Below are 69,860 nucleotides of genomic sequence, written 5' to 3' on the forward strand. Positions count from 1 at the left end.
AATATCCATCAGGATAATCCAATGTTGGTTTTGCTCATTGCATTAAAAAAAAGGATAATCAGCCTCACTCTCAAAGGTTGGTTTAATTCTGAAGGGGAATGTGTAGATTTCAAAGCAGTCTCCTCCTAAATGGCAAAAACAAGTGTGTGTGTGTGTGTGACAGTGGGGGGATGCAGGAGGGAGTGAGGCGAAATGGTCACATGCGTAGCAGACTGTCAAGGAATAACTCGCCCCCTGCCTCTCTCTCTTTTCTCTCATCCTCTTGACTCCTTCCATCCTCCTCCTCTGCCTCCTCCAGCATGCCGCTCTCCTCTCTCCCCTCAGCTCCTCATTTTCATCTTAATCTGCGCTCGCTCCGTCCCTGCTCTCCCTCTCTCTCTCCAGCTCTGTCCCTACTCTCTGCTCCCTGCTCCGCCACCTGTTAGTCTCCTTCTCCTCTTCACACCAGAATCCCCTCTTCTTCCTCTTTTTCTTTTATGAGGAGTTTCACACTTACGCTATCACTGAGGTAAGACACCGTATTTATTCTTTTATTCTGAAATGCAGATAGTTTGATTCTAAAACCAAGGCTGGAAATGTTAATTTTTCCTCTTAAATTGCACCTGCACTTCTTCTCAGATGTTTGGTTTTAGGTTTTGTTGGCCACCTTCCACTGCCGTCATTGCATGCTCACTTTGTCTGTAAGGTTCATGTGCATGTCTGCTTCTTTTTAAGGTAAAAAACTAATGCATCACAAACCAGGCAGATCATTCTGCATACAGCAGTGAGGTGCAACATGTGGCATGTGTCTGCTCTTTCACTTTTCTTTCACACCTTCCTGTCACACTCTCACTCAAGTTTTCCCGTTCCTGGCTGCCTGAAAATAACTTGGCTCTTAATTTATAAGTGCCGACTGTCACGATGGTTAGCTGTAGATGATGCTGAGTACCAAGCTCTAATGAGCAGCTACACTCTGAAAGCACAGTACTATACCATCTGCCTGTCAGCCAGCAGCTTGTTATTTAAAGGTGAATGGAGCCTGCCGCAGGGGCCCCATTGTATGTAGGACACGGGGGAAAGTAGACGAAAACCAGCCGGGAGACAGAGAAATCCTCACGCACCTACAGGTGGAATAAAGGTGTCTGTGAAAGACTAATGGAGAGATAATGAGAGATAAAGAGTGCAGGAGAAGAAAGGGGAGGTGAGAAGACAGAGGTTGAAGAAGAGAGCTCCCATGCCTGTGATATGACTCTAATTTAAAGTGAAGGAGCTAAAAGGGGAGGAGGGGAGATTGCATGTTGCGCAAAAATATTTCTGACCGCCAGACTGTGGCAGCGTCGCTCCCCCCCCCCTTTTGAAGCTGGAAACCTATGTAACCTCATGAACATAAGTACAAGGGGGCCGTGCATAAAATACTCTACTGTATATGGTTGCATAACTAATAGATGTAGGGATAGTGTGTGTAGCTGCAGGGAACCAGTGGCACATTATCCTGCAGCATATAGGAATTATGCAAAGTAGTGCTTCAGCACATAAAAACCTGTAAAGTGTAACGCTGAAATCGGCATCTTATTATCTTGCGCGCGTGCAGCCAGACTTCTCAGCAACAAGATGACAAGGAAACGAGAAGATGAGAGAGATTCCAGCTGGCAGCGTGAGAGCGATCAGTCCTGAGCTCCCTGAGAGCTCCTGCTTCCCAGAGAGCTGCGAGCCACCGGGCCTCTAGGGTGTACGTGTGCTGCTGTTGATGCCTGTGGTGCTGGTAGTGCTCAGGCTGCTCCAGCTTACAGCCACATCTGCCAAAAACAGGGGGTGGGGGGGACTGACTGCACACATTATATCAGCCAATACCCTCCAACAAGCTGCTGGGTGTGTGTGTGTTTGTGTGTAATTTTAGGGGAATTAATAACTCATAGAACTATATTTACATGTGTGATTGCAGATGTGCATGCTGATATGGCACAGTGTGTGTGTGTGTGTGTGTGTGTGTGTGTGTGTGTGTGTGTGTGTGTGTGTGTGTGTGTGTGTGTGTGTGTGTGTGTGTGCTTTCCTGGCTTATTTTTTCTTATAAGAACTTCTGAATTAATCCATCAATAAATTTTAGTCAATCAACATCTCAGAGCTCACTGACTCGTTTTCACCTTCCTCTTAATATCAAGCAATCCACCTCTTAAGTTCATTTTCACCCGTGGGCGGCTTCTGTTTTGTTTATTTTATTGTCGGGCAGAAGTGATTTATTGCTTTGTTTTCTCTCTAAATGATTTACCTCTGACTCTGCGTGCAACAAGTCTAGGATATCTCTGCTCTGCTTAATTGAACAGTAAAACAGAGCGGCGGCGCTTTTCCGTGTTTTTCAGGATTTCTGATGTCATTAAATGTGCTCTTGTGGCACCAAAAACATGACAGCTGCTGGTTTATAAAAGGCAAGATGTCCATCATTTCCCATCCCAGAGCCAGAAGTCTGTCAAAGTCCTTTCAGTCAAATGAGTCAGGGAAGTTTGCAGCATGGCACACTGCGGCGTGCTTCAACAGTTTGTTTCAACGCCGGCCAAGAAAGAGCTGGATTATCTGTGGTGTATATTACCCGCTGTTGCGCTCACAGCGGTGAGACCAGATTGTGTATGACGAGTGACCCTCGGTGCCCGCAATTCTACTCAAGGTCAACGGTCAGAGGCAACAAATTTAGAGCCACTGACAGCCAGGGGAGTTGTTGGTCATAATGATGGAGTCCTGATGAGAGAAGTCTCGGAAATGGATCTGTTTACTAGTTTGACCCCCAAAACAGCCTGCAGCCATTAACCTAGAATAAAGAGTGGTAGCTGGAAAACAACTAGTCTGATTCTGTTCAAGTGTAAAGCAGGGTGTGGTTTTACCGGAAGGGTACAAAAATGTTCTGACTTTGTGGGGTTTTGGTGGCTACTTTCACACTGATTTCGACCTTTGGTTATAGTCGGCTAGCCTTTTACTACAGTTCAAGTGTAACCGCCTGCTTGCTGTAGCTACATTTTTGCTCACCCGTGAGTGTCCTTTTCAAAATCTTGTCAACAATAAATACATGGTTAGTGACTCCGGTAATATGGACACAACAGGCTCGTCTAAAATTCAACATCCCCACTTCTCCGCCATGTTTGTTGGTGGCATGTGATGTGACCCAGTGGAGCGTTTCTGTCACCGCCGTCTTGGTGATTTAGAACCAGATGTCACAAGCGAGAAGCAGATCTGGCTGTGAACCCACATACTCATCGGCTAACTACTTATCAAAAACACGTTTCAATGAGTACACTGTAGGTCAACTGTATTATCGGGGCTATCCGGTTGTTCAGTGATGACGCGACGAATCCTACTTCCGGGTCTAAAGTAGTCTGCGTTTAATATGGCTTTTGTGTTGTTAACATGTTTAATGTTATGTATTTTCTTCTATTTGATCTCAAAAAGCTCCTAAAACAGTCAGTGATCCCTGTTGACCTCCCTCTGCTTTTATTACCACTAATCATTTATTTAAACTCAGTTTTTAAAACCTTAGGATGTAACTACAGCCCAGCCCATGCAGCAGTATATGACTGACTAACCTCGTATTGTGGATGGATTATCTCAGTTGTTCTCCTGGCTGAAGTTTGGTCCTTTTACAGCATCCTGCCATGCGATTACATTTGTTCCTGACCACCGAGAACACTCACAGTAACTTTTATCGAGTGGAAAAAAAGTTAGCTTGTTTATATTATGCTAACATAGCTGTGTCGCTAGCGGTCACGTAGCACATCATTATATACCAGCTAGCCCAACTTCAGTAACCCTACAAACGTCACTGCTGTTTAGTTTTCTGTCTTCATTTATGCTGGAAGTGATAGCAGAGCTGTACGTTTTAATTTGTTTCCAAAACCCCGCAGTCAGGACGTGCTATATTGTATTTAGATAGAAGCTAGCGAGCTAACTTCCTGCTAACTTCTAACTCCGTTAAATGTCATAAATTCCGTTTTCATGGATGCCTGGATGTTAAACTCAATTGTTACACCTGGTAGAGCAGAACGCTGATCATTTTATTAAAGATGAAAGACTTTAGATAGTTTTTCAACTCTCAGTAATGCCATAGTGATCGTTTGATATATGGACCTGCAGCGGAGTTTAGGCCCAGACACGGCTAGTGACGTCAGACTGAACAATCGGATTGTGAGCTGCAGCTGGAGCCCCCTGGTGGGCTGTGGAGGCACTGCAGGTACATGTTTGAAGTAGGTAGGTATATAAATGTATTTATCCATCCATTCGCTTATCCTTTTTCAGGGGAGAACATGCAAACTCCACACAGAAAGACCCTGGACTGATGGTGGAATTGAACTCAAGACCTTCTTGCTGTGCGGAAACAGTGCTAACCACCGTGCCACCGTGCTGCCTTATGTATTTCTTTATATAAAATGTGAATTAAAACTGTTAGTAGGTGGTGGTCAGTTTGTGATATTACTCATTACACTGACCTAAATATACGAGACTGATTGAAGTTTGTCTCAGAGTGGCATGTGGGTCGTACACAGACCTTAACACTAAGGTAGCATTAGCAATTTATAACCAACTGCCTGTGCTGTCTATGTTTTTTGCATAAAATTTTCAATACAACACTTTCTTTTGCATTTTTTTAGTAAAAAAATATAAGATTGGGTGAGGCCCACGAGATTTTCACTAAAATGTACAAACTGACTTAATATTTCATTCGGAATAACCCCAAAATAATTAACTGAGCCCATAAACTTTTCAGCAAAGGGTTTACACAGGTGGACACGGCGTGAGGGCCATGTCCACAAAGATTTCTATACAACTAGATATCATTTTGCAACCACAGCTCCACTTTTCTGACCCAGAAGCTGCGTCCAATTTTTCATACTGTCTGCAGTTCGTGACATGTAATTTCAGACCCTTTTAATAGTTCTCTGGTGAAACCATTTGAAAGCAGTAAGCTTATTGAATATACTGACCTTATCCAAGTAGTTTTCTATGTTACATAACTAGTAATTTCACAGAGAAAGGAGGGCTTCGTGGCAATGTGTCTATATTCAGTCGAGTCCTTTGAATTTGATACAAAATCTGATGCAAGACCTTCACTAAAAATTTGTGTTATAGAAGACTGGCATCTGCTCTTTAGAAGGGATGAATGTAAAGAGGTGTACTGTCTGAATTAATAATTAAAATGCCTCTATTCTCATGTTTAACCTTAAAGAAACTCTGATGTTTTTATAGGCTATTAGAGGTAACCGGGAGAGATGAAGACAGTCTCGCTTTTTACTTTTCATCCAATAAGACGTTGAAAATGAGCTTAAAATAAGAATTTATTACATGAAAAATACTTAAACAGAACACCAAGCTTTCCCTGTCTGAATTCTCATTTTTATGTTTCTAAATCTCGCTGAACTCGGCGTGCACGGCAAACACGGAGTAAGTGCAAATATTAACTTCTCAGTTCCAATCGATTAATGCAGAGAAAGCAGCGATGGGAGTCCAGGGGGGGATTTTCAGTTCGCTGCAGAGGACAGAATGGCCCCTCAAGCCCTGCTGAGAAAACAAAAGCTATGAGATATTTGTCCACCCCCTCTTTTTTTTATTTTGGGAAAAGAGCAGACACATCAGCCTCGTGGTCAGCTCCACTCCTTGGAACCACAACACTATATAATCATCAGGAATCTTCTCTCCATCTCAGCCTGTAAAGATTTATGTAATTACCTTTGTGTCTGCAGAGCATTCTGAAAAGCTTTTTATAGATAAGATGCATGCTCAGACACTCTCACACACACTGCTGTTTCATTGAGGATGATTAGGATATGGAGGAGACCCCCGTTGTCCATTATCTTTTATCCTCTCTGATAGGGTTGGGTTTATTCAGATCTGCTTAATTGAAATGCAAATGTATGCACATCTTAAATGTAATGTCATCTTTTAAAACTGTTCCAGTTACACTAGAAAGATTTTCACCAGGAAAGCACTGTGAGGAAAAAACATCCTTAGATATGTTCTTGAAAATGAAAATCCTAGAGGAGCAGAGACTGTTTGTAATCAAACACCTCACTGAGCTCAGTGCTGAGGAAAAGAAAAGGCCCGTCTTCACTCTTTCTACACTGGTAAGCAATTCAAAATTGTGTGCATACACTAATGTGATATTCTCCTTTCCAGCCCTATGACTGTGCGAAAAGGAAAACGTTTGGGCATCACCATCCAGGAGCACATGGCCATCGATGTCTGCCCGGGCCCCATACGCCCCATTCGTCAAATCTCTGCCTACTTCCCTCGCCTCTCGCCCACTTCCTCCTTCTCCGAGCCACTCTCGCCCAATCAGGTGGCGGCGCCCACAACGCTCAGCCCTGGCAGCACAGGTCAAGCTGGAGGGCCCATGGGAGGAGGAGGGGGGAGCAGTGGCCTTTTGTCGCCACAGTTACCGGGAGCGGCGGGGGGAGGGGGCTCCCTGTCAGCCATGAGCAGCATGGACACCTCCATTGAGATCGACAGCTGTGACAGCGATGATAACAGTGAGTCACCTGGAAGTCTCATTGAAGCAACCTAATCTAAGAGCAAATAAAATTAAGTCAGCGCACATCTGGTTTACTGCGGATCATTTCACCGCTTGAAATATTGAAAGAACTTTGCACTGCAGCAAGTGCTCCATGCATAGTCTGCAAAAGGACTCCAACTTTATTGTAAGAAAAAAAAAGCAACTTTCCTTATCAGATTACCTCAGAATATATCAAAGTTTATTAATCTGGCTTTTTAAAGCTACAGTTCCCCGGTGAATTCAGTAGTTTGAGACCACAACATGACCAAAATTATGCTGGACATCTACAATGAACTTGCAATTTCATTGTCATGCAATCGCTCACAGTCAGTTGCCATCTTCAGGGCAACCTTTGTACATCAGGTTGGCTATAAAATAGCAATTTTGTTTGCAATTAACTGCAATAAATTGGCTAAATCGGTAGATTCACATAAACTACAAGCATTCAGAGTCCAGCCAGAACCTCAAAGATCTGAAATTCACAAATTCCTGCTTTAATATTGAGGTACAGTCTGCAGGGCAATGATTTAATTGCTGAACGACATAGGTGCTTGACAACCTTGTTTTTATATAAGAAAGTAACCAGAACACAGCTATTTGGCAGAGAGTCCCAAGGTTTTTAATCACCACGTTGCCTGGTGGAAGGCAGCCTTGCAGGCTGAGGGTGTTGCACAATAAACCTCTGACGAACCAGCTGGTCGCTGCAGCTACTTGTAGTGAGTCCATAAATATTAAAAAATTCAATTCTGTCACCAAGAAACCTCTCAGTTTTCTTAGTTGCAAGGAGGCTGTGGTCTTATTTTTACTAAAAGCACGCAGAGCGATGTGCTTTTTGTTCTCCATCTTCAGGACCATGTAGTTTTAGAGGAATATAAGCGTCTCATGTAAATGCAGTGGGATTCTCTGTGCAAGTCCCAATAAATTCCCCTTTACACCTTTCCTTGACCTATTGGGGTGGGAAGCAATTAAATACAAGGATAAAGGTTTAGAAAGCATCAAAAACAGGAACTAAAACAACACAAGAAAACCTTCAGAACAAAACAGAAAATACCAGAAACTACAAATACACAGAGTCATGAAAAGTAAGACTGTAAATCTAACAGGGACCTCGGAGACCACCAGAAGAAAAATACCACCAAGGATAAAAAAGGACAGATCGTTTAATAAACATGTACCAAGACTTGAGTATAAAGTTTTGTAGAAGTTTCCGGGTACTACATTAGAGGTCAACCTCTACACGGGAATAGCATTACAAAGGATGAATGAAAGACATGTCATTCAGTTTAAGAGTTGCTAGGAGATGGGTTTTTATGTGTTTTTGGGTAGAAGCAGTGTAGGTTGTTTCCATGCTTTATGCTGAGGTCAGCCACCCAGCTGCTGTCTGCAGTACATGCACTGCAGTTTCAATCTTTCTCTATCAACTCCCAACAAGAAGGGAAATATTTTATGTATTCCTTTCAAACAAAGAAAAGATGTTTTCATAAAAGTCTGAGCGAATTCAATTTCTCCTTCTCATCTGCTGTTTGTGTTTCTCCCTGCCATCATTCTCCATCTGTTTTGCAGATAATAAAGTCATCAGCTCAAAAGCAATTACCAAAGTAAATGGCGCAGATTTGTGTGTGTGTGTGTGTGTGTGACTTTTTATTAACTGCCTTCCAGCCTCTTTGGGGACGCTAGAGTTTGACCTACTGTACGAGAAAGCCACCAGCTCCCTGCACTGCACAGTCCTCAGAGCAAAGGTAAATCCCGAACTCGGAAAACTCCATTAGAGCCACTGCAGCTGAACCAAGATACAACTCAACAGCATGTGTTTTTTGTTCTACTGATTAAAAAAAGAAGAAGAAGAAAGAACCCTTCAAGTCTTAGTCTGTTAGTCGTTTTAAATGTTGAACATTTGTACTGCGATCTTCTTTTGTACATGGCTTGTATCTTTTCTGAAAAGGGTCTAAAGCCGATGGATTTCAATGGTCTGGCCGATCCCTACGTCAAGCTGCATCTGCTCCCAGGCGCCTGCAAGGTCTGATTTTCTTATCAGAACAGAGTTTTTGTCCCTAAATGAAAGATGCCTTCAGTATCGTGTCACAAGGACTCTGAAGTGCAGATTTAATTCATGTTGCATTTTTTAGCGTTATGCAATGAAAACTAAAGTGCAGACCAATAAATTGGCAATGAGGCAAAATGACCTTGTAGATTGTAGGAACTGAACTTGTTTTCCTCGCGGAGGTTGTTTTCCGTTTGTCTCTCCTCGACAAAGCCTGGCATTAAATTGATGTGTTCTTCTCTCTGCCCATCACTTACAGGCCAATAAACTGAAGACCAAGACTGTTCGCAACACGCTGAATCCCATGTGGAACGAGACGCTCACCTACTGTGGAATCACCGAGGAAGACATGTACCGCAAAACACTCCGGTAAATGTTTGCTCTAGGAAAGGCTATTTCTGTCCTCTTCATGCCCTGCCTTTCTGTTTATCATTTCCCATCGCAAAGCTGACCCGTGCTTTACAAAGGATTTTCTTATCATCGTCTCAATCACAGCTCCTGGTTTTATTTGCCTTTCTCCATTTTGCCATGTTGCTCCTCTCTGTTTCCATCTCCACTGAGATCCTCTTCACCTTTGTTCCTCCCCATCCTCACACTCTCCTGTCCACCAGGATCAGAAAAGATCTCCCCTCACTCGTTCTGAACCACTCCTTTCTCTTTGTCTCTCATTCAATCTGGCTCCTTGCTTTCTCTCTATCCAAGTTGCAGTGACAGATTGAGGTCAGACTGAGCTCCGCGGGGTGTTTTAATTTCATTGACCCCCCTCTAGAGGTGACGAAAGCTGCGAATTGTTTCTGCCTGTGACTAAAACTTTGCCGTGGCACACATGGGAGTGGGATTTAAATAGGATCGACGGATGATCTCTCCAGGGAAATTAGAGAATCTGGCAGTGTTAATTCAGCAGAGACATGTAAAGATCAGGAGATGGGAAGTTGAACTTAGGTAAACATGGAAACATGTCACCATCGATCTGTGAAATACAGTGTCTTTAAAATTGACAAACTTCTGAGAGCACGAGATTCAAAGGATTGTTTCAAGCAGTCACTGTGGACACGTTTGGTGTCAGCTCCTAAGAATTTAAGAGTTTCTGATTTTTCCAAAACAAGCTAATGCTACAGTCACACTGGGGAAAACAGTGTTTCAAGATGATGGCACAACCAAAATTGCTGTAAGTCTGTGCAATGAACCTCTGGTCTTGTTGGATTAGAAATATTTGAAGATAAAGACCAGGTCTGCAATCACTCGAACTCAGCTACCGTCTTTAGAGCAACTTTAGTGGAACAAGACGACAAAGAACTGGCAATGAGATGCCATTGGTTTGCAACTGAATGGGGTCAAGTTGGCAATTACATGCGATCTGTTTGTGTAACTATAGAAGGTAAATGGTATAAATCAGCAAAAAGCTGTTGCCTCTGATATTCAGGGTCAAGCCAAAACCTCATAGGTCTGAAAGAGAAATTCCTCCACAAACAGTGACAAAGTTATTGCGGGGCAGCAACTTTAGTCTAAAAGCTAAAAAAATTAAATACATTAAAATAAAAATTTAATGCAGTCACTGGGCAACCACCAGTTTTTCTCAGTTGCTAGGAAAACTTTTTTTAACTCTAGTGTGACTGACCCATAATGTGACAAATGAAAGCTTTTAAAAGGGACAATAAGAAAATGCAAAATCAACGTGCAGAAGAAGAAATCATCACTATTTTATAAATTACTTAGCTACATAAACAGGAAAAAAGTATCAATGTCATTACGGTAGTTACATGGATAGCTACCAGAGTTAGCGTGCTAAGTAGCTAGCGCCCATATCCTTTGTACCTGATGAGGTGATGGTCAGTGATCGCCCTCAAAGAAACAAACTGTGCTGCCCAGATCAATGTTTTCTCTTTTCTACAGTCTGGGGAAAAAATCATATATTTAGACCAACAATGAATTAAACAGTAAAATAATGATGGCTGACGCTCTTGGTGACTAACAGCTGTCGCCATGCTGGAGAGCAGGATAGATACAATAGGCGGCTGAGAAGGGTTTGTTTTTAGTATAATACATATCGCCCTCTTATTTGCCTCCACTTCCTCACACACCACTTACAATATTCTCTGTTATAGCCGCCAGCATCAGGTGACACTAAGCTTTGGAGGTGTTGCCCTGCAACAAGCTGAGACTGCACAGCTTATCCTGTTATGATGATTTGAAATTGATGTAGCTGCTGTGACGTCACCTGTTGCTTTGTTAAATCCTGTTTTTTTTGTTTGTTTTTTTAACTCTTTATTTTGTACTTTTTCCTTTGTATTACATACATTATTATTGTCTTGTCCGTTAAATCCTGTTTTTAAGCCACATGAGAATCTTGGTGTTTTGAAACTAGATTAGCCCAGCAAGGAGTTGATCTGACTGTGAAATCACACATCTCTCTGCACGATCTATCTTTCTGAAAGTTAGAGAAACAAAATTTACACCTTAGGCTTTTTTCCCACTCGAAATGAGCGACTGAGTCCATAACTCATCAGGAAAGTGTAAAAGGAAAAGTCAAGGGCCATTTACCACAGATTTCTGCATGATCGTAACGTCACCTTATAACAAAGTTGCCGGTCTTGTACCTCTCTTTTATAACTTGTGTTGCTGTCGCAGCCAGATTGAAAACATGTATTTAGGATCGTGTCAGTTTTTACTGCCATTTTAATGACATATCAGCAGGAAACTCAGATTCACAGATTACACAGAGCAGGATGCTGCAACAGTGTTAAAAAACTGACCACTTCTCCTGCTAACTAGTGCTGATGTGAAGGTATTGTCTGATTGGGGACACTGATCATTCAGGAGCATATTGTAGGGAGTACCAGCACCAAAACACTGAACTTGAAAGGATGTGACTATGATGACGTTACTAGCAGCACGCAAAGTGACCAACAGGGTGGGTTTATTGAGAGAATTATGCCTCAGCAGGAAATATCTAACTACGCAGAAATGGGAAACTCATTTTAACCCTACGCTGTAACCGTCCACATAACCTGATGTGATGTAACTACACATCCGGTCAACGCATACCACAACAACTTAAATGCCGTGGATGGTTGCGGTTACGGCATCCCGCAGAAGTCTAAATCAAGCTCAACTGTTTTTGTAACCACAGGTATCGCCTCCTTGTGGTCATTTCAAATGAATGCGCTATCACACTCCGTGTGTAGGACCACAGCCCAAAAGCCAATTAAGGTTTTTTTTTCTGAAGCTCAATTTGGTTTAAAAAAGAAGAAGAAAAGTATGTGGAACTAAAGAATAAACATTTTGCTATTTTATCTTATTATTTATCAATGTTTGACTCAAAAAGTCACAGGTTTTGATAACGTTTTCTACGTTTTTAGCCGGAAATAGACAGCAGGCAGTCACAATGAGACTTCATCTGTATATAAGGTGATGCTGGTATGTGTAGATCAGATTCACCCCCCGCTTGGGTTCACATTATGGATGATGGCTGATGCGTCAGTAATTACGAGCTGTCACAATGACACTTAAATGTTTTTATTACTTGATGTCCTGTAAGTGAAGCCTTACATCCAGCTGGTATTATAATGGCTCCATCTTTCTTCCCTCTTTGACCCATCATTTTCTCACTTACCACTTCACCCTCGAGCTGTTTTACACCATCTTTCTCCCCTTAGCGCCAGCTGCTGCTCTCATCTGCGCTCATCCCCCCCTCTCTTCATCATTAGTTTTGTCTTTTTGATACTCAATGTTTTAGATTGAGGAAACTTAAGTCACTAAACTAGATATTAACTCTCGGTATTTTAACAGATTATTGTCTTTTATTATCAGAAACTGAAGACAAACGTTACACCTGTGGTTATGAATTTAGTAAGAAGTCAAATGAAGCAGTAGATGGGGAGGCAGCATGTTTATATACCAATCTCTCCTGTGGCCGATCGCTTTCTTGATTTTCTTCCTCCCATTGTATGTCTTTCATTCATATTTACATAAATTAAAGAGAAAAGGTGCTGGGCTTCAGTTAGCTTGTAACATATCACTTCACATGTTCATTTAAATAGACTAGCCTGTTTTCATCACGTCACTCAAATCCTCACAGACACAGCATCCCTGCATCTCCTTCACTCCACTCTCCCCACCCGCCCACTAGTTTATTTCAGGCACTATTATGGCAGGTGTAAAAGTTTGCCAGGCCCATAAATATGGATTGACGTAACCTAGCATGATGCACTTTCACATTATATAAATTCCTGCTGGAGGAAAATGGTAATTACTTCTAGTCTGAACACACACACTCACACACAGGCCTGATTTACATGTAGCGTCGGTCACTTTCTGACTCTGTTACTTTATTCAGGTCGTGTTTATGTCAGTGATTTCCCTTCCCTAAAATGACTCATGATATTGTGTTTGACTACCACACTCCATCACACACAAAAAGCACTCTCCCTCTGATTACTTTACATTTTCTGTCATATCAGGGTCATTGTAGGTCTAAACAAATAAAAAGGGTGGTGGGGAGGCAGATGATGACTTAACAAAAAACTTTTATTTTTAGTAAAACTTTGAATTATCTCAGATATTATACAATACTATGCAAAACCCTTGACTCACCCCTCATTTCTTTATATTTTGCTCAGAAAATGAGAAATGGGTGCAGTGACTTGTTAAAACATGTGCAAGCATATGTAGAAATTCAATCTTGTAATAAATGCTGTCAGTCAGTATTTGGTGTGACCACCTTTAAGGACATTCAAAGCTCTTCTTTGGATGTTTCTGCCTTCTGTTATATTCTCTGTCACGATGACCCCACACTGCTTCAGTAAGGTTGAGGCCTGGGCTCTAGGGAGGCCAATCCATGATTGATAGTGCGCTACTGTGCGGTTTCCTATCCAGGTATGCTTTTACTGTGCTGCATTGTGTTTGGGAGCATTGTCATGCTGAAAAATGAAGCTGTTCATGCTTTTCAGATGGTTCTTTTCTGCATCCATCATTTTTGACAAGATGGCCAACACCACTGCCTGAAACGCAGTTTGAAATGCAGTCCAGCTTCCACATATTTTTTAAAGACGCCCTGACAGCATGTAGAGATATGCGAAGTTTTGGTCCAAGTGCTTTTTGGCAATCGGTACAAAGTTTTTTGTTGGTACAAAAATATTTTCTTATCTGTCAAACAGCGTTCTCTTTGTGTTTCATAGATTCGAATAAAGAAATGGGGACACATGATGCATTTGTGACAGGCTTTTAGTGTCAAAACCCCTGAAAGTATTTTGTTACTAGCTTCGCTAAGTTGTCTGTTATGTGTAGACACAACACTGTTAAGTGGCTTAGCAAAAAAATAAATCCTCTAAAAATGACCAGGTACAAAAAAAAATACACTGGCTGCTTTTTCACACATTTTCAATGTCCAAAGAAAACCTTTGATAGACCTTCAGAAAGCGTGGAGAACTATTCTCAAGACCACTTTAAGAATTTTCAAGACATCCCGTCTCCTTGGAAGCAAAGTCTTAAGAAATGTGGTGTGGCTAAAGAAATTTTCACAGTGCTGTTCAGACCTGTAAAGATGCCTTCCATGTTGGTCCAAACACTGCCTATTGAAACAAGACTCTCCAATAAAGAAATCCTTGTGATTTTAGCCATTATCATCCAGACTTTGCAGAAATGTTACTGTGAACTAATGCTCTTCAAAAGAAAACAATATACTCATTTATATGCTGAGCATCAGAAACAAAGAACAGCTGCAAAGGTATTATTTGCGCCAACATGTGGATGCGGCATTCCCTTTTTTCTTGTGCTTTCACCAGCGTCTGTGGTGCGGTGACATTGATCCACCTGCAGAGTGATGCGATGTGTTTTCTTAAGCCTTTCTTTTAAAATGTGTAAAATTTCAGAATTATAGTTTTTCCCCTCGTAAATAGATTGTTTCACCCAGCTCTGTAATTGAATTCCATACCTACAATGGCCCTATTATGCCACTGCAGTAACCAGCTACTCTTATTTTGATTCATGCTTCGTGCTCTGCCCATCGTTCTCTCCTCATTTCTCATTCTTTACCCCCCCCCCCCCCATCCCCTCCCTGTCTCTCACTCCCAGGGTGTCCGTGTGCGACGAAGACAAGCTGACACATAATGAGTTCATTGGGGAGTCTCGGGTGGCCCTGCGCCGTGTGAAGCCTGACCAGACCAAACACTTTAACATCTGTCTGGAGCATCCACCTCCTGTGAGAAGAACGGGGGGGAGAGGGGAAAAAAAGAAAGACAGAACCTATAAAACTAGGAAAAAGGAAAATCTAAGCGTATAAGGGAGATGAATGCTACAGTAGGGGGTACAGCAGTATTTATTGAGGCATCCTGTCTGACTCACAGCTGTGAGTAAAGATGGGGGGTGCACAGAGAAAGAAGGGGATGAGGTGATGACAGAGGGTAACACACACCGGTCAGCCACAACAATAAAACCATCTGTAATATTGTGTAGCAACCCTTCATGTGAGTCACAACGGCCTTGACCAGTTGGGTCTCGGACAGAGGACCTCTGGAGGCGTCCTGCGGTGTCTGCTACCGGCGGTGCATCCTGCGTGCTGCAGGATGTGACTCATGATTGTTCTGGCGCTGGATCAGATGGGAGTCTGTGGGTTGGGCTGTCACTTTGGGCATTTTATTGTGTTACCCCAACTCATTCTTGGGCAGATTTGCAAAGTGACAGGATGTCCTATTTGGGAGAGCAGCTGCCATCGGGGAGCGCCACTGTCAGGTGTGGATGGTGTGCAAGTTTCAAGTGAGTGATAGGTGTCAAAATAACTTCCATACGAATGCCAGGACCCAAAGTTTCCCAGCAGAAAACTGCACTGTACTGAGATAATAAACCGTATCAGTTCATCCGTCAGTGGTTTTAATGTTGTGCCTGATCGATGTATCATTTCACTTGGATGAATATCACACATCTAGGTCTCATCATATTTAAATTAAAAAAACAAGCAACATCTGTGCCATCTTTAGATTTATAAATCAATAACTGCATTTATAGAAATAAACTGTATTGCCAGTTTGTGAAAAATCCAATAACTTATTAAGCATTAATTCCATCCATTTTCTAAAAAGGCCCGTTAAGGGTTGCAGAGCAGCTGAAGCCTATCCCAGCTGCCAGCGCATGGTGTGAAATGACCGAGCGCTATAAGGTATTGATTAGGGAGAAAGAAAAGAAAGATGCGCTAATGATTTAGAAAAATGACCTCGAAGTTTTCAAATGTTAATACTGAATGCTGATGGCAAATCTGCACCCATGTTTTTCATGTTTATGAAAAAAAAGTTACATTTAAAAATGTAAGACCCTAAACTCTTTCCACCTAGTTTTAAATCTGAATGACTGGGTTGGATAAAGCGCGGCTCTCGGTGGCTGTTGAAATTCATCCAACAAGTGTGGGAGAAGGTGAAGGTCAGGGCTCGGTGCCAGCCAGGCAACGTATTCCACAACAAACTGGGCAGCCCATTTATTTTAGAGCTCACTTTGTGCATAGGAACACAGAAAAAAGGCCTCTCCCAAACAGTTCCTGCAAAGTAGATAACAACATCGTATTATTGCGCAGCATCATTCAGTATGATAGTATCGCCAGCCTGCATGTAACTAGTAAAAACTTCAGCTTTAAGATGTGCTGAAGGTTCACACGGTCAATGTCACCGTGTTTCCTTTGGCTTAGTTTAACAGTACAGTGACAATACTGATCCATACTGGCTGAAAATAAATCAATAAATCAGGTTGTGGCACAGCAGCTGCAAGTTCATCAATTATTTACATTTTCCGACTTGTCGTAATAATCTTATCTAGCAAACTTGAACGCTTTGTCCGCAAACAGAACGGCATTAATGAGCTGCTGTGCTCGGAAAAATCATTGGAAATAAAACCACTGCGCTCGGGATTCATCCAGGAGCATCAGAGCACTCGCTACATCGATCAGATAATTTTCTCAAAATATTTTTATGCTTCAATACATCAACCGTATTAGAGCAAATCTTCAGTTTTCCTGCTTAAATTGACAAATACTGCCCGACTGAACAGACATTAAAATTGTATCTTTTATTGTAATGAAATAAAAGACAGCAGCAGTGAGCATAATAATAACTACTTATCTACAGCTTACTGTATAACTTATATTTTACTTCAATAACAAAAGAGTTCTTTAAAAACTCTGCCACTTAAGCATTTCTTAATGTATGACTAAGTTGGCAAATTTATTATTATTGTTATCATTAGTAATTTGAATGTTACTTATTACCAAAACCTCTGGAAATTGATGATTTCGTTATGTGAAGTCTGAGATGATTTGTGCCTCCTTGGAATTACAAATACTTGATAAAGAAAGAAGTGGATTTGATTTCCACTCCCATGAGCCACAAATAGCTTTTCATGTAGGTTAAATGTCAACTGGGTCACATGTGGGGGGAAAAGAAAAAAAAGCTGCAAACACTGGGAGAATAAAAGGTGAGGAGAAAGAGCAGGAGAAGAGGGGGGGGCGGAGAATTGTCAATAGACAGCAAGAGCAAGCCAGAGAGATGAGAAACAAATGGATTAAAAAATAAAAGTGGGGGGTGGGGGTGTGCACAGGGGTCGGGGGCAGAGGTGTTAAAAGGGGTTGCGAGGGCGCTGGGTTTTGTTCTTTCTGAGCTGGGGAAGGCTGCTGGTATTGGACTGGTCCTCTGAGGCCGGTGCCCACTCTGCGATCAAACGCTAAAGCCTTTCTGTCATCCCGCGAACAGACGCTGTGTCAGGAATGTAATTTTCAAAGTGGCTCCCCTCTCCGCTCGATGCAGCCGTCCCTTTCTCTTTGCTCCTCCAACCTGCCTGCTTTTCAGGCATCTCCACCTCAATATTTACCTCTCTTCTTTTTTCTGCTCGACTCCAGCTGCCTTCACCAACTGCGATGAGCACAGCCCTGAGAGGAATCTCCTGCTACCTGCGAGAGGTGAACACCCCGAGTCCTCTGTCTGTTCTGTTCAACATGACCCCCCTCCTGTCTGTCCCCTCAGTCCATTTTTCATCCTGTCTTAAAGAACAACACCCATTTTTTATCTTCCACTTCCAAAACAGGGCGAAGTGACCTCCTGATACATTTGCATTTTTAGTGTTAAACTAGAAGCAGGGTAGTGATAAATTTTTAAAAAACCTCTATAAAGTTAGTGATCTATATTTATCTGTAGTTAGCTAGAGCAGAAGTACATGTGCTTAATACTTATTTACTTTTCTATCCAATTTATCAGTATAAAAAATATTATCTTTGAAAATAATTACACAACAAAGCAAACAAAGCTGTCGGAGTGGAAATAATTCAGCAGAGCTACGTTATTTCAAATCCAATCAAAATTTCATTTGTAAGCTGAAGAATGATTCTTTTTTATTTGTTCTTTTAAAAGCTGCATAAACTAAACTAACATGCACACACTGACTTTTACCCCTTAAGCCCTAAGCTGTTTTTTAAATGACCAGGGAAAAAAAAGCATTATCCCTAAATTTAGTCAGTCAGTGACAGCTGCAACACCGAAAGGCCAAAATGAGCAGCTCCTGGCTAAATAGATTTGATTCGCGTGGGGGAATTTTGAAATGCAGCATGCCTCCTTGTCCACACCAGACAGAGGGGTGGGGGAGTGCAGGAACGCTGACAATTCTTCCTAATCAAGTCTGTAAATTAGAGAGGAACACAACCGTGTAACAAGTCGTTAAATGTCGAGTTTACCGAATCCGTCCTGAAAATTCTCACTTAAACTCTTACAGCAGCAGAAATGAAGCAGAACAAATGTTTCCTCCGAGCGGCCTCTTCATCCGATCTGTTTGTGTGTTTGACAACCCTCAAAAAGTGAAAGCTACATCGCAGATATGAGACGCAGAATCCCAGCTGTGCAGGAAAAGAGTCGAGCTATGACGCAATCGAGAGCAGCCAAACTTTATGTTTCCAGTATTTCTTATCCTCACTGTCTGCAAATATCTCTCGATTATAGGTGTGTGGACATTTGGACAGTTGCACTGGTGAACTGGAAGAACAAGGTTTAGGGTAGTCTTCTGAGCAGGAGTGAAAAATTGCTGAAAGTCTGCTGTAACTAGTGCACTGTACAGTATTTTGTGTATATTCATGTTAACTATAACATTTCTTTAAATTTTCTACTTTGTCAACTAGAGAGGTATACTACCAACGACGTTCAGCACAGTCAGGATTTATTTATGTTTGACAAGACCACAAATCCCAGGTGGAGATAACAGGCATCACAATGGTGGTTATCAGCTTTCTCTGTTAAGCTGGGTTCTCTGCAGAGGTCACATGACTCTTCTTGGGCACAAAATGATCCCTGTGAGTATCACCTACTCCAGAGATCTTATCAGTAAAATGGATCACTGTTACAAATAAAACGAGAGATTAATGCTGCAGCGAAGTCATTAATCTGGGGTTACATCACGCTGGGTGGTAAAATAGACACTTTAATTATTTCATCGATGAAAGCGATCTCGGTGCTGCTGTGGATTTCTGACATGACAGCTGCACATTACAGCTTTGAAACTTTAAACTGGATACTTTTAAACGCTAAACATGAGACATATTCAACCGATAGAGAATCAATATTGCACTTAAAACATGCTGTAAACAGAAGAATCAGTAAAAACTTCCTGCTGATTGCAGGAAACTTGGAACCTGACCGGATTATGTGTTCAGCACAGCTACCACAGTGATTCAGCCAGGAAAAAGAGCCACTTAAACCCATTAACCTCGCTTGGTAGAACACCACTGCGGTTTCCCCCCTAAGTGGGATCTGTGCAACTTGTTTGTCGTCACTCGCTCTTTACCTTTACTGTTGGATTAGTTTAGATTCCAAAACTACTTGGTAAGAATTTGGGGGTTAAAGCAGTTCTATTCACAACACTCACCCCAAACACTGAAAAACTACACTTAGGAGTATCAAGTGTATTTAAATCAAATGATAAAGGAATCCTAAATAAACGTCTTTGTGTGCTGCTCTGGGTTGCTACCTTTGCCCCTTCTTGCAAGTAAACTTAGGCCAATATCATGCACTGACTACACTCTGGCTAAAATACATTGTTTAATTACTAAACACACGACGATGTGCTAAAGTAGACGCCACAGGCTACTGGTAATACAGTCCTGCTTTAAAGTGGACTTTATGCTCATCCCTGGATGTAGCTTTCCTATTTAAGCAGGCACACCTAAAGAGCTCATTGACTTTCATCTAACACTTGAGCTCATCTAAAGAGCTTAGATACAAACTTCAGGAGCGCTCTCAGTCCAACGGCAAAGACCCGTCCTGGACAAAGTGAAACATCAGCCTCTAAGTCATTTTACTTGGTCGCTCCCGGCTTTTGTATTTTCTATGGACAACATCAAATAGTTACCAAAGCGTTTGACAAGAAGCGGAACAACAGAATAGATTCAAAGTGACAGATGAAAGGAAGAAAGAAAGCAACAACCGAGGGTGAAGAAAGGGAAGACGGCGCTCTCACGGGCCCATGACTCACCCTCATGGCCAGCAGCAGCAGTACATGTACGGTATTTATAGGAAAGAAGCATTTGCTATTTTTGATTTGCATCGCTGTAGGTGCATTGATTTTCAAAAGCTGTCTTTGTTGGTGCACCACAGATCTACCATTACTGTATCTCCACTAAACGTCTCCTGTAGTATCTCTCCATCTCTCATTAAGTCTTATCTTCAGGCAAGAGGTGGAAACAGCAAAGGAGATCAATATGTCACACATACTGATCTCCTTCGAGATCCGCCCTCCCTTTTTTTAAAATAGTTTCAACAGCTTCGCCCCTTCTTGTCACCACGCTGCCTTTCCTGTCTCCCATGTTTTGTGTCTCTCTCTGAGACCAACAACCACTCTGCCATCTGTCGTCAGCAATCAGGGCACTTAAAAAAACTTGTAATTAGTGAGGATAATTTGCACCGGGTACCTGGTAAGGAAACAGCTCGGACCTTCACAGATCGATAGAGAGCAGCTCATTAGGGAGGTGGAAATCAACATACATCAAGTGTGGAGCCAGCTTCTCGCAGGGCAACAGACAAATGGGAAGGAAATAAATTTGTGGGCGGGTTTGAAAGATGTGAGAACAGGCGGACTAATTGAACAGCCTTGAATGTGGTGAGAAACACAAGCTGGCCATTAAGAGAGAAGGAGAACTAGCTATACTATACTCCAAAACTGAGCCTGATTTTGTGATCATACATCAGTCATGGATATCAGATCAATACATGAGCGTTCATTTGAATCATGTTTCAGTGAGTCTGCACTGTTAGCTTTGCCTAGAACCAAGGCAGGAAACAGCTTCAAGGTAGGAAAAATCACTAATGAACCGTTACAGTCCATCACTCCAGTCCTAACACTCCTTAGAGCTTTGTTTAGCTCTCCACTCACTCCTGAGGGAAAATCTGGCTCCTTTGCTTCCAAACACACCACTCTGTTCACCAGTTTGCCGCTGACTGTCTGTCTGTATGTCATTTAGTGCTGCAGGGAGCATGCATCGAGCTTATTGGGCTGTTTCATTGTAAACAGCTGCTTTCTGTGGCTAGAAATAACGGTGATGAAAACAAAAGGGAGAAAAAAAACCAATAAAGTCATGGGGCCTCTAAAACAATCAATAAGCCACAAGTTAGTGAAAGGCTCAGCAGGGCCGGAGTCAGCTGCTAATTCTTACACTGCACATTTAAAATCACACATAATGCAAAAAGCAGAACAAAACAAAAAAAAACCTCATTGATTGCAGCAGATTTGAAGGTCGTGGAACAAAACTGCTGCCTCATTTTCATTATTGACCCTGAAGCTTAGGCCGAGTCACTAATGTGTGAACTACAAAGGCCGCTCGTTTGGCGTTTCTATGATTTTCATTTGTTTCTCTCTTTCAGTGGGAGACGGAGCAGCAGAGAAGTCTAGAGGAGAGAGGACGCTTGCTGCTCTGCCTCCAGTTCCTCCCGCCATCCACCGATGCCGACTTGAAGGGCGAGGCCAAGGAGAGAGCTCGTGGCGGACTGTGTGTGGGCGTCAAGCGCTGCGCCCATCTGGCAGCCATGGACGTCAACGGTTTCTCCGACCCCTACGTTAAAACGTAAGCACGCCATCAAGTCATGAATTTCATGAAGAGCCAAAATACTTTAGACCAAGCCTCCATGTCCTTGAACCGCCCCTGAAACGCCATTCCTATTTCTCGATGGTCCAACCCACAGCAGCAACAAAGCCTCAGCAGTTTGCTTAAGTAACCCCTTAAATTTTAAGAGATCTCCACACACAAGGAGAACAGCAGGGAGGTGGCAACCAGAAACCAGAGAATACCAGAAAAACTGAGCACCTCGTAGCAAAGATGGGAAAATAAACACCGGCATTGCGAAGTGGGCGCATACCTGCTTAGAGGCGAGGAACCAATGGGGCCGGGTACAGTATTCACTACTTTTCAGCATACCAACCAAATGGTGCTGGCTGCTACTGACTGTACACTTTTATTCTCTATAGCATATATCTGAAAATCCAAGGTGACTTCCTCATCAAGTTATCACTTAAGACTTTAATAAAACTTAATGTGTGAATGTTACGTTGAGATCACTGAAATTAGAACTCGTCAAAGGTTCGTGTTGCGAGTTTGCTCAGACAACAAATATTTTAAATGCAAAATCCAAAGGTGGTCATAGCAACACATCTAATCTGTGTGAAACACCTGGTCAAACACAAAGGTTTTATTCTGTATGGTGTGTATAATGTATGAAATAAATAACAAAATGCTTAAATATAGAAGCAGAAACTTATTTTTTAAGAGAATAATTATATGATGAAGTTGGCAATTTATTATTTCACCATGAGAAAGTACACACATACACACAAAAACTGTACAGTACAAATTTCCAGGTATCTGTTTGAATATGAAAAGGTACCTAATCCTAGCGACTATCAGTGGGAGCAAAAGATCCACTCGTCACATGGTATCTTTTATGATATTTGAATATTACTCGTGTTCACTAGCGACTTTCAGACAAACAAAAGCTGAGGCATAAACCTTTGATGTTCGCCTGGAATACTGTGATATTGGTGCAGGAGGTGATAATCACCAAAACATAAACACCTCTAACCTATCATTTTGAAAGAGATATAGTAAGCGTATTGATTTCCTTGGTTAATAATATGAATTGCACTCGACTGGATTCAAATCTTGGCTGTCACTCTAAATGTACCTGCAGGCTAATCAATTAACCTCAGATCACTGCCATCATAGTAACTCATATTAGAAATACACACACACACACACACACACATCTGTACTTGCTGCAGGTGGTTGTGATGCCATACGTTATCAGCTTTACTAAAACAAATTGTCATCTCTTTAGCTACCTGTCTGTGATATTTAAGGACTTTATTTCTAATTATCAAGTCTTTAAAATTATTTTTAATAATGCATACATCTAATTTAAAAAAATATGTATAAACATACTATTATTATCACACAACAATGCTCACACACACATTCTGATACATGAACACGTGACACAGATCAGACTGATGGACTCACATGTCACGATCCTCGTTTCAGGACAATCTTCGTCTCCCTCCTTCAACACCTTAATACCTCAGGTTGGCTCTTGGCTCATACAGACCCTATAAATCACCTTTTGTTGCCACTCACGAGTGATCGATGGCTCGAGTTAACCTCACATCAGGTAACGATGAGGGATGAGTGCAGCTTTTCACACAAATAGAGGCCACTGGGAAATGTGTCACTCATTCATCACGATGACTATAAGACAACTATGAGACTGTATGGGTATTGACAGGCTTGAAACTGACTGAAAGGCAGTGACATGATCTAATGTTATGGGTGCGTTGGATCATGAGGAGGTCCAGGATTAGAAAAAAAAACCAGATGTGGGTGCTATTGTTGTCAGAGAGGTCCTCTGGAGATTCATTACTCACTGATGAAGACTGCGTGTGTCACTGTGTGTCTGTTTGTGTCTGTATCTGTTTTGAATGATGCAAACTGACATAAAGTGGACAAATGAGCTTTAAAAATCGCCCCTCGTCTCATGTCAGTGTTTTCCTGAGTGCTGGTTCTGGCTTTGAGGCTGTTTCTGCAATAAGTAAAACACTCCACAACCTCCCATCTCACACGCTCACACACACACATGGACACGCACAAACGCAGAAATGCCAGCACGCTCGCCTCACCTCACGCACACACTAATCTCCCTTCTCTTTTCCCGTTATGCTTCAAACTCCGGTTTTCTCTCTCTCCCGCTTTACATGCACCAAACCTACGCATGCATCCCTCACACATCCACAGGAACACATCACGCATCTTGTTTCATTTTGGATGCGTGCTCACATCTTTGCCCTTTGGCGGGAGCATCTTCCCAGATGCTTTGTTGTGTCTGAGAGTGTGTGGGAACATACGCTCGAGCCCAAGCTGTGGGTGGTGGGTGGAAAGCAAATGTGAATAGAGATTTTTGCCACGCTGCTTCCAGCTGGCTTAAAAATATCCTGAGAATTTAATGACAGCTCGCAAAGGGAGGCTGTGAATTTACAATCTGTGCTGTGCTGGTGAAGGACATACTGATCAGTCCCCTCTGTGGGTTTAACAAATAATACATGAAACCTTCAGGGGATCGATGGGGGACTTGGATTAGAGAAGACTGATATCACTGTCTGTTCAATATGAAGCTACAGCTACCAGCTGGCGAGATTAGTGCAAAAAATAATAATCAGCTGATCTAATGCTTAGTAGCGCTTCAATATGGTGTATTCATTTAGAATAAAGAATGAAGTAAGAGTAACACAGCAATCACTGACTCTTTCCTCTTCCTCAACAGTTATAGAAAAATCATGATTTCCTCCTCTGACCTTTACAGCCGTGACTGTTATTCTTTCTTCCACTGCTTTGACATATGAACAGTAATGAATCGTATACACGACGGTAAAACATTCTTCTGTCACAGGTACCTGAAGCCAGACGTTCACAAGAAATCCAAGCACAAAACAGCGGTCATTAAAAAGACTCTCAACCCGGAGTTTAATGAGGTACGCATCATCCACTTCAGTAATGACTGAAAGCGAAGGTGCAGCTCATTTAGAAGCTTTAAATGTATCCTCCAACCAGTTAGCTGCATTAAAGGTTTTCTGAGACTCGAGATCTTCTGACTGTTCACTCTGTCTTTACTCAGGAGTTTTTCTATGAGATCTCCTTCTCAGAATTAGCGACCAAGACGCTGGAGGTCACCGTGTGGGACTATGATTTAGGAAAATCCAATGACTTCATAGGTAAGTTCATGCCACGAGTGAGGCTACAGGTCATTTTTAGATGTTTAGCCTAAGATTCTTGCATTTGATTATATTTACTTCCACTTTTAAATCTCTTTTAAGGTAAAAAGTTTGAATTCTTCATTGGCATTTTTCTACATTTTTATTTTGCAAATCACATGAAGATGTCCGTCCATCCGTCCATGTTCTGCTGTTTTTCTGAGCAACAGTCTTAGCAGCGATGCCCAGACAGTGTTCCCAGTTACGTCCACCAGCTCTATGGGGGACAATGGGGCCAGCTGAGAGGTGTAATGTCCTGGGTCTACCCCGGGACATCCTTTGTAGGACATGCCCGAAACACCTCATCTAGGTGGCTTCCAGGAGGGATCCTGGTCAGATGCCTGAACCACCTCAACTGGCTCCTTTTAATATGGAGGAGCAGCGGCTCTACTCTGAGCCCCTTCCAAATAACCGAGATCCTCACCCTTTCCCTAAAAGAGAGTCCAGACACGTGTAGGAGGAAGCTAATTTCTGCCGCTTGTATCTGCAATCTTATTCTTTCGGTCACTACACAAAGCCTGTGATCGCAGGTGATGTTAGGAACGTGGATCGAGCGGTTCACCGACAGCTTTGCTTTCACACTCAGCTCTCGCTGACCCAGAGTGGGCACTCCACCTATTTCCAGCTGAGGACCTTGACCTCAGACTCTGTTGTGCTAACATCATAGGTAAAAGCAGAGATGAGATCCTGACACCAGCAAACCAAACGTCTTTTGTGGATAACAGTTCTGAACAGAAACAGTGACAAACATGCCCTAGTTCAAGACTTTCAGCACCAAACCTTCTTCTACTGTGAAAATGTTGCATAAAAATACAGTTTGTGGTATTTTTCTGAAGCAGATGGGCAGTCAGGTTGTGGGCATATGTTCCTCAAATTGGAACAATGGCATTTGTTAAGGATTATTTTCATATGGAAATGGATACACACTTTCCAAGCTCATGAGTCAAACTAACTACATCTCCCGACCTGAAATAATACGCACTCTAGGTGCTTCAACACATGTGAAAAACAAGATGGGGCTTAGATCTAAAACTGGAGAGCCATTCACAATGGGCTGTTTGCAGGGGAACTTGACTCAGCCGTGTTCATTTTTCCCCTTTTTTACTTAGAAACCAATCCGGCTTGAAGTCTTTCTGCTTTTTCGGTTATTGTTCGTTATGCAAATGTCTTTTATTGCGGGTGTATTTTGGACAATGCTGTTTTTTCCCAACCCATTACCTAAGCTTTAAAAAAAAAAAAGAAAGAAAAGAGAAAGAAAGAAAAAACATTACTGACGTTTTAATTTTTCAGCACAATTAATGGCCAATCTGAACACACTTCATTAGACAAAGGTAAAAAATATGTACAGGTCTAATTAGTACCTGATCAGAATAAAAAAACCCATTAAAAGCCTGGAACATGAGGTTTCATTGTTGATCCTCTGTGTTTTAGACGTCTATTATAAATAAAATGGAATACAAAACAATACAAGACATATTCAGAAGCTGTGTGCTGGAGCTTGCTGTGCCTGCTCTTCTTGACCTCTGACTGTCTGCTCTGTTTCTGCTTTTGTAAGGGGGGGTATCCTTAGGGTGTCATTCACAGGGAGACACTCTGCAGCACTGGATAGACTGTCTGAAGAACAAGGGCAAGAAAGTGGAGCGCTGGCACACACTGACCAACGAGCTGCCCGGATCCACGCTGCAGGAATGAACCCGAGCTTCCTCCCCTATAACTGACACCAGAGGGACCGCCTGAAGACCCGGGATGAAGGACGTCTCATCGCATGTTTTAAGGATTGTTCTGCATGACTGTGACGGATCCATATCCTCCTTTGTGTCATAATTCAAAACATCATGCCCAGACAGGTGGGATGGGGTGGGGGGAGGGTTGTCCACAATCACAGATCAATACTCTAATCTCGGATCTAAACAGTCCCAACACAAAGCTGAAACCATTTTCTTCACAGTACTGGCAAGCATTCACATCCTTTCAGTGCTTTAAGATCGGTCTAAATGCTCCTCGTGGACAGAGCCCACTCACGAAGAATAATTGCGCCGGGACGTTTGACGAGGGGAAATGTTTAATTATTCTCTCGCGCAGTCCCGCATGTCAGGTTTGCTTGCTCTTATTAAATTCATGACATTAAAACTCCGCGGTCATGCCCATCTGTCTCAAAGCGCACATACCTCTCCGTGCAATAATGATTGCCTAATGCTTCCGAAGATATTTCCAAGTGGTCTTAATACTGGCGGATGTTTTTTTCCTCTGATCGTCACTGGATTGACAGCACGAGCTGATAAGAAAACTGGTTCTTCCACGTCGATGGTTCGTGTGTGATCTACTTGCATGTTCCGTGTTGATGGAGCAAACTTTAAAAAAAAAGAAAAAAAGGTTGGAAATGTTCATCAACGTGTTGTTCCCTAGAAGAAACTGTATTTTATTTAACGGTAATGGCTCTTTAATGTTGTTCGCAGTTGTTTGACGTGTCAGCTCTGATATCGGTGTCGGTCGGTTTTGCTTCACGTTCCCTACTTTGTAAGGCCAACGTCAGTAACGGGAGTTTCACAGCAGCAGAGCTGTACTCTGGCACAGTAAATAAAGTCACATGCCTTTGTTTCATATACAAATTGTAAATATGAACCGGTGTAGAGCGCTGTGCTTTATGGTGACTCCATGGCTGCTGCTTTACTGTCGACTGCTTTCAGCTGCAGGTTTTCTCTGTGTGGTGAACAGGCATGCTCACAATGCCATTGGTGTTAATATGTAAATATATGTGCGCTGTTTCACTTGTTTGGGATGTTTGTCTTTTGCAAAGCTTGCATGGTTGTTTTTATCTTTGTTTTAGTCCACAGTGGACTCCTTCAATCACACAGCCTGGTAGGAAGCCAGTAAAGCTAATACTGCCACCTGGTGTTGTTGAACTGTAAGTGCAGCCTCTTCTCTGACTACAGAGAGCAGAAGTCCATCCATCAAATGTGTAAGGTGAAAGGAAACCAACACACACACCAACTTTCTGCTCCAGTAAACAATAACTGCAGCAATTAAAACATAAATTGAATCTTTACAAAATGTAATAAATACAACTGCAATTAAAAAAAATGTTGCTGGGATGCTTTGTAAAATAAACAGAATTCAGTGATTTGCAAAGTTCATTTTATTCACAGTAGATCATAGAAAACATGTGACATGTTTAAACTGAGGTATTTTACTACTTCAAGCAAAATATTAGTAATTTTGAATTCAGTGGCAGCAACATGTCTAAAAATTGGAATGGAAGCAGCTATGAAAGCTATACTGAAGAAGCCAAATGTGGGCAGGAGTCAGAAACACTGTTGTGGTGAGAGAGTGTCGATGCAGCGTGGAAAACTCTTCTGTGGTCAGACAAATCTAAATTTGAAATTCCTTTTGGCAAATATGGACGCTGCATCGTCCAGACTAAGACTAGATCGATGATCTGACTTGCTTGCATCTCTGATGGTTTGTGCATTAGTGCCTGTGAAATTGGTAGCTTGCACTGGATATATGATCAGTATATGAGTATTTACAGGTTTTAGAGCAGCAGAAGCTCCAATCCAGATGACATGTTTGGCCTAGACATGGAAGGCCTAGAAGATTTCAGCAAGGTGATGCTAAATAGCATACTGCATGTATTTCAGCAGCATGGCATCACAGCAGAAGAGTCAGGGAGCTGAAGAAGCCTGCCCGCTATCCAGACCTTTCAACAACTCAAGCATTGGCTCATGGGCCCAGGACTGTTCAGCGGCTAGATCCATGTCAGATTATGATGGGACAAAAATCCATCAGCTGGTCTCCACTGTTCCCAGATGTCTATGAACTGTTGTTAAAGAGGAGGGGATGCTAAACAGCAGTAAACAAGACCCTCTCCCAACTTTTCTGAGACATGTTGCTGCCATAAAATTCAAAAATAACCTTTATTATTTCTTAATAATGGTACACTTTCTCTGTTTAAACATTTGCTGTTTTCTATGTTCTGTTGTGATTTACGAGATTCATTTATATTTGTAACATTTTGCACAGCTTTCCAACTTTTTTTTTTGTAAATTCAAATGCTGCTGAATTTATAGTGGGAAATATCTGCTGTAAAACGTATCTTTCTGGGTTTGAGTCTTGTGATTTTTACTATGCTTACTGACAATGAGAAAATGAAGCAATGAATCGACATTATTGCTTCCGTTTCAGTTCATTTCACTGTCAGCAGCTTTCAGTGAAAATCCTTACAAAAGCTCCAACCAGCAGCTCAGCACCGAACTGCACACAGACACACTTAACAGCTGGCTGGTGAGCAGAGTGGAGCTTTTAGCAGGAGAGCTGTTTTGTCCATTTAGGATTTAGGAGGAGGAGGAGCTGTAGTAATGCTATTTACCATCTTTTAGCTGTAGAACTGATTGGCCACTAGCATGTATGAAATAAACTACTTTCTCTCTGTGATGGCAGCGAGGTGAGGATCTTCAGTTTATCCACACAAGAGCATCGCCTTATTTTCTTTCCTTCCTTGGCTTCACGCAGATGCTCTGTGTGATCAGTGGAAGACTCTGGGCTCTAAAACAAAACAAAAATCCAAGTTCTGTTGCTTGTATCATTCTTTTGGGCAGATTATCTTAAAATTTATGACTCCTTCAACAGATTTGAGTTCACCGACATCACTGTAAGGGAGACTGCCGCACTTATGCGTTCCCACCGCCGTGCATTACAGTCCCCTTAGTGCAGTGTGGTTTTTCCTGCCATCACTGGCCTCAAAAAGCTTCTGCCTGTCTCTGCATGTTCTTTACAAATTTAATGAAAGGCATCTTATCCTTTAAACTTCTGAATTATTTCCATCCCTCTGTCAGATCTGGGTGGACTTTTATTTTATTCACTTATCGGATGAAGAAAGATAATAAATAAGATTTTGAAGCATTTCTTCTCATCCAGATCAAATTAGTTTACAGTATCATCATGACTTATTGAATGTTTCACTTGTTCCATTTGACAGGCAGGTGAGAGCCTAGCATTGAGACTTCCTTTTTATACCTTGTGTACCCGAGTTTGTGTGGGCAGGGCGCCCTGAGTGTTGACGTGAGCTAGCTGACTGACTCAGCATTACGGGCAGTGAGACAGAAGTTCATTCCAGATAATAACTGGGAAAAAAGGCTTCAGAGAAACACGTGAAGCTGCCAGCAGCTGTGCAGTTTGTGATTACTGTGCATTTTCTCCAGTAGCCTGAGCGAGAAAGAAGCTCTTTGTGAAATGAGATAAGGCTGCCACGGTTTCATCTTAGTCACTGTTTGTTCCTGGATCTGCTCGCACGTCAACACCATCACTGCTCTGTGATTACAGGAAATAAAATGGCTTTATTTTGGTGATTCTACTATTGCAAATACAGGTAACACGGTAAAAAGTCTAATACACTTTGTATAATGTGATTTTAGATTTAAATGATTTTCATAAGTCACTTTCCTCTAACAGCAGGGACACAATCAGGAAGGATTTACACTAAACAGTGACCTACTAATTTCCATATTGTATTGAACAAGTCTTCTTCTTGTTTTTTCACTTAAAGTCACTTAACACTGACCCAAGAATCATTTAAGCATAAAAACGGCACCCAGCTCAAGAGATGAACCAGTGCTGTGCCTACTCATAACAGACAACCAATTTAAAATGATCTGTTACTAGCGGGCATTGTGCATTCTTGTCTCTTTAGTTGAGTCTATGAAAAATCTCAAACATAATACTGGTAACACAGATAACAGGTATAAAATAATACTTTTTGTGTTCTCCAGGAGCTATTAGACAAAACCCTAGCATGTCTCAGCATGGTGTGCAGCGTGTCCTTAAAAATGTGAGGAAAACTGACAAGTGGACGACAAACGGCAGGTCTAAGGCTGAAAGTCAGTGGCAACGGGTCTGATGGAGATGATGAAATCCTTGGTTCAAATCTTCATCAGTTTGTAGAGGTGGTAAGAAAAGATGTACAACAGTGACTGTCAAAATTTGTGGAATTATGAATTCAGAAATGTACCATCAGCTTTTGATCCAACATGTGGTAACATCTGGAAAACATAGGCTTGGCAGCAGCTTAATTTTTCAGCATCACAATGATCCCAAACACACTGCCGAGGCAGTGAAAGAATACCTGAATAGAAAAAACAGTGGAGCACTATCAGTGACGGATTGGCCTCCCCAGAGGCAGTGAGGTGCAGTGAGAACAGGACAAAAGTCAGCCAACATCCAAAGAAGAGCATTCAATGTCCTTCAGGAAGCCTGGGGTCCATTTTTCTAGCAAAATATACATTTAAATAGAGTGTGGCTCACGATTTTCTCCACATTGCCATATTCACAAGCTAATGTAACCCCATATAAGCCTTAAAATAATCAAATTTTACCATCTATTCTCTACAAATGTAGCAAAGTACTTTTAAAGCTATCATCACTCTGTTCTGGTGGCGTCAAGTTATTTAAAATAGTTTCTATAAACAGGCATTTTCCAGCTGTAAGAAAAACATGAGCAAGTTTTTGCAGCTCATAGAAAAGAAAAGAAAAAAAAATCAAATCTCCTATTTTTGCCGAAGCTGCAAGAAAGAAAATTGGACTGCTGGTTTTGAGATCAAAACTGAGATTACTGTAAGGACAAAACAAAAAACAAAAGTGGAGGAGCATTTGAGGACATTAAAGTTTTAAACATCTGTGAGGCGAAACGAAGCCTCTCCTGGTGATAAAGAGGTTTAATTAAAAGCAAATGATCAGCGGTTAACAGAGGCTCCACAAATAACATCTAAATGAAGCAGCCACCAGGTGTAAAACACCACAGTGGCATTTAGCGAGTCGATAGAAAGAGGAATTAAACTCAATAAAAAAACTGTACAAAAATGTGAAAATAACAAATGTAAATTATGTTTGCATAAGGAAACTCCTTTAAAATTGAGTGTATTAGCCAAACCCAGATTGTGTCCTGTCTGTGGGGATTAGTGCCAGCAGAGCACACATAATGCAATATGAGAGCTGCTGTGTGGTCCTCTGAAAGGGCTGTGTGCTTGTATCATAACACTAATGCTTTTTATTAGGAAACTGCAAAGAAGCTGCTGAAAATAAAAGTGGGTAAGGATGAAAATTATCTCCGACGGTGCAAGCAAACTAAGATTTGTTCAAGAATATATATTTTTGGTGATTTTCCTGCAAAGGAGGACAACACTCCTCATGCACTTTTCACAATGATGAGCAGTTTCCATTACAGAGCCATTATGGGTGCATTACTGCCATCTAGCTGGGATTGTGATGAAAATTCAGAGGGTGCAGTTACAGCAGGGGGATGCTGGATGTGTGGCAGCAGTGCCGTATGGTAATAATGGGCCACACAAGGGCCTGAAGCTCCCAGTTTCTATTAAGAAGCATTTGTGTGAATATTATAAAAGTACTCAATGATAACCCAGTTCAAGAGTGGAACTGCACGGATTTAATCAATTCCAGCTTCTCTCATCTTCTCATGCTTGCTCATGGAAAACTTTGGAGATGGTTTTTGCTTTAAAGATGATAAAACTGTCCATGCAAAATATAAACAAAGGGCTTCAAATGGGAATCAGTACAAATGACTAGAGATGGCACGATACCACTTTTTTATGTCCGATACCGATTCCGATATCATAAATTTGGATATCTGCCGATACCGATATGAATCCGATATAGTGTTTTTTAATCAACAAAACTGTTTTTTAAAATATCTTGCTGCATTTTGCAAGTCTGCAAGTTCATACTCAAGTTTAAAACAACAACTACACTAAAGCTATTCTGTTATACCTGTATACAAAAAAAATATTTCATAGTTCAGCAATACTGATCAATCTAATAAACTTAAACCTACACCATCCTCCCTATTCTGGTATTTTAAAGAGTACTTAGCGTAAATATTAAGCAACCTAACTAATAGGGTTCCAACTCCCAGCAACAACAAAAATAAATAAATAAAAAATAAGGAACCACCCCTCACGCTCCACCTCATGATGCTTAATCAACGTAATCAACCTTAATTTGATGCAGTGTGAAAAAAAATGCACAGAAATCAATTATTTTTCAAGAAATATTAAATAGATTCAACATCTTTCTTCAACAAAATTGCAGACTGCACAGATGGTACCTTCCCAAAGGAAAATGTACTATAGCTTACTAGGATATATATATTAGACTTAATAGTCACTATATACAGTAATTGACTTCTATTCATTTTACATCAAATTAAAACTTTGGGTGTCAGATAATTATTTATTAAAAGCTAGACATTTTAAATGAGAGTAAGAAAGAAAAGTATGTCTTTGTGCCCCCTTTTCCCAGTTAATGCCCTATCGGCCCCCCTGGCTAAACTTTGCTAGATCCGCCCCTGCACAGTTACCAGCGTCAGCTACGTAGAAAAGATCCTGGAGTAGAAAGTAATATTAAATAAATTCTAACAACAGCTTATCAAGCTTAAACGTGCTGCTGTTGTTCAGCCGCTGGTTTCCTCTTTCTGGTGCAAAGTGGGCCAAAAACAAACGAGAGACAGACTCGTGACAGAAAAGCCGATCAGCTGATTTAAGCAGTTTCACGATTGAAGTAGCAGCCGGAGAGCGAGAGGCAGTCGCTCGTTAAGCTTAACGTGGGAATGCTTTACAAACATTCAGAGATGGACTTACACACTTGCTTTACTTCTCTCGGGGATAACTTTGTCGGAGATGAAATGCCAGGTTGCTAGCGAAGCTCCAAATGCTATCCAGACCACCGACAGGTCCCGCATGCCACAGCTGCTCTATCACGTGATGCATACTGCTCCGACGTTCTGAGGTGAGTTACGGCGTGTTGCAAGTTTTGTGAGGTGCTTTCGTGATATTTAATGGATCGGATTACATTTTTTATTTTTCTCCGATATCCGATCCAGTAATTTAGGTCAGTATCGGACCGATACCGATACGTAATATCGGATCGGTCCATCTCTACAAATGACGTTTCAAAAAAACTGCCTTTTCACCAGGCTCAGAGCAAGAAGTTAAATACAGTTTTTCATGCATCGGCTAATTTTGAGATTTTTGACTATTTTGCTTCCATAAAATGTTTTATTTTGTTCAGAATGCACAAAAAAGCCTAAAATAACAGTTAAATGTGTTTATTTTACTGCACAAACACTAAACAAAACATAACATCTTGATGATTTGGGGAGTTTCTTGGTGATATCTATCAGGCAGGCAAGCACTACGCTCAGCATATCCAGGCTTTCTTTACATTAGCTGGCTCAGCAAAACCTAAACGCTCTGTCAGAAATAACGGTCAACATGACAGTGGTTATCAACCTTTGTCGTTAATTCAGGGCTTCCAGCTTCAGGCTCAGTGCACGCTCACATAAAAGGGCACTTTGAATCTCTTGCTGCACAAACGGCAGGAAAGTGGACCAAACTGAGCGTCGCCTGCTTCAGTCAGAGAAACAGCTATACAAGTAAAATGGCAAAAGGAAACAAAGTAAGAAAACTGTTGATGTTTCCCACTCGGGAAACAGTAATGTGACACGGAGCTGCACATTAGTGCGCTGAAACTTTATAAGTGACGTATTTAAACATCAGTCTGCTCAGATCTGACTGTCCAGTGATGGAAGTGTGGAAAAAGTCAGATTATTTGTACTGATTCAATGATCTTACTGATAGACATCCTACAAATGGACTGATTCATTTACTAATCTGTGTTCTACTCCTTTCAACTCCAGCAGTGAAAACGAGACTTCAAGCATAAAAATATTTTTGTTTTCCGAACGTGTGCTGTGATTTCCTGTGACCACGAGTCATATTTTACACTGCAGCATTAGTAACGCATGCTCAGCAGGTTGCATGTTGTATTCCTTAAGCGGGAAAAACCTCCTTGGGCCTTTTGTAACACAGTAAAAGTGTGTCGCTTCCAGCTGATTCTAAACTGCAAACATTACCTGCTCTGGACCAGGCAGCATTAGTTGCTATGGTGACACAGTCAGGTTCAAAGATACTCTCCTCCACATGATCACAGGTGATGCAGACTGAAAGCAGGTTGTGCTGCCCTCTGTTGCACTGAGGACGTGTTATCTGAACATATGTGACACATGTTGACGAAAATATACAATCAATAATTCATGCGTCTTATTGTGAAGGTCGGCGCCGCGCAGCACTTCCTGACAAATTATTCACTGTTAATGAGCTGAATTAATAATTAGTTCAGCCTTCAGGGAAATAACAAATATCTAAGCAAAGGAAACACGCTGTAACTCTCTCGATCTCTCTCCAAGTGTAAATAATAAAATTAGATTCTGACTGAGTGTCACAGGTTCTTGCTGTAACACCTCGGCTTTTTTCCACCCCAGCCGTGACAAGACAACATTCCTGCGGCGGAGCCGTCAACAGTTTCTCTAAAAAAAGATCCACAGCAATCCGTCTCCGAGCGTTAATTCCCACTCACAGTGGCTATTTTGCGGCCCCAGTTCTCTCTGCACATTAAGCGGGCACTAAGAGAACAGCGTCGCCGCAGGTCAGTAGATCTCATTATGCTGCTTCTGCGATGCAGACTGACAGGACGATCACGATGCATCCAGCCGCTGCCAAACTGACTCACGGCCGCAGTGTTTGTTTGACCCAGCTGCATAATCCATGACCCACTTACTGCATCTGGATGCGACTATGTCTGGTACACTGATCCCCTTTTGAACTGTTACTGTACTGTAGACATACTAAAATTAGCTGAGTACACAGGAAAGTACCTTTAACTGTCAGAGAAATCACGCTGGTGGGTTTGAATTTGCTGTTGTCAAATGTTGTGAAAGCTGTTTTTGTTAACGTTGGGGGTTTTTTCCCCTTTTGGGGCACAGTAAGACTATTTTTGAAAGTATTGCAGAAACTTTGCCATGTTTACTTTATGTGCATAACATATTTTTTTAAGTTTATTATTTCAACAGAGCATTTTCTTCACTGGAAGCTTACATTTGTATGTAGATACTGTTGTGTCCTGCATTCACACCAAGGACAGAACAGGAAAACATGTTATCAATGCAGGACATGCTGGCACCTTTATTATCCTGCACACTTTTGCAAGTCAAAAAATACATTTTCCTGCCAAGGTCAATAGCTGGAATATCGCTTGCATGGGAGAGATAGCAACAGAGTGGGCTTATAATTTACAGAGATAAAGGAAGAAACTTGTTTCGAGACCAGAATGAAAGCAAATGTAAACAATGTTTTAAAATAATTACACAAATTAGTGAGCAACCTGAAAAAGTAGATTTTACAACAGTTTTTTAAATACATTTTTGACATTTAAGTCAAAGATACTGAATCCTCAAGTTCTTATAAGACTTAACTTTTAGAATCTACCTCGTTTCAGTTGTTATTAAATAAATAAAAAAACTCAAAACTTAAAAAGTACATTTACATTTTTTTTTTAAAATTGGCATAAAAGTTCAAATTCAAAAAGTAGAAAAATGCCAGAAGAGCGATTTTGTATTTTAAAATAATATTTTGAAACCACTTTTGCAACATCTGGGTTTATATTTTTATATATAATTTACACAACAAATGTAGGTTTTAGTGTTTTGTGCGTGGATTACTTTCAAATTAGTGGGTGGGACACAAATCTTCGGAGATGTTACACCAATCAAACTGTTAGGGTACTACATTCTGTACTACACCTGGATTTATTGGTTGATCCTGATGATTTTTTTTTACAAAATTATGAAGGAATTCTGCTGCAGTATATCAATGAAACACATCAGCATTTTTCTTTGGACTCTTTAAAGAGTTTCAAATGCAACGCATAGCCACGCAGATCGGCTAACCGGTGTTAATTTAATTGGTGCTACAGTAAGTAACAGACTAAGATCAAATAATTTCACTCACCAGAACTGAAGCACAATTTGTTCAGTGACCTGCAGCACACAGCAGGACACTGTGGCTGTCAGAACTTTTTCTCTAAAGCAGCTCATGTTCCAGATTAGAAGTAAGATGGGAAAATAAATGCAGGGAATTTTGGTTTAAACTGATGACATCACCACTGGTTTCAAGTAAATGTTTAGTGCTAATTTATTTACCAGTTGTTACCATGCTAGCACCTGCTACATTTCTAACCAGTATAAATGTACTCAGCAGCACTGAGAGCTTTGGGGGTGTTTTTCTGACTTTAAAGTCTCACTCCTTACCAAATGACTTAATGCAATTAGAAATGTCAGTTAAACGCTTAATGCTGACCTATTAATCAGTCAGGAATAATAAAGGAGGCTTACTCAAGGGATGAACCAGTGTTGTGTCTACACATAACAGACAAATTAGAAGAACCCGTTTTAAAAAGCTTGTCACAAAAACACATTGTTTGTTCCAACTTCATTGGCTGAATCTATGAAAAATTCCAAGGTTAACACGGTTTCACAAAAATAAAATTATACTTTTTGCCCCAACAAGGTGATTCCAAGGAGCTGTTGGCTGAAAACCTGGCAAACGTCAGCAGTGTGTACAGTGTGTCCTTAAAAAACTTGAGGAAACTGGACAAGTGGAGGACAAAAGAAGGAGCAGCAGCTGTCTACAGACAGCCCTGGCCTGTCTACAAAACTGTCTACAGCAGATGAACAGTATCTGAAAGTCATGTTCTTAAGGGAAAAATCCTAATCCTAATTCTCTTGTATGTTGTATGTAGGTCCCGTACCAAGAGCAAATACTTGATACGGGACCTGAGAGATGCATCTTGCCCTATACCTGGATAGATGAGCCTGGACTTCAACAGAGCAAAAGACAGCCAACATCCAAAGAAGAGCTTTGAATGTCCTTCAAGAAGCCTGGAGAACTATTCCTGAAGATGACTTAAAGAAATGATAACAAAGCTAAGAGAGTTCAGACTGTGTTGAAGAATAAAGGCTGTCATTACCAAATATTCACTTTCAAGCTTGTTAGAATCATAGACTATTTGTTTTGTACTGTATTTATATTTATATGCTGTATTTTCATTCATGTGTGCATGTTTCTATGAATTGCTACGCCTAGTTCCCATTTTTCTAGCAACATATAAATAAATTAAGGATGTCTCAAGACTTTTGAACTGCACTTCACCCTAAAATTGGACTGTGTTACAGAAGAGGAGCTATAAAGCAATTCCTACTTTTGGATGCTCATATTAAATATGGCCAAAGTTTCACATAATGAGATCAGCGAATGCGTAAGCAATCCCCGCGAGCCAAAAGCTCAGACTTCAGGCTCCTCTAGACTCGATTTAGTCCGACAAGTCATTACCACCCTGCTACACAGAGAGCAGATATCCTCAATACATTCATCTCAGGCACACAACTCTGTCTCTGAGCACAGCAGCACCATCCAGCTGCCTCTGTTTGCATGGGGCAGTCCATCAGAAGAAACTTGACATGAAGGAAGGGTGGCCCTTAAAGTGAGAGCAGCTGAAAGCAGAGCAGTGCCTGAACTCTGAGTCATGCAAAGCTAATCCAGCAGAGTGAGAACCAAAAATCTGGAGCTAAAAAAGAGCAGCATACTGTCTTAATATTTCAAGACACTGGCCCAGTTGCTGTTCTTGTTCATGAATGATTTTTGAAGAAGAAAGCTAGTAACCACTTCTTAAAGAGTGTTAAAAAAACAAACCTCAGGAGGAAATAATGAAGGAAATTTTTTGCTTTGATTTCATTGAAGTCATCTGAGGCTTATGTTCGCTCTACTGGCGGTCATGCAGTGCAGTGTTTCCTTCTGGCTCGAGGCCTCTGCCTTCAGCATTTTGCTCTTCCTGCTGTCTTTGCACTCTGCTGCCTGACAACAGCAGGCGCTCTCCATCCCAGCAGCTTACACGCCATCACGGCACTGAGGACTACACCAACGCTTCCCCCACCCTCCACCCCAACTACACTCCTTTCCCCCTTTTTTTTTAACTCCACTGATGCAAAAACACAGTCTCTCCTTAACGGCTTAGCTCTCCTTTCACTCACTTTTGACGCCGCCTTTATTCTGCACAGCCGCTGATGCTGTTTATCCCTCCAAAGCAACACTGAAAACAGGTCACATGCATTGTGTCTTTATTATAAATGTGCTGCAGAAGTATAATATTCCAAGTGTCAGCTTATCTTTGCAATTTGAAACTTCCATCATCATACATTACAAAAAATCAATAAATAAACAAAAAGAAAACAGAACATGCCAATAACCACAAAGATCATAGAAGCCTGGTGGGAATACAGTGGCTGTCTGGAGGGTATCCAACAGCTTCAGCGCCTACATCAGATCTTAATTACGTAAAGGTAACTCATATCCACTGGAGGATTAGCACAATATCTGCAGAGTACATCAACTGTAGATTACAATCAGTAAATTTACATTATTAACAAAGGGGGGCGGGGATGGTTTGTATATATATGCCGCAGTTGTCTCGACAGAAAACTATCTGCAGGGCCAGAACTCATGATGAGACCCTTGAAGTCGCGGCATTGGAAAATCTGGGACACAGCAAAATAAAGTTTTTAGTCACTTTATCGATTAAATCACAGTGAAAACCACAAGTAGATAAAGATTAGAGGTTAGCGAAGGATACACAGGAGATATTAGAACAACGATAACAAACCCGGCTTTTAAAATGATGTTCTTCACACTAAAATGCTACGACACTGCTACTTCAGAGCCCCCACCCATGTCTGATCTAGTGTTTCACAAACACCTACAACGAAAAGGTGCTGACTCATCCAGGTGGGAATCAACTACGGAGGGTATTTTATTTCTTTTTCTTTTTTTTTTAAGTATAATATAAGAACAATCTGTCTGCTTTCAAAGCTCGGGCTACCTGAGGCTACAGCCGCATCTTTGACTAAACAATCACAAGCTATTTAATTTGTTAACCAAATAGTGATGCCCGCACTGCCTTACAGCTGCCGCTCCGCTGCGGCGCAGCACTTCCAGAGTTTCAAAATCAATCCCTTACAAAGATTATCAAAAGACAGATGGTGCGGCATCACTGACTTCCCTGTAAAGTCTGTGTGTTTTGTTTTGTTTAAGCTTTAATCACTACAGCGTGACTTTTTCCCTCCTTTCTCCAGCTCACAGTGGTTGCAGGTGTCGAGCAGATACACAGTATAGTTGCACAGAGCGAAAGCACATCTCGATGCTTCCCTCCACATCAACTGGTGAGAAGTGAGGTCTTTGCAAAGCAAGAAACTTTTTTTTTTTATCCCCTTGCTCTAAATTCTTTTATTTGGCACATATTTCCTCCTCGCTGTGTCGACTGTGCCTCCGTAATCCCCTTTTCCGTTTTAGCACCCACGGCTTGGTAAGCCCCGCTTTCATCCTCCTTTTAGTCGGCCCGTACGCTCAAACACAAGATATCATGGAGTCATTTTGAGCCACGGAGCAAGAGACAGTCTGAAACAAGAGGACATAACTGGGATTCAAAGGGTTTCCTCTCTGCTGCGCGTGTGAGTTCATGTGCGCAACACAAAATCCCGGAGCCTCTCTGTGCGTTTGAGGGGGATTTAACCAGAGAGGTCATTTTTTGTTGGGAAGTTGAGAGGCGATCCCTCCGCTGCGCTCTAGTCCACCAGTTTGGAGGCTTGTGATGAGATCTCTTCAAGAGTTCGAGTGTCTCTGTGTTGGAAATCATTCCAAACGTGTTGGCCGGAATACGAAGGGACTGATTAAAGTCTGTCTGTTCCCTTCTCTCCAATCTAACGTCCCATGGACCCCTCCCCTCACACCCTCCCCAGATTTAGAGTAGCAGCATTTGCATATTTTATTCTCTTCCATTAGCAAAGAAGAAAAGAAAAGAAAACAGGGGGGCAGGAGGGGGATTTATATCGATTACAGAAATATAAGTAAGCGCTGTATATCGCAGGGAGGTGGGGGGCAAGGGGGTGTGGGGCACATTTGTCACACATCCAGGTAATGACTAGGCAGGTAAAGATGGTGGTGCAGGTGCGGGGCCAGACGGTCTGTTGCCTTATCCAGTTTCATCCTGGGATGAAACTCAGGGTTTCACATTTACTAAAAAAAGAAAAGGAAGCGTATTAGTCAGAGCTTTATATTCTGCAACTTCATATGGATGTATAAACTTTCACAGACCACAGAGGACAGTTACATAATGAGAGAAGAAGAAAAAACAAGGATTGCCAAATCCCAGCGCTCTTCAACTCAAGTTGAAGTTGAGTCTACAGTTGTTCTTCCAGTCATTGAGCTAATTAGCACATCTCTTGGCTTAATAAGACCCACAAGGCTGCAAATGGGCACGCTCAGAAATAAAGCAGAAATAAGTGTAATCTGAAGTGAAAAGGCATGATTGAGAATGACTAAACTGCACGTGTCTAAATGTAGAAGAACAGCAAAACAAAAAATAAGACAGAGGCTGGTCCCTTTCTTTGCGAGTCACTGAAATAATCACTGATCTGTTATCAGAATCCTTTTTATTTGCAAACGTACAATAAAAAGCACATTTGTCCAGCTCCCGAGCCGGTCAGCAGCTCACGAGCTGGGCATACAGTGGTTATACATGTGGTACAGAATCAACAAGGCTTCACATTTTGTACAAGCAGAGAGGGCAAGGCGTGAAAACAAGACAGTGGACTACACACGTCACTCTACAGATACACACACGGCAAAACCGAGGCATGCGGTCGGTTACAGCTGTAGGCCACCCGTGCAAACATGGAGGAACACGTCAGAAAATGTAGATCTGCGTCTGCTTCGGGAGGGCTTAATATGTTCTGATCTCTGTGCAGCGGCGACATGGTTTCTAAAGGCTAAAGTGCTGCAGTGTATAAAGCCACGTGCAGGCGTTGGGGCTAGCGCTCTACTGTGCAAACACAGATAGTAATAATATCAGTGATTAAGGTCAGACTGTGCCAACAGAGCTGAATATATTATGCTAGTATGATGGGATAAACGGTGACAACAGCAGGTTGTGGAAGCTGCGACACATCCTTCAGTAATTCACGAGACGAGAGGAGAGTTCGCAGGAAAGAAGCGGCTCAGCAACACAGGAGGTTAAAAAGGAGAGGTTAGGGGGGGTTTAAAGGTCAGATTTGGGACACTCACTGGCCAGGTTGACAATGCAGGCGATGATAATGATCGTCCCTCCTACTAGTGAGACCATGGAGAGCATCTTGGCCACGCGTCCCAGACGCACGGCGCCGTCCAGATTTCCCTGCTCCAGACTGTTCTTGGACTGAGGGAGAAGATCAAAGCGTCTGTTAGCATCAGTGTGATTAAAAAGAATAAACTCCAAAAACCAAACACACACACACACAAATCCTGCTCTCACCATGATGGAGTAGACAAATCCAACAATGTTGATGGGCCAGACTGGGCAGAAGCAGGCCAGCACAGAGAGGAGGAGGTAGTCTTTGACTTTGGAGCGGTCCAATGGTGGGTTGGTGGCGATGCTGGAGTGGCGAGAAAGCGACGGCCTGGGCGAGAAGGCGGTGTAGCCGATGGAGCTCGCCCTGCTCCCCTTCCTGGTCTTGCCGTGATGAGGGTAAGAGATGGAGTGCTGCCTTCTCGGAGGAGAGGAGACGACTGGAGAGGTGCTCTTCTCCTCGGACACTGAGTGGATCCCGTTACCTGCGTGTGAAGGATGAAGAGGACAAAGAGGTAAAACGCCAGTGCTCGCACGCCTCCCGTGCTCTCCCGGGAGTTCATCCACGCGCAGGAATTTGACTTTCCCCCAGCGAGCTGACTAAGCAGCTGCCCGACCCTGCCTCCCTCCCCACCCGCTGCCTGGCTATGAGGTCAAACTCAAGTCACTCACCGTTCTTCAGCTTCTCGTTGATGACTATGACGAGCTCTCCTTTGGATTTGCTGCGGGCAGGCCTGGTGCCAGCCGGGCTGCTGCTGCAGCTGTGGATGAGCTCTTCGCCTCTGACTGGCAGGCACAGCTCAGAGACGGGGGCCTGGCTCGAGAGGGAGCCGTCTTGGTCCAGAAGCGATGGTTGTTCTTCCACAGGCCAAAGGCCGGGGGCGGGCATCATGTTCACAGCCATGCTGACAGAAAGAGAAGCCCGTGTTCGTGGTCCGGTCCTGCACGTCTGTAGTTACACCTGGGGCCAGAAAGTGGTTTTAAACACATTCATAAACAAAAACTGTTCCTTCCCATCTGCTTAGGGATTGTGCAAAAATCACTGCAGTGGAGAAGAGGGCAGACAGATGGAGCAAGAGATAAATCTTTTCTTCTATTTAAACTATTTTTTAATCAAATATTTAGACCAATTTTTGCTATTGGAGGACAGCAAAATAATAGCAAGTCTATAGATGTTGAGTTCTTGGTCACAGTCTCAACCCAACAGAAAGCAGCTATAGGAAAGTAGGGCATAGTATCAAATGAGCCACAAATGACCTAAAAGAGATTAAACGGTGCCTTCATGGTTGGGTTGTTTGCCTACAGTTTATTTAGTAAAACTCTACTTGTTTGAATCAGTTTGCAGATGCTGGGGAGCAGCGCTGCCTCCCTGAAATGAAATATTTATATGGCTGGCAGGGGATTTCTAACTAGCAGTTTTCATACAGCCCATAAACACATCCCGTTTCAGCAGATTTCAGAGTGGATGTGGGCTCAATATCACCCATAAGCCTCTTTATAATCCCCTTTTGAACGTCAGATGACATCTCACGTTTGATCACTGCTCACAGCTGCTGAGGGATGGATGAGCAAAACACAACTGTAAATAAGGCCTCCAAGACTCGCTTTCTCAGGTAACAAAAAGCAGGTCAACAAAAAGGAGGAGCGGAAAAAAACAGGTATGGCAGATGGAGACGGCTTTCCTGCCTCGGTCTCCGTGCAGGTGTGTACATAGCTTTATTTCACCGTGTGTACACAACCGCTCACCGACATATGGTGGCCGGTTTTGCCGGACGCAGAACAATAGCAAGAGGACACAGCGGTAAAAAGGCTGAGGACAAAGGGGGGAGAAAACTCGGATAGAGGCCAACAGGGAGGGAGGGAGGCTGCTCGTTAATTAGCCTGCCGCTGATGGGTTGGATTCAGTGGATGTGCGCTGCTAAACTGCACCGATAAGCAGGAAAAACACATGCACTGGATTCACAGGAAATGACTGGAATACATAAACAGCCATTTGTGTATCTCGCACCCATCAATCCATCAAAGGGAAAACTGTAATCAAACTGACCTTTGTTTCCGTCCCTTTCTTTTTTAATCCAGCGCTTGCCTCGTCGTCATCACGTCGCTGGATTGTGCATCGTGGTAACCTCACTCCCAGGTGGGGAAAAAAAACACAAAACTGTCAGACGTGACCAAACATCTCCAGAGCGCAGAGGGTTTCTAGACGTGCTCCGTTTAAAAGCCCGATCATATGATTTATGTCCAGTGAAAGCTGAGGGAGGGAAAAAACAGAAAGCGGTGGGGCTGGTGTAGCCTTGCGCCAGCGCAGTGAGCTGGGATGGATGGAGTCTCCTGGATATCAGGGTGGTTCAGAGAGGAGGGGTGTGTGTGCGTGTAACGAAAAGTGAAATCAACCAGAGTACGTGCTGTGGAGGAAGAGAAAAGGTGTGTGTGTGAGAGATGTGCTGTAGGGGGCGGTGGTTTATAGCATCCACCTACCGCCGGTGTTAAACTGTGACCTGCTGTCTGTGCGATGCTAATTAGCCTAATTATGTGTTCACACAAAGAAACCGTGATACGGCGGTGGAGCGTCAGCTCGCATAGATCAGGGTAGGAGACACTGGAGCTCAGGCGAAGGTGACCATAACATTTATTTACCGAGGTCAAATAAATACACAAGCATCCAATAACGTGATATGGGAGGTTTATTAAAAAAGGACACGCCACCAGCTGGACACAGCAGACATTACATAAACACGATGACAACAAGCATTTAAAAAAAAAAAAAAAAAAAAAAAAAAAAAAAATGGGGTGGCTTCAGATAAAAAGTAAAGTATGTACATGACTTGTATTAAAAAAGAAGAAAAAAATCATTTCCCCATGGCACTCACGATGTTTGCCTGCAAATAGAAGAAAAGAACAATGAATACAAACCAAGAGAAGCAGAATATCAATCAGATGCTTAGTTATGGAAGGATTATATTTATTTTGGTTAATATTAGGAGCAGAAAACGTGTTTTTGTAACCAAACCTGATTTTTATTTAATGTTTAACACATTAATAAAGTCTAATGAAGTTGCCATTTAACCTAGCTCGCCACAGGGAGCGTGCAAAATTAAAGCAAAATCACTGAAACAGAATGCAGTACAATAATCTCCATCTAAATTATCCCATTTTAATAATTGATGAGGACAGAATTGTAAATCACAGTAAAACTCCATTAGTTGCACAGCCTTACTGTCAGTAATACTTTATTACTACAATCAAAGCGTCTGCTGCTAAGCTAAAAGTGATCATACTCAAGTTTTAGCAGGTTTGTCAACCCCTGCTACCTCAAAATCAGCTGATGGGAATGCTTTTATTTTGGAGGGTTTTAGAGGTGCTTCTAAGAACCTGAAGCAACCCACCAAAAAGCAGAGTGGCAGAAGATAACCACTTACAATGACAGCAAGAACCTAGCTTACCTTCATGAAGGAGGAAAATCTCTTTTCCGTCATCCCCTCAACTTGTATCAGGTCTTCCACCTGCAGAATAGCAATCATATAGTCTGTGCATGTATTTATATTATAGAAGCTACAGTAAATAAGGTTTGTTTTCCAACCTTTGCGAAGTGACCGTGGATCTCCCTCCAGCCCAGAATGAGCTTCGCCTTCTTGTCACCGATCTGCTGCAGACTTTTCAGCTCTTTGAGGCAGCCTGTGTTCAGAATTTGCAGGATTTTCTGCTTGGACTGATCCACCATCGACTGGTCAAGCTGGGACTCCCAAGCACTCTTTGTGTTGTTCTCTTTACCACCTGGTGCCTGATAGGACAAGAAAAGAAATATAAATGCACAGATATACAACCAAGCCGTTAAAACATTTTTGCTATCAGACAACACAAGCAATCTACTTTAAATCTGAACGTCTCTCCACTGGTTGGGAGAGGAAGGCAATTTTAACCAAACAAATTTGAGACCCTTTCTGCATCTGTCGAGTCAGATAAACACATTGAAGCTAATGCACGTTGTCAGCTTGTATCTGATGCTTGCAACTCTGCAGATGTGTCAAGTTAAGCACAGCACAGTCAAGGCTCAGTTGCTGACCTCAATCAGGTCTGAATACGTCTCCTCTTTCTTCTTGATGCATACAGACTGCTTTTTGACCACAAGAAGCTGCTGAAGGGGCTGGCGCTGGGACACTGAGGGGCAGGAAACAGGAAGACATTGCATTAGGACAGGATCTAAGACAAATATTCTTACTGCATATAAAAAACAAACAAACCAACAACTGCATTTTAAAATTAAAGTCAAATTTTTATCACTTGAACCATTTTAAAGAAAAATGCATGCAGGAGGCACTAAGAAAGGTTCTCTGGCTCACTCTCAGTGTTGCTGAGGGTTGTAAAAATAATTCTCTCTCATCATCATTTGATACCTTCTCTGGCTCCAGTATTGTAGATTGAGCTTTTGCATCACATTGCAGCCCATCAATAGCCGCAGTGAATCAACATGACAGAATTAGCGAGTCACTAATCTTTAGTGAAGCACTCAAATAAAGAATTTAGTGAGTCCTCAGTCAAGGTCAGCAGTGTGTGATACCTCTATAGTCTTTAACACTGTAGTAATTTCTTCATGAGGCAAACAATCTATGGAAATTCACTTAGTTACAGTACGATCATCTGCTCTAGGATTTCTAACAGACCTTGCAGCGGTTGGACCACAGCCTGCTGTTTATTGGGTTTTGTGGCATCTGACTGTTTTCTCCGCAGGGCAGTTGTCTTGTTCTCGAAGTCGGGCTCTTGTCCTGTAATCGACTTTTCTCCAGCCAACTGACTGAATAGCATGGCCTTGCTCTCAAGCTCCCTCTGCTTCTCTTTGAGCTCCTGCACAAAACAACAACAACAACAAAAACAAAGAAGCATAACAAAAGAGACCAAGTACAGCAATTAAATATTGACTGGGCAGAAAAGGGCGGCCAACGTTACAGCCTTTCCAACTTGATATTTCCATGTATGCATGCATGAAGATGTCAATTTATAAAAAGGGACAGCAGATGATGATTTGTATCTCTCCCATAGTAATCCCACAAAGCCCAGGTGTTGCTAGTGGGACTGTTGCAAGAGAGAATTAGTTTCAGCACCAGCTACCAAATCCTGGCCTACTGTTCAGAGACCACGACCTGCTTAAGATGCTGTCTCACTGTCCTCTCGATACCACTGCTTAGAGCAACTCTAAACTAAACAGAGCATTCTTCAAGTCAGCCATGTGGACAAACTAGATGTGCATTTTCACCTTGATCTCTTTAAGCATGGCCAGTCTCTCTTTGTCCTGGGAGCTCATCGTTCTCTTCTCCAAAGCTATTAGTCTATCCATCAGTGACTGGTCTGATGAACTAAAGGGGCAGACAAACAAATCATATTAGACAAAGAGGCTGAAAAACAGGGCAGACAGTACGATTTGAAACAAGTCAGGTATCAAAAAGTCATGTTTACAGGATTCCAGACAGACCTACACACAACAGCATCTTTCTCCGTCACAAAGCCTTTCACGTCAGTCAGACATCATAATACAAACCAAACAAATAATCAGTCTGTGTGGTCTATAACCTGTGGTTACGTGTAGAGGGTGAGGCATCGTGTTCGGATTTCTTCTCCTCTTTATGCTTCTTCTTCTGTGGCTCAGTGCCAGACCCCCCTGTCTCTCGTTCCTCTCTGGACCGCTTCACTGGAGACGACGGCAGATGGAAAATTAACAGTTTAGTATTCAGTGCAGTGTAACAACGGTGTCTGTGGGGGCTCTCTAGAGTGTAAAGCAACTCAGACAAAAATGGCACAGCATCAGTCAAAGCTGCATTGCAGTGCTTGAATTAAAGCCAGCCGCAGCAGGTAAACATGAGGAACATCTTTGAGAGAGTGCAGTAGGAAAGACAACATCAGAACAGCAAAAATGCAAGTGGAGCACCAGTTTTACAAAAAACAAAAAAGACAAACATCCATCTGACCCAGAGACAGCCGTTTACTGTTAGTCACCATCCTCTCGGATGTGACATGGGTGCCCCCTGTTGGCCTTTGGCTCTTCCTGTTTCCCAATAAAATGCCTTTTTATACTCTAGTGGCCCCTAACTGAAAAAAGTGAGTGCTTTTCTCACCTGGCACCACAGCCACAGTTTCGCGGGTGAAGGGCTTGTTCACAATGAGCTTGGATTTGGCCGCAAAGTTGAGTGCACTGAAGGTGTCAAAATAATATTTGTACTCTGGTGCAATATTGGTGATCATGACGGAGTGTGCCGAGCCCCCCAGAGAGTCCTGCAGAAGCCGTGTTAGTTTACTGTCCCTGTACGGCACGCGCACCGAAGTGCCCGAGTTTAGAGAGTCAACAACTTTGCTGAGTGTGAAGAGAGACAGGTTGATGGCACCACTCTCCTTCAGGCGGATGCCCTGGTTGCCGGTGCGGCGGTTGTCCTCTGAGCCAGCCAAATCGACCAAGTACAGTTTGCCTGTCTGTTGTCTGTGGGGAAGTTGCTGCTGAGTCCGTACAACCTGTATCATTGCAGAGATTAAGAATGGAAAAGCAGCAGCGACACAGAAGTCAGGCAGGAAAAACGAGGAGGTGGGGTGAAAGTAGAAAAAAAAAATACGAGGATTACATTTTATGAAAACATGACAACAAAGGGAAAAAACAAAGAATAAATGAAGAAAAAGGACAGCAGATAATGGTTTGTGTTTCTCTCCCATAGTAATCCCAGGAAGCACAGAAGTTGCTAGTGGGACTGTTGCAAGAGAGAATTGATTTCAGCACCAGCTACCAAATCCTGGCCTACTGCTCAGAGACCACGACCTGCTTAAGATGCTGTCTGGCTGTCCATTTGACACTAACAAATAAAACAGTTCAATAAACTACACCAAGATCATCAAACCTTAATGAGAAGGATAGCGTGGCTGCGGCTGGAACGCTGGTTTAGCTTAGTAGAAGCTGTAGTACGGTTGAGCGTCGCAGGGACAAAGTGTTTGTCAAAATCTGCGAATTTGCTAATGTTCATGTGTGTCAGGCCAGGGATAAGGATGTTCTTGTCTTTGTCCTCTCTGATGGGTAAATCCTGGGAGTTTGGCGACAGAAGATCAAGCACCTGAGAAAGGACCAGAACAACAAGAATAAGAAAGCGGTAATTGATGAATGATGCACACTAAAAGAAAAAAGGTACATTTAAAAGGTTCAGAGGCCATGCAGTGGAAAATGTAGTTAGAAGGTTTTTCAGTAAATTCAAGAAGACTGGAGGCTAAAAAGCTGTGCGCGCCCCCTTGTTTTATTAAATCATGCTGAGGGCCAGTGACCTGAAACTGAAAGGGTAGGCTGAAAATGTTTTCACACATGAAATTTTAAGTCAACCGATTCAAATATTTTCCACATTTGTTCATTTTGACAGGTAGCGCAACAGGAAATAAATCTGCTTCAAAAGGCTTCATACTACGACATGTGTATGATGTATGATGGTGTCTACAAAAGAGAACTGCATGAATACAGCAGGAAAGAGCTGTCCAATCTGACAATGCACTGAGTTTTTATTAGAGAGCTGGCAGGTTAAAGGCTGGCTAACATCCTATCCGACTGCATCAGATATCTGCATTCTCACATACAGCTCTGCTGGGTGGGGCCAAGGCTACCCTGCACGTGCCAAAACATCTTAGTTTGGAATACACCATCTGCATAATAATACTGTTGGCTTAAATTTGCCGAATTAAGGGAGTCAGCTTTTGGTCAACATAAAATCTTCTAAGGGTATTAATAACATTTCTAGAGAAGTGTCCATTGGAAACGGAAATATTTCCACTTTTAAAATGAACATAAAGGCAATTTTATTTTCAATACAGGGTTTTAATCAGGGCTGAAAAAAAAGATTGACCACACTATAATGATTTTCTGTTTTATGCAACAGAGTTTCGCTTCCTAAGGTGATATAACAGGGAATTTCATAGAGTTCTGTCAATTAAGGTAACCAAGATTCAATACCTGAGCTGTTTAGAGACATTTGAAACTATTTTACAACCTTTGGAACAAGTAAATACCAAAGGTTCATTTGATCCATTTAAATCTAGAAAAGAAAAAAAAAAAAAAAAAAAAAGGAACACAACCACCACAAATCCCCCCCCCCAGCTCTCTATAATGCTATAAAATGCAGAAACACACTTCTTAAGAGCAAAGACAATGTTTTCTAACACCTCAACTTGAATGACCACCAGCTGCATTACTTTGCTTAATCATGAACAGAAAGCCAGAAATAACCGTACGCTCTTTCTACTTAAACCATTCATACCTTCTCATTGTAAATTTCCAAATACGACATGCCAATGCTATAGTCCCATCCATCACTCGCATCCTTGGCTTTCACCAGCTTGAAGACCTCACGAACAGCTCGGGGAATCACACCTGGCTGCTCTGAACTCCCCAGCATGGTGTGGGTCTTACCTGTGAAAGAGGATGCAAAAGCCTAGAGTTAGAAAAGGGTGTCTTTGAGGAGCCAAAATATCTATAAACAAAATCATTGTGACCTCTCACAAGTCTTAACAGCTTAATTTATAAATGCATGTGCACAGCTAATATACACGTTTCTTGCAACCCTGTAGACTGTGCTTCAACATACCAGCTCCTGTTGGCCCATAAGCAAACACACTGGCATTCTGTCCGTTAAAGATGTGCGGCAGAATGGGCTTCACTGATGAGAGGAAAACTTCTTGCTGCGTCGTTTGTTCACCATGAAAAACGTCGAAGCTAAAAACAATAACAACAACCACAGCTCTCTTAATATTTAAAGCTAGACAATCACTGAAATCTTTACCGATATGCATATATACATAACAGATTATTAGGAAGGCACTGACTGGTATTTAACAGTTTCTGTGGCGTTCCTCCAGTTGATTATCTCCAGGTTTTGAGAGTCCAGGCCTCTTACACACGGTCCCTCGCTTTTCTCATCTTCTTTGTTCATATACGGTCGCAGACGAACAGCTACGCGGACCCTGGATGTCTTCTTGTTTCCTCCATCTGATACCGCCACACGCGTCGCCATTATTGCGCTTCCAAAAAGAAAGGCCCGAATAAAGTTTAATAATAAGCTAACTAGTTAGCCACGAACGTGCTTGAAAATGACAGTTTGTGTATAACAGCACTGCATTAAAACGCATGGCATTCAAATGAAACCTCTCCTGATAAGCTGTGTTTCCTTACTGACGAAAGCCTCTCTCGGCTAATAACAAGCTAAAGCTGGATAGCTCAGTCATAACTTCTCCAAAGAACGGATGCTTCTCGACTGGCTAATAATAGTCACAAAGCCAAAGCCTGCTATATGCTTACCGATATTATTTGAGAATGTCTGAGACAAGCCACACCTTTGTTATGCCCTAAATTTTCCTTCCAGCAACATTTCGGACGCTTGGTTTTAACAATGGCGACCGCGTCCCTTAAAAACTTGAGCGACTAACCGAACACTTTTTCAAATGCAGAGCGCAGAAACCGGAAGCGGCCGTAAACCAATCAGAATTTTTTTTTTGAACCAATCAGAACTCGCACAAATACTGGCGCCTGTTTTACGTCATGCGTCCATATTAATGTGATTTGTGGCTTTTCTGATTACATTTGTCAGGTTTACGCTACACAAACGTACATATACGTACGTTTTAAAAACAACAAGAACAACATGAACAGAAAAGCAAAGGAAGCTAATACAAATTTCGCTCTGTCTGCCCGGAGACCTGCTCGCGCTTGCGCAGTGTGCAGGAAGTCGCGTCGAGCGTAGATCTCCAAACCATTCCCCTCTACTGCTGGAGTGTCCGCTCGCAGTGAGTGTGAATTATCCACATGACGTTGTATCAGCGATGAGGTGAAGCTCCCCCGCCCCGGCAGTGCAGAGGCTCAGGCAGATCCCTACAGCCAAAATGGCGCAATGTTTACGTCTGTGCATAAGCGTTTGTTATACTTAGTGACTCTCATGGGGAGTTTTTACTGGAAAAGTATTTGACTCAACGTTTTAATCGCTTTCACAGCAGCACCGATCCGGAAGAAGCCGTTAATGACGATTTAAGGCACGTATGTTATTAGCAGATTAACTACTGTTTAAGAAATAGCTGGCGGTTAGGCCTGACGTTAGCTAGCCGCTTGTTTTAGTTGACTGTACGTTCACTTATCCTTTAACAAAAGTAAACAGCTACGGCTAAAAGTTATAGCCTCTAAAAAATCCTCTTAATCTACACAGTTGTGTATACCCGAAGTTAGTTTCAGCTGCACTAAAATGTTTTCTAGATCTAAATGGCAGGCTTCTGTTCAGCAGATCTGTTGCGAGAAACTTCACCAGCAGGAAGCATGCAAGCTGAGGCCACAGACACCTCACTGAAAGAGGGCATAGAGGTTCTGAACATGAAGGACTCAGAGGAAGCTGCAGAGGGCAAAGAGGACGAGGACAGCACGAAGCAACCGGATACGGAGATGGCAGAGGAGGACGACGCAACAGCCAAGGAGGATACAGGTACAGTACACGCGTAAAGATACATGCATGGGCAGGTGTAGTGAAAGGACGCACAGTAGACAGGAAGTTTCATTATCAGGGTAAAAGTCTTCAGTGTGGACAAGCATGTCCTGTACAGGTAACTAGTGTGAGTCTGAAGTATCAGCAAGGACAAATATCCGCCCATTTTCTTAAATGCTTATTCACCCAGGGTCTGGTGTGGGTGTGGTGCTGGAGTTGGCATTAGTGTGGTACACCCTGCGCCAGTTCTTTGTATGTAAGTTAAAAAGAAAAAGCAAACAGACTGCTGGGACTAGATATAAGCTGATGTTTCTGTTTTTAACTGTAATATTTGCTTATATTGCTATATAGACTGCAGTCAACTGGATTTATGATGGGGGATGTATATTTAAATGTATATTTAAAATACAGAAATCAAGTATCTTTATGACCCTGCGTCATTATACCTAGATTATCCAATCTAGAGCACTTAACAAAAAAACCTAGTCATCCAAACTGTTTTTCAGGGTTAAAAGACAGCAATAAAATGCAAAAACCATCTATTAAAGAAAACAAAAAATCAATACAAAATATTAATATTAGAATCAATCCAATTGTGAACTTTAAGAAAGTTGGAGGTCTTTTAATTTAAAAAAAAAAAATATATATATATAAGTTAAAAAATGGTTTCTATGAAACTATTCAGTAAAGCCACTATTGCTCAGTAACTGATCCAGCCTTCATTAGAAAAGTCTGTGTTGTTCTGTGCCCTGATGTACTTGATCACTTCAAGTCTTTTGGCTTTTGTATCACTTGCTGCAGAGAATATATTACACACGAGAGAAATGTTAGCTCCTGCTATCAATAAATGTCACCACTGATTTTCAAATAGTTTTGCTATTTGCACCCCGATGCCCATCAGTGGGTGTGATGTTGATGTTCTGTTGACATATCAGTCCGTCCCTACGTAGAGCTTGTCACAGAGAAGTCAAAGCAGTGTGTCTGAAAGATGTTTAAATTGGACCTATTATGTGTATTGCTTTCTGTCATACATACAGTACTTTTTGCAGTGCTGATTGCTCCTATTAAACATGGCTAAACCTTCACATATTGAGGTCAGTGTATGTACAAGTAATCCCCTTCAAAAGTCCAGCCTACAATCTACACATGGATCTGTCAGTGGAAGCCAGTATTCCTTATGTGGTTGCCTCACACATCGTCAACACGGACCTGCAGTTCAGACCCTCTGAGGGGCAGCCAATCAGAACAAAAACATGTAGCTCTAAATTGAAGGCGGGGAGCTACATCAAAGCCCAGTATAGGGTTAATCCACAATAAAATGTCGCTTTATTATTGTTTTTAACAGAGATTTTAAACTGACTGTGTACGTTTTTTTTCTCAGATGGGAACACAGATGCAGTGGGAGGAGAGGCGCAGCAGGATGAATCTCAGGCAGACGCAGGGGTGGAGGCTGAAGATGGAAAACAGAAAGCCGAAGAGGCGGACGGTGACTGGGAGCTTCCGTACAGCGACGAGGAAATGGAGGACCCCAAAAACTGGATGCCTCCTCCCGCAGAGATCAAAAGACTCTATGAGCTCCTCGCTAAAGGAGATATGCTGGAATTGAACTTTGTGCCCCTTCCTAGAAGGCCCCCCACGCCTGAACAGACCTCTTCGCCCGAAAGAGACGAAGAGGAGGAGGCAGCCAAGGAACGGGAGAGGCAGGAGAGGGAACGCAAGTCAGTGTTGCTTTTCTTTTTGGTCATTTCAGGATTAAGGAGTTTGGTTCGAGTGCTTTTGGTTGGTCATGTTTCGTTTTGTTTTTTCAGGCCTCCAACTCCAACTGAGTTTGACTTTGATGAGGAGAAAATGCAAACCACTCCAAAAAATGCTTTCCTAAGCCGGCGCAGGACTCCTGGTATGTCACAATCAATTATTTGTGTTGTCTCTTTATAATCTGGACTTTTTTGTCTTTTATTTAATAATGCTTTTTGCCTGTTGTCTCCCAGGATCTTCTGCCCGCTCCTCTGTTAAAAGGGAAGCTCGGCTGGACAAAGTATTGTCAGACATGAAGCGCCACCGCAAGATTGAGGAGCATATCATGCGCACAGGAAGAGATCTCTTCAAGAGTGACAAGAAGCTGGAGGAAGCCCTTTCTCCAAACAGCCAGAGGGAGCGGGAGAAGGAGAGGGAACGGGACAGCAACCCCAACACCATCTTCTCACCACGACAGAGGAGATACTGATGGTTTCTTTTGAGACAAGGACTTGCCCAAAGGCATCTAAAGCCAAGCATTTCCCTGAGGCTTTCTAAAAAACTTGAATTTTTTTTAATGTAACAAGTTTTGTATGTTTTATGTGTTTTGTATGATGGCAATAAAAATTTTAACCCTGGAGGACATCCCTCACCTGTTATACTCTGAGCGTACTGACAGTTTATTTCAATCTGTGGCTAAATGAATATGATGATATCGTTATGATTCTAAATTATATAATAAAGCTACTTTTGTCTGCTCCCTTGTCACAGGTGGTGGCCACAGTGGGTAGCTCTGCTTTGATTTGAGTTTTATGCAGGGTATAATATAATGTACCTGAAAACACTATTTAATGAGGATTGCGTTACAAAGTAATTTAACTGATGGAGTCACTTTGATCTTATGAAACTTGTGTTTTTGGCCGTAATGCAAGAATTCATATACTAAATGAAACAACTGGTGACAAAGGTATTTCTCCCATATTGGTTTCTCTTCACTGGCTTCCTTTTTAAATCCAGAATCAAATTTTAAATAATTCTCCTCACATACAAGCTCTTAAATAATCAGGCCCTTTAAAGACCTTATAGTACTGTGTCACCCTAATAGAGTCCTTTAGTTTCAGACTGCGGGCTTACTGTGGTTTCCAGTAAAAAGTAGAATGGGAGGCAGAGTCTTCAGCTTTCAGGTCCCTCTTCTGTGGAAACCGGCTCCCAGTTTGGATTCAGGAGATAGACACCCACTCTACTTTTAAGGTCAGACTTTAACCTTTCCTTTTTGATAAATATAAGGTGACATTGAATAATCCTGTAGTTACACTGGAGGATTGGGTGGGTCATGGGGCCCACTGAGTGTTCTTCTTCACCCTCTCTGTGGATACACCTCTCTGCATTTAATATTAATCTGGCTCTCTTCCACACTGTGTCTTTGTCCCGTTTCCCTCCCCTCACCCTCAACCAGTTGTGGTGGATGGCTGCCCCTCCCGAGCCTTGTTGTGCCTGAGGTTTCTTCCTGTTTGATGGGAGTTTTTCCTTCCCACTGTCCCCAAGTGCTTAAAAGGGGGGTCCTATTATTGTAGGGTCTTTACCCTACAATGTAAAGCACCTTAAGGTGATTGTTGTTGTGATTTGGCGCTAACAATAAATATGAGGTGCTAACTTGGCAGGCTAATGTTGTAAGTACAAAGAAATTTAAAGCATTTCATTTCAATTAAAATATGACTGAAGTGCCGATTTTTAGCTTTAATTTTGAGGCTCTACAAATATTTTGCTTTGACAAAAGTAATTGAACAAACTAATATAACTTTAAACATAAGGACTATTTTTAGTACTTGATGAAAATTGTTTGCAGTCAATGAAGTCCTGAAGTCTACAACTCATGGACATCACCGAATGCTGCGTGTCCTCCCTCTAAGTCCTCTGCTGCAGCCACCTTCAGTTGCTTGCTTGCTTGTCTCTTTGTCATCAGTTTTGTCTTACCAAACTCCAAAGCATGCTCTTTTGCATTGAAATCAAACTCTTGGGTTGCTTTTGCAGTTTGCTTTGGGTCATTATTCATTAGCACCTATCAATTATGGAGTATTTAGCTGAATCTGAGCAGAGCACAGTGCTGCACACTTCACAAATCATCCTTCTACTCCTGTCAGCAGTCACATCATCAACACCAGAGACCAGGTTCAATTAGCAGACATGCTAAGCTGTTCCTTATCTTCTTCATACTTTTCTCTTCCCATATTTTAGTACACATTCATTTTTGGAGCTCACATTGCCAGTTCCACTGAACAGTCTCCAATTTCAATTTCAGCACTTGGTATCAGCTCCACATCTCTTGCTTGAAACATTTGTCATGAAATAACATGAGAACACGCCTCATCTGGACATCAAAACTATGTCTGAGACTCTGAAAATGAGGACGTTTGTAGAAAAATGGTTGCAATTCCAAAACCTTTAATGCGAAATATTTGCATTAAAGCTGCAAGTCTGCACTTCAATTACATCTGGACTGTTTGATTTAAACTACTATACGACTAATATTATAGATGTTATTAGGGCGTAGAATTTAAAGAAAAATGCATAAATCTGCTTCATGTGGTCTCATTAATAATTTGATACCTCTGTATATTTGAGAAAATAAGACATTTGATTACAACAGTTTTGTTTTTTTTTCCAAGGGTAGCTGCACAGGCAGACTACCCTCACTGACCCTCACTAACCTCTGATGCAAACCCAGTCATTTTGTTTTATAAACAGGCCCCAAATATGAAAGAAACATCTCAGTTCAGAAAACAGCTTCAAGGGTTACTCCGAGTAGGCCTTCAGGGGGTAAAGAAAGCTGTAAGTACAGAGCTGCAGTGGTGACAATGAATAAACTTTTCAAAATCACACAACTTCACTGATTGTGGCACCCTCTACTGGCTCATTCCTACCTAGTGATGGAGCTACACAATCAGTCTGATTTTAAGTACTAAAAGCTTTTAAAAAAAAAAAAAAAAAAAAAAAAAAAGAGTCGAGACAGGTTCAGGACAGAGAAGTATATTTTAGCTAAGATTGAGTAACAATACAGCCTTCACATGAGGCTCAGAAGCATAGAGTATAATATGTATGCATAAATATGCATTCAAAACCACAAACCAAATAAATAAATAAATAATAAATACTTACAAATAAATAACAAGCATTTCGTGGAATATACAGTACATCAGTTGAAATGTTTTGAGTATTGTCAAGAAGCAGTACCTTATGAAGTCATGGAACAGGGGAATGGATATTCTGTGTTCAACATGCCCATGGCTCTCCAGATGCTTTGGCACACACTTCCCTGTCTTTGATGGTTTTTAAGCTGTCTGAGTTTTTTGTTTTTCCTGTTTTGTTTCCTTGACCCATTTCCAGAAAAGTGTAGCTACTTAAAACAAACATGAAATCATACAAAACAAGCTTGTTTGTTCGAAGAAGGTTCATAGAACCAGTGGCTCAAATGATTGGAACATTTCATACAGGGCTGAAAGGCTTAACTCACAGACTTAACAGCAAAAAAAAAAGTAACAAATGTGCTTCCTTGTCTTTGTTGTTCCCCTTCAAACTTTGACATTACGAGACCCCCTAACGGAGCTAGAAACACTCAAACATCACAGATCCCTTTGTGAAATATTCCTGCAAAGTAATTGGTGCTGTTGTACAACACCAAACAATTAAAAGTAACCATCTTATATGTAAAAATAATAATAATAATAATAATAATAGTGATGAAAAGGAATCTACACAATCTTTATCTACACTGAAACGAGGACCACTGTGGAAATATCTGAGGGTAGTTTGCGTTCACTAAGCTGTAAGACTGTGAAATGTTTCCGTCTTAACGTCGAACTGTCAAAAATGTCGGATGCAGAAGTCGGACAAAGCCTAAGAAAATAAATAAACACTGACCTAATACTGACATGGAATGACTTTTTCTTCTTTTTTAAAACATCTGCTATGTACAACCATCACATTTTTCTGTCCGAGGGAAAGCCTCTTCCTTCTTTCTTGAGAGTAAAAAATAATAATATTTTAAAAAACTAAAACATAAAGAATCAGGGGGAGGGGAGCAGGAGGGAGGGATAAGGCAGCAGAATACAGTCGTATGAGATTATCTCCGTTCTAAAGATGAGTCAGTCTGCAGGTCGGTTACATTTTTGTTAGAGTGACAGTGACTACATAGAGGATACAGATAATAAACACTAACAAGTCAAAATACTGTTTAGCTGGGATTTTTTTTTCTTTTTTGAAGGTCTTCTTCATTACTAAACTGAATTAGGCCTTCCATCTACAGCGAACATACTAACATACAATATAATACATTCCTATTTTCCTGCTCTTCCAGGAGGCAGAGAGGACTGAATTTGATCTACGTGAGGGGAAACGGCCACCTATGCTTGCTGTACATCCAGGCAACTTCCTCTCTAGTCAGTGCATGTTCCTGTCTGTCACAGTGCCCGAAGACATCTTAAATACTGAGCGTGCCAACACTTCCTTTATGTTTCCTACAAACTAAGAGGCTGAAGTACTTGAAGGCTAGCCGCTGAAGCGTTTAACTGTTTTGCTGGCTACAAGCACTTCAGCACAATCTGAGGCCACCGTCTCAGCTCGTTTCAAGTCTCGCTTTCCTCCTTGCAGCGTTCCTTCCTTTACATACTCATTGGTACATTCGCCTTCTTTCCCTCCCCCGCCCCCAGCCTCCCCTCCACACCGCTCCTCTCAGTGCGTGGCCAGCTCGGGCTCTGTGGGGAGCGTGCTGTAGCCGTTGGCGGGCTGGGGCAGAGCGTTGCCATCCCTCTGGAGCTCCTTAGCGGCGGCGGCGGTCGGGTGCGGCCTCTGCGAGCGGGAGGTGCCCGTGAACAGTCGCAGGGCGCCTCTGCAAATGAGGGAGAACCAGTAGAGCTGGGGCGCCATAAGCAGAGCAGCGCCGAGGTTACAGTGCCAGGGCACCGTCAGCGGAACCATGTGGAAGGGAATGGATGCGTACCTGGACCCAAAACGGGGAGGAGACAAAAAAAATTGCAGGGTTGTAAAACGTGCGCTCACAAACCTTTCTAGTGGCTGTGCAAGTCACTGACCCGAGTTCAGCCAGACAGCAGAACAGAGATGGAAAGAAAGACATACCTTCCGTAGACGTAGTAGAGGTAAGGGAAGAGTAGGACTCGACAGATGAAAAAAGTGATCAGCATAAGAGCCCCATTCACTTTGTGCAGGAGAGTGTGCTGCTGTTTGTACTGAGAGCGGGAATAAAAAGAGAGAGGGAGAAAGAAAAGCAAGCGGTACAGTTTGGTGAAAGCCACCGATGTTAATCTTTGACTGTAATACTGTTAATTCTAATATTGTTATATTTGTTAATGCTATCTAAACAAGACGAGGTGGAAAGCACAGTGTAATGCTCCTGGCTGGAAAGGTGGGAGGGCAGGGAGATGCTGCAGCAGCCCCTTTTTACACCCTCATTAGCTTAAAGCTTTATCTTGAACCTGTTTTCGTGAGATAACACAGAGCACAAACACACATCTGCCTAAGAGGTTTTTCCTCGTGCCCATTCACTAATCTCACATGCTAGAATTACATGGCATCCCATCAATAAGAACCCTTTTGTATTACATAGGGTTTTTTTTTTAGTTATTTCTTTAAGCAGGGAGGTCTAAGGACACAGCTTTTGCTGTTTATCAAACTGCCATGTGCACTGTGAATGGGAGAGCCAGGGTGCTAAGTGATAAAGGGTAGAAGGACATGCAGATAGTGTATCTGCTGAACATCCAGTGTAAATCTAGGGGCTATGTTCAGAGACAAACAGCTGTGGGAGCCTCACTTTGGAGTACAAGCAGACACTGAAACACACAGACCTAAAAACAAATACAGGGGGGACGTGCAACTCCAGCAGCGGACTGTGTTACCAATTAAAGACTGATGTTTCTGACAGAGCTGTTCATGTAAGACGCAGCTGACAGGAGCCGCTGGGCATGAACAAGCTGCATGCTGGGAATGGCTGGAAATATACTCTCCGATGAATTAAAAAAGGGAGAAGGAAAAAAAAAAAAACAGTAGAGAGTGCAGGAGAACTTTAGTGTGACACATGCACATGCAAAAAAAATTAAAATAAAAATGCACTTCAGTCTTCCTACAGGCTGAACTCAGATGCTTACCTGGATGAGTATTTTTCCTAAGCAGACAGACGGAGTGCTGAGCTCAGCCATGAACATTATGCCCTGGAAATAATCGCCCTTTCCTTGTCGCCAAAACTAGGGAGAGAGGGAAAAGAAGGCTGATTATTTGTCTAGACCGCTTTGTTCCTTTGTGGACTTGTTAGTACATCTGCAATAAAAATACCCCTTCTCTGGAAGTGAACGTTTAGCTAGTCAACTGAAATAGTTTGAAGACTTAATTGCTACTCTGTCAGACAAATGTGGACGGCTTTTTAATGCCTCTAGAAGCTGAACAGTGAACACGCTGCAGAACAGTGAATAACTTTAAATCTATTAAAACAAGGGCATAGTTTTAAAACCTGGAAAAAACGTACTGCTTAGTTTAGTTTGTTTATAAATGAGAGAAGAAGAATCAGAGAATTATCAGGTTCTTATTTGGCACTGGGCTATTTTTCCTTGACTTAACAGTACATTAAATACAATATACACCATATAAATTGCTTTATGAGACAATGATTATTAAATTGGACTTATATCCTTTTTGTGCTACACAGTAAGTTTTGCTTTGGGAATAAAACGTGAAACACTTCTGCCACAAGTACACTGCACCTTTTCACAAGACTAAAATACCTGAGTGTGGGTAGATAATTCACTGCTATACTTTTCTTGCTTTGCTCAGATCCGTGCTCAACAGAAAGAGCAATGTATGACAGTTACCACAGAGACGGGGAAGCAGACGGTGACCATGACAACATGGTGCAGCACCATGAGGAACTCGCGACGCAAGTAGCTGGTCAGCGCCGAGCTCATGTGCTGGGGTGCCGCTGAGGCCTCCTCGTGCCCTTTGACCCGGAGCTTGTACCAGTAGCACATGAACATGGCGTAGATGTCGTACACAAAGTAGGGAACGGCGAACATGATGTAACTGCTCGTGAGCCAGTGCCTGGAAGCATAACAGGAGGGACACAGCTTCACTAACAGTCAGAACACAACTTCATTAATACTGCACTTGCCTGCCAAGTTGGAGCTAAGTACAATTAGCTATATAAACTATGACAACCCTTAATAAAACAAAGCTTGCCCCCTCTGCAATGAAAAAACTAACTGGAAAAACCCACCTAAAACATACAGATGAGAACAAAATTATTAGGCCCTCCCCCCTGTGACATTTAAAGTTTTTGTCACAATTTTCGGCAAGGATTTGAGCTGTCACTTGAAAAAAGTATTATGTCAAAAACAAAAGAAAAACAAATGCTGATTCTCACAAAGCATGAGATGGATTGTAGTGTCAAAGAAGACAACCACTGGAACCCTGCACTGTGAGGCTCATATCAAGAAAAACTACATTTCTGCAGAAGAGAATCGTTCAAGCCAGATTGAAGTATGTTAATGATGACCTGGCACATCTTTGGCTCAGATGAGACAAAACTAGAGCTCTTTGGCCAAAGAAATGCTGCTTTTGTTTAGAGAAAGAAGGGAGGGGCATTCACCCCAAAGAACACAATCCATACATTGAAAAGTGGTGGAGGGAGTATTATGTTTTGGGGCTCCTTCAGTGCATCTGGAACTGAGGATGTCCTTGAGGTGGAAGGAATCATAAAGGCGATATTTGATATCTGATGAATGATATGGGAAGATTTTGAAATAAAACTTCAAGCATTCAACAGTAAAACTAGGTCTGGGTCGTCCCTTTGTCGTCCAACATGACAACAACCAAAAACATATATCGCCCCGGTAAAGAACTAAGTGAACGCTGCTGACTGGCTTGCACAGAGCCATTACTTTAATCCCACTAAAGATCTGTAGGGCAAACTGAACACCAAGGTCCATGCTATAAGACCTTGCATCTGGAGGGGCTTGAGAGTTTCGCCAAAGAACAACTGCCTGGGATTTACACGAGACATGTGCAAGAAGAAACAACGGCACGCTGTTATCCAGCAAAAAGGATACAGTATTGGCTTTTAGCAACAAAGTGAAAAGTGAAATCATTTAAGCATCCAAAGTAAAACTAGGATGTTTGGAAAAGCTGTGTTAAAAATTCCTTGTCCTGTTTGAGAACACTTGGAAAACACTTAAAAAAAATTTTTTTAAAGGGCATTTCAATAGAGGGATTAATAACTCTGTCCCTCATCTGTATGTAGAACATGAAAACCAGAGAGCCTATACATAGTCCAGACACAGACCTGGAAATGACCAATCATGATATCAAAGCCTGATCAAATGTGACAGAATATATTCCAGAAATGTATTCATAGACTTACTGGTCCTCAATGATGTCTTCACAGGAAGAGGCAATGATGTAGCCTGCTGAGGAAGCCATGACTGCCTGAATTGAGGACACCAACCTGAAATGACAAGCATTCACTGTCTAGTTAACACATGTTAAAAATGTGCAAAATAACACAGCTCAAAGTACCTGTAAAAACATAATAGCTTCCACATTAATCTGACACACTTGTTACGCAAAAAAATAAATAAAAAAAATAAGAGGTTTAGTCTAAAACAACCTTGATCGCACTGCAGTAAAAGCACCACTTTGCTATAATTTTAGAGGGCATGCTGTTGGCATAAAAGGTAAACAGAGTGAGGGTCGAGTTTCTAGATGGCATTTCTACATCTATTGCAAATAAGACAACACAGCAATTCAAAAGCATTTCAGAGGGGCTAACCTAGCTGATACAATCACTGCGTCCCCTTCGCTCCATCTCAGTCCTGGAATGGTCTTCAGGCATTGTTTGGACAGCAGGAAAAGGCCTGGAAAGAAAATAGAGCCAGCAGCTAGGATGGCCAGCATGTTCCCTGGCGATCTGTGGTTGAGGCAAAAAGTTCAGCAGGCAATCTGGTCCTTGAGATCCGTCGCTCTTTCACCTCTCTGAAAAACACGAGACATGACAGAGTGAATGAGGGCTCATACTGAGCGCACTACAATTCCCTGGTGTAAGCATGTCGCAAATACTATTCTAGACTACCATTGGTGGGAATAGATTTTTCTACTGAAAGGCCAAAGAAGAGCTAAGATTCAGGTAAGGGAAGGGTGCACTGCACTGAATGCTGAGAGACTACACGGGGATAGGATGTCAGTGAGCAGACGCCTTTGTGCAACATGCCGTTTTACCTATATGCATTTATATGCATATATATATATACACCTATACATATAAAAGCATGTGGTTTTACTATGCGGTTTTTACAGTTTGCACATAGTCGAGGAGCTGACTCATTAAAAGTTGAAGTCCATTAGCAAAATGCGCATTGCGCTATTTTTAAAATCCCAAACGTCGAAAATATTGACATTGCATGTAATGCTACTGCTGCTCAAAGCTTCTGGCAGCACTGCTAGCCGAGGTTAACCTGTCTGGATAACCAGATACAGGTTACGCTTTTGATTCACATACAAATAAGCTATGCTGACAACATTGGCGACCCAGCCTAGTCTAGTCAGTTAACCTTTAATTTTTAAATTGGCCCAAGCTCTGACGGGATGCAGACTCAAGGAGCCCACGTGTCAAATTTACTTGTTCCTGAGCAAACGCTAACTTACGTTTTCTCTCCAAATTTAACAGCTAGTTAAGCTAACTAGCGGCAGAGTGGCAAGGCGAGTTAGCGGGATTTGCCGTTTTCTTCTCCCAAGTCCTAATAAGACAAAAACTGGGTCAGCCAGTATGCATGTATGCTCAGTGTACAAAACGATATAGCCAACATTATATGCCATCCCGCGGCAGGCAACAGCAACTGTCTGCACCCCTCAACCGCCCGCTAACAATGAGTACAAACGCTAGCTAGCGCTAGCTGTGGTACTTTAGTCACCACTGGCTTGGCAACCGACACCATCCATCAATCCACAACAACAGTTAGAGAGATACTAGCACCTCCACATAAATACTAATCGTCAACTGTGTCCCCGTCTGTGTTTTCTCGCTAATTCATGGACAAGACACGGTGGCGTTAAACTGTTTCGTTAGCTTGTTATTTGTTTGTAGCAGTAGCAGCGCAGCTAACAGACCCCGTTAAGCGCTAACCGTGGCTAGCGGATTGGAGTTTACACATGTCTAGAATAGAGGAAGAAATTGTTATGCAACATTTACACGGCGACTCTGCAGAGTCCAGTCAGCGGCCAGTCGAAAGTCGTGTCCTGTTGAAAGCGTTTAGAGGTATCCCGGGGGTCTCCGCCTCGATGATCCGCATGTTTATGTGACCACTTCAATGTTGAAGGGTAGCAGCAGCGAGCTAGCGCTAGCGTGCCTCAACTTAGATCAAAATCTGTATGAGGGCAGCTCACCGAGGGCATCGGTGGGAAGCATGCGACAGAAATAGCAGTATCTAATTAAACAGATGACAAAAGACAATGGCGCAGTCGGGTACAGGTGTCAGAGTGACTGTAGCTGGTCCAGTCGCTATGTCATCTCCTCTGTCTCGCCACAGCAGAGCAGAGATGCCGCTGCCTCCTCTCCTCTCTCAGCCTCCCAGATGCAACGTTGACTCAACACTGTTGGACTGCTGCGCCAGCTACTTTCCTACAGGTCCGGGCGGCAGCATCTCATGTCATGACGAGAAATTTGCACCAGTCACAGCACCGCATTTTGCAAATTGTTGTTTTCTGTGCACTGAAACGCTGAATGGATCCCACGTAGGGAAGCAATCTATTTCAGCTCGATTTTTAGTTTGCAAATATTAACTCTGCTTCTTTCAAAATCACAGACGTTTTAATCTGTTTATATAAAACACTGAAAATGTGCACAAAGAATAAAGCCCCATTCTCTGTGGTACAGGCTACATCTTTGAACCGTAGAGTCATTGTTTATAAGTGAACAGCAACAGCCAATAAATGTATCTCTTATCAGCCCTCAGCTGCACATAATCAGACATGCCTAGTGTCTTTACAGGGTCACGGCCCTGCCTGGCAGACCTTGCCAGGGAAGCTTGCAGATAACGGGACAATTAATGCTACTTTGTTCAGGCTTGGCAGTGATATCCATGTCTAACACTACTCAGTTGGTGCTGGGTAGCAAATGTGTATATGTATGTGCAACACATGCACATGCCAGCTGTGGGTGTAAAACGCAAACATAAGCCAAGGTGAAATTCAAAAGCAATCTGCCATGAAGGTTATAAACATGAGTGACCTTCCTAACTAGGCTCGTGAAATTACTCTTTATATTTTGTGGTTTATTACAGATTTGTAAAGACGTTAAATCATGAATAAAGTACAGCCATTTGTAAATATACGTACACACACACACACACACACACACACACACACACACACACACACACACACACACACACACACACACACACACACACACACACATCTATCTATCTATAATATCTATATATATATATATCTATATATATATCTATATCTATATATATATCTATATATATAGATATATATCTATATATATATCTATATCTATATATATAGATATAGATATATATATCAGAGTTTGAAGGAGTCATTATTCAGTTATGGTCAGATGTTTACTTATACTCATTATGGGCATAAATGTTATGGCAACTATGTGATTTTAATGATTTCTTCGAACTGTTTCTTTTCCAGGATGGAATGATTGTACAAAGTCTTTAATGACTTTTAAAAACAAGAATTCGGTTTACACATTTACATGTATTTGGGACTTTCTCTTACCCACATTGGGTGAGAAGTATATATACAGCGTCTAATATATATACAGTACATATACTCACCTAAATCTTCAGTGTCTTTTAACTTAACAAGGCCAAGGCCAATGAACTTCATATTACTGACTATGATAGACTACAACTGCCAGTTTCTCTTTGCCAGCATAAAAAGAATTTGTTTGACAGAACTTATTGGATCAATCAACACAGAGAACAATGGGAAATTCTAACGAACTCAGTGAAGATCTAAGAAAGAGAAGTGTAGATTTACACAAGTTGAGGATTTCTCCTATAGCCATTTCTAAACAACTGCAGATTCCAAGATCATCAGTTCAAACAATTAAGTATAAGATATCCAGATGTGTCACCACTTTGCCAAGGTCTGGAAGATGACACTAACTATCACCCTCAGATGAGAAGAAACTGGTTAGGATGTTCAGGAACAACCCAGGAACCACCAAAGCTCAATCATGCCATGAACTGGAAACTGCTACAACACCAGCATCACCGTCCAAAATGAAGTAAGTTTTACATCGCTATAGAGTGAGAGGGTGCTGACCAAGGATGAAGCCCCCTTCCAAAAGTGACACCTATAAGCTCAACTGAAATTTGCAGCTGCCCACATGGACAAGCCAAATAGTCAGACGAGACAAAGATTGAGCTATTTAGCCACAATGACAAGAGTTATGTTTGGAGAAGTAAAGCTGAGGCTTTCAAAAAAGAAAACACGGTACCACCGTCAATCATGGTGGAGGTAGCATCATGCTCCTGGGGCTGTTTTGCTGCTAGTGGTATTGGATCAAATAATGAAGGCAGTGGACTACCTTCAAATTCTTCAACTTTACCTCAGATCAACAGCTATATGGTTGGAACGTGGACACAGTTGGGTGTTCCAACAGGACAATGATGCCAAACACATCAACACTGGTTTATGAAAGGATAAAGCAGGCTAACATTAGGCTTCTGAAGTGGCCTTGCTTAAGGATATGTAAAATGGGGGTGCAAGTATACTTTTGACCCTCTGTCTATGAGACAAAATCCAAACTATAGTCAAACCTATGGACCCAATTCTTGTTTTTTAAAGTTATCAAAGAACAGCTACTAATAACATGCAGTGTAAAATGAGTTCTGTTTGTTACTAGTTGATCATACTTTAGTCCACACCCAAGGACATTAACAGTCTTCCTGAACGCTCAACGGCATCCGCTCTTGTAGAAACATGAAATTGTTTTTTCTCAGTTAAACTGCAAACATGTAGCTGCATGTCTGAGTAGTAAAATTTGCTTGGGGCCATTTCAGCTACTGGTGTCTGAGTTCTTGTTAAAATTGATGGAATAATGAACAGAGAAAAGTACCATCAGATTTTTATCCACCATGCAATACCATTGAGAAAGCATCTGATTGGCAACAGCTTAATTCTTCTGCCAATACAGTGTTAGAAAACCACACAATGGAACAGTATCAGTCATGGATTGGTCTCCCCAGAGTTCAGACCTCGGTATACTGAATCAGTGTGGGATCATCTTGACAGAGAACAGAACAAAAGCCAACAAACATCCAAAGAAGAGCTTTGAATGTCCTCTAAGAAGCCCGGAGAACTATTCCTAAAGACTACTTAAAGAAATGTCAAGAAAATAATGATACTACTACTACTAAGGGTTGGCTCAAGACTTTTTCATAATGCTGTATGTATAGTACAGTCATCTATACAGTCTGACTATACTAATAAGTACAGCCATACATTTCAAGTTCAAGGGAACTTAATTAATGGTTTAGCTAAATCAAATGACACACAAGGGGGGGAAAATGGCTGCAATAACATTAACTAATCCAAAACAATTAAACAAACTTGAATCATTTGGTTTCACCCAATTAGGCTGTCAGCTATTCTTCAGCTCTCCCAGCCCTTTGCCACACCTTTTGCCAGCCAGGAAGGGGAAGCCAAACCCCAGGTAACTCAAGCAAAGACAGATGTATTAATATAACATAAAACAGAACTTTGACCTTGCGGTGATAATATGTGTGCATGCCATACAAACATTGGAAGGTGAAATGAAAAAATAAATACATTTAATAAAGAAACAATATTGGACAATAAATAGAATATATTTAAAGTAGTGACTGCAAAGTAAACTAAAGTGAATCAACTGGCGGTGAGGTGTGGAGCTTACCATGTGTGGCTTGCCGTCACAGGTGCACATCAGTAATATGAATATCCCGTTCCTCCACGGATAGCTGGTTTAAATCCTATCTCTCAGAAAGGTCCTTTTCTGTCACCATGGGTACCTACTCCTCCTCCATTGCCCCTGTCACCTCTGGTGTCCCCCAGGGGTCTGTGCTGGGTCCCATGCTGTTCTCTTTATACTTGTTACCCTTGGGCCGAATCTTTGATAAATACAACTTTTCTTTTCACTTCTATGCGGATGACATTCAAATCTATTTTGAACTAGCTGAGGATGTCACGTCGTCATTGCAACACTTCTTTGATTGTATGAATGAAGTTAAAAACTGGCTACTGAGCAATTCTCTCATTTTAAATGATAAGAAGACAGAAATTGTAATCTTTGATACTCCCTTCTCTCGGGCTGAACTAACTGGTATTTTTGGGCCCTTTGCTGACTCCCTTTCTGACACTCTGAGGAACCTGGGTGTTGTCTTGGACAGTTCCTTCAAGTTGGACAAACATGTGTCCTCCGTAGTTAAATCGACTTTCAATCAACTACGTCTAATCTCTAAGGCCAAGCCCTACATACCACGTAAGGACCTGGAGAAACTTATCCATGCCTTTGTTACATCAAGGTTAGATTATTGTAATTCCCTTTATACTGGTCTCCATTCTGCCCTTGTTCACAAACTGCAGCTCGTTCAAAATGCGGCTGCGCGTCTCTTAACTGGAACTGGCAGGTTTGAGTCTATTAATCCAGTTCTTTCCGACCTCCACTGGCTCCCTATTAAATTTCGTATTGATTTTAAAATCTTATTGCTCACTTTTAAGATCATAAATAACACCGCGCCCAGCTATCTTACGGATCTCCTCAGCTTTTATACCCCTGGGAGAGCGCTTAGATCAGCAGGCCAAATGCTCCTGGTGCGACTTAGATCTCGGCTCAAGACCAGAGGTGACCGCGCATTCGTCGCTGTCGCACCCTACCTCTGGAATAACCTCCCCCTAGCTATTCGGGCGTCTGATACAATTCAATCTTTTAAATCTCGATTAAAAACTTATTTGTTTAGCCTTGCTTTCCCCGCCTCCTAGAGCCCACATTTTTAGTGTACTGGAACTTATCTTTATCATTTTGTTAATGTTTATAATGTTTTAACCTTAAGCCTTTCGGGTTGTGCCTACTATGCCTGGTGTATTATTGGTTAGTTATGTCACCCGCCTGTTAGTATATTTTATTTGTATTTTGTGCTTTATATTTGTATTTATTATTGCTCTTAACTCATTCTGTGAAGCACTTTGGCATACCTGTGGTTTTTTAAATGTGCTATATAAATAAAATTGTATTGTATTGTATTGTCAAAAACATGCTCTACTGGATTGAGATCTGATGACTGAAAATATCCTTCACATCATACACCACCAGCAGCCTGAAGCGTTGATCCACGGCAGGATGGATCCATGTTTTTATCAGTCAACATCTTTCAAATCTTCCATTTACCAGTTTTGGTGAGCCCATGCATATTGTAGCCTCAGTTTCCTGTTCTTAGCTGACAGGAGTGGCCCCTGGTGTGTTTTTTTTTCATCTGCTTCAAGGTTTGCTGTGTTGTACTTTGTAAGAAGTGGTTGTTTGAGTTACTCTTACCTTCCACTCAACTCAAAGCAGTCTGGCTGTTCTCCTCTTACATCAGCAAGGTATTGTCACCCAGAGAACTGCTGCTCACTGGATATTTTCTCTCTTTTCTGAAAACATGCTAAAACTTTTTTTCTTGTCATCAATATT

General features: G+C 41.9%; 5 protein-coding genes across 11 annotated transcripts; 2 read left to right on the plus strand and 3 right to left on the minus strand.

The window, feature by feature from the left end:
* Positions 1–253: 253 nt before the first annotated feature.
* Positions 254–27,627, plus strand: LOC113019326 (double C2-like domain-containing protein alpha). Of its 2 annotated transcripts, XM_080305118.1 has the most exons (12): positions 376–508; positions 4,096–4,192; positions 6,133–6,485; positions 8,168–8,247; positions 8,451–8,525; positions 8,809–8,918; positions 14,622–14,748; positions 17,425–17,484; positions 21,425–21,624; positions 24,494–24,575; positions 24,719–24,815; positions 26,410–27,627. In XM_080305118.1, exons 3-12 carry the CDS (start codon positions 6,137–6,139, stop codon positions 26,544–26,546), a joined length of 1,317 nt encoding a protein of 438 aa, XP_080161244.1. In that variant the 5' UTR covers positions 376–508; positions 4,096–4,192; positions 6,133–6,136; the 3' UTR covers positions 26,547–27,627. The 2 variants fall into 2 exon arrangements, with proteins under 2 accessions (XP_026018731.2, XP_080161244.1); XM_026162946.2 differs by lacking the exon at positions 4,096–4,192 and having other exon boundaries at positions 254–508.
* Positions 27,628–40,668: 13,041 nt separating this feature from the next.
* Positions 40,669–44,343, minus strand: prrt2 (proline-rich transmembrane protein 2). 2 transcript variants are annotated; one of them, XM_026162944.2, is made up of 5 exons: positions 43,957–44,304; positions 42,582–42,870; positions 42,096–42,394; positions 41,870–41,999; positions 40,669–40,822 (listed from the first exon to the last, which is right to left on the minus strand). In XM_026162944.2, exons 2-5 carry the CDS (start codon positions 42,811–42,813, stop codon positions 40,806–40,808), a joined length of 678 nt encoding a protein of 225 aa, XP_026018729.1. In that variant the 5' UTR covers positions 42,814–42,870; positions 43,957–44,304; the 3' UTR covers positions 40,669–40,805. The 2 variants fall into 2 exon arrangements, with proteins under 2 accessions (XP_026018729.1, XP_026018728.1); XM_026162943.2 differs by lacking the exon at positions 40,669–40,822 and having other exon boundaries at positions 41,220–41,999; positions 43,957–44,343.
* Positions 44,344–44,575: 232 nt separating this feature from the next.
* On the minus strand, positions 44,576–51,387 carry kif22 (kinesin family member 22). 2 transcript variants are annotated; one of them, XM_026162941.2, is made up of 13 exons: positions 51,252–51,387; positions 50,745–50,939; positions 50,507–50,634; positions 50,180–50,331; positions 48,785–48,994; positions 48,017–48,407; positions 47,475–47,592; positions 47,161–47,260; positions 46,571–46,751; positions 45,973–46,067; positions 45,490–45,690; positions 45,353–45,412; positions 44,576–44,788 (listed from the first exon to the last, which is right to left on the minus strand). In XM_026162941.2, the coding sequence occupies exons 2-13, from the start codon at positions 50,930–50,932 to the stop codon at positions 44,759–44,761; spliced, it is 1,854 nt and encodes a 617-aa protein (XP_026018726.2). In that variant the 5' UTR covers positions 50,933–50,939; positions 51,252–51,387; the 3' UTR covers positions 44,576–44,758. The 2 variants fall into 2 exon arrangements, with proteins under 2 accessions (XP_026018726.2, XP_026018725.2); XM_026162940.2 differs by having other exon boundaries at positions 51,217–51,383.
* Positions 51,388–51,645: 258 nt separating this feature from the next.
* On the plus strand, positions 51,646–54,779 carry pagr1 (PAXIP1 associated glutamate-rich protein 1). The gene is made up of 5 exons (XM_026162942.2): positions 51,646–51,944; positions 52,190–52,384; positions 53,766–54,102; positions 54,193–54,281; positions 54,373–54,779. Exons 2-5 carry the CDS (start codon positions 52,222–52,224, stop codon positions 54,606–54,608), a joined length of 825 nt encoding a protein of 274 aa, XP_026018727.1. The 5' UTR covers positions 51,646–51,944; positions 52,190–52,221; the 3' UTR covers positions 54,609–54,779.
* A 2,350-nt stretch (positions 54,780–57,129) lies between these two features.
* Positions 57,130–65,039, minus strand: tlcd3bb (TLC domain containing 3Bb). Of its 4 annotated transcripts, none has more exons than XM_026162937.2 (7): positions 64,556–65,039; positions 62,946–63,148; positions 62,538–62,621; positions 60,994–61,219; positions 60,277–60,372; positions 59,252–59,361; positions 57,130–59,114 (listed from the first exon to the last, which is right to left on the minus strand). In XM_026162937.2, the coding sequence occupies exons 2-7, from the start codon at positions 63,068–63,070 to the stop codon at positions 58,847–58,849; spliced, it is 909 nt and encodes a 302-aa protein (XP_026018722.1). In that variant the 5' UTR covers positions 63,071–63,148; positions 64,556–65,039; the 3' UTR covers positions 57,130–58,846. The 4 variants fall into 4 exon arrangements, with proteins under 4 accessions (XP_026018722.1, XP_080161245.1, XP_026018720.1 ...); XM_080305119.1 differs by having other exon boundaries at positions 64,356–65,039; XM_026162935.2 differs by having other exon boundaries at positions 64,362–65,038.
* Between the last annotated feature and the right edge of the window lie 4,821 nt (positions 65,040–69,860).

Source organism: Astatotilapia calliptera, chromosome 8, assembly GCF_964374335.1.
Source record: "Astatotilapia calliptera chromosome 8, fAstCal68.1, whole genome shotgun sequence".
NCBI lineage: Eukaryota > Metazoa > Chordata > Actinopteri > Cichliformes > Cichlidae > Astatotilapia > Astatotilapia calliptera.

Bases quoted from the DNA above. Each gene is read 5' to 3' on its own strand.
- prrt2 (XM_026162943.2), bottom strand. From the start codon at position 42,813: ATGGCTGTGAACATGATGCCCGCCCCCGGCCTTTGGCCTGTGGAAGAA. The intron at 42,395-42,581 runs GTGAGTGACTTG...CTTCACACGCAG, and splicing joins CAACGAGAAGCTGAAGAACG to GTAACGGGATCCACTCAGTG. The intron at 42,000-42,095 runs GTGAGAGCAGGA...CTTCTCCCTCAG, and splicing joins GATTTGTCTACTCCATCATG to TCCAAGAACAGTCTGGAGCA.
- kif22 (XM_026162941.2), bottom strand. From the start codon at position 50,932: ATGGCGACGCGTGTGGCGGTATCAGATGGAGGAAACAAGAAGACATCC. The intron at 47,593-48,016 runs GTGAGAAAAGCA...CGTCGTCTCCAG, and splicing joins AACTGTGGCTGTGGTGCCAG to TGAAGCGGTCCAGAGAGGAA. The intron at 45,413-45,489 runs GTTGGAAAACAA...GCTATTCTGCAG, and splicing joins TCCACGGTCACTTCGCAAAG to GTGGAAGACCTGATACAAGT.
- tlcd3bb (XM_026162937.2), bottom strand. From the start codon at position 63,070: ATGCTGGCCATCCTAGCTGCTGGCTCTATTTTCTTTCCAGGCCTTTTC. The intron at 62,622-62,945 runs GTTAGCCCCTCT...TTGTCATTTCAG, and splicing joins GCAGTGATTGTATCAGCTAG to GTTGGTGTCCTCAATTCAGG. The intron at 59,362-60,276 runs GTAAGCATCTGA...TCCCGCTCTCAG, and splicing joins TAGGAAAAATACTCATCCAG to TACAAACAGCAGCACACTCT.
- pagr1 (XM_026162942.2), top strand. From the start codon at position 52,222: ATGCAAGCTGAGGCCACAGACACCTCACTGAAAGAGGGCATAGAGGTT. The intron at 54,103-54,192 runs GTCAGTGTTGCT...TTGTTTTTTCAG, and splicing joins AGGCAGGAGAGGGAACGCAA to GCCTCCAACTCCAACTGAGT. The intron at 54,282-54,372 runs GTATGTCACAAT...GTTGTCTCCCAG, and splicing joins AAGCCGGCGCAGGACTCCTG to GATCTTCTGCCCGCTCCTCT.
- LOC113019326 (XM_026162946.2), top strand. From the start codon at position 477: ATGAGGAGTTTCACACTTACGCTATCACTGAG. The intron at 8,526-8,808 runs GTCTGATTTTCT...CATCACTTACAG, and splicing joins TGCTCCCAGGCGCCTGCAAG to GCCAATAAACTGAAGACCAA. The intron at 24,816-26,409 runs GTAAGTTCATGC...TGCTTTTGTAAG, and splicing joins AAAATCCAATGACTTCATAG to GGGGGGTATCCTTAGGGTGT.